Source organism: Lottia gigantea, assembly GCF_000327385.1.
Source record: "Lottia gigantea unplaced genomic scaffold LOTGIsca_155, whole genome shotgun sequence".
NCBI lineage: Eukaryota > Metazoa > Mollusca > Gastropoda > Lottiidae > Lottia > Lottia gigantea.
Window position 1 is genome coordinate 138,368 of NW_008707882.1, and position 72,089 is coordinate 210,456.

General features: G+C 32.4%; 5 protein-coding genes across 5 annotated transcripts in view; 1 reads left to right on the forward strand and 4 right to left on the reverse strand.

The window, feature by feature from the left end:
- Nucleotides 1-3,395, reverse strand: part of LOTGIDRAFT_205225 (hypothetical protein) — a 6,332-nt gene extending 2,937 nt beyond the window's left edge. The window contains exons 1-4 of the mRNA XM_009050776.1: nucleotides 3,348-3,395; nucleotides 2,778-2,921; nucleotides 1,590-2,324; nucleotides 1,114-1,164 (exon numbers count right to left, since the gene is read on the reverse strand). Of these exons, the coding sequence (XP_009049024.1) occupies nucleotides 1,114-1,164; nucleotides 1,590-2,324; nucleotides 2,778-2,916 (925 nt within the window). The 5' untranslated portion in view covers nucleotides 2,917-2,921; nucleotides 3,348-3,395. The remainder of the gene's footprint in view (nucleotides 1-1,113; nucleotides 1,165-1,589; nucleotides 2,325-2,777; nucleotides 2,922-3,347) is intronic.
- A 9,885-nt stretch (nucleotides 3,396-13,280) lies between these two features.
- Nucleotides 13,281-14,552, reverse strand: LOTGIDRAFT_238617 (hypothetical protein). The gene is made up of 2 exons (XM_009050777.1): nucleotides 14,305-14,552; nucleotides 13,281-13,810 (listed from the first exon to the last, which is right to left on the reverse strand). The coding sequence occupies exons 1-2, from the start codon at nucleotides 14,473-14,475 to the stop codon at nucleotides 13,565-13,567; spliced, it is 417 nt and encodes a 138-aa protein (XP_009049025.1). The 5' UTR covers nucleotides 14,476-14,552; the 3' UTR covers nucleotides 13,281-13,564.
- A 1,176-nt stretch (nucleotides 14,553-15,728) lies between these two features.
- LOTGIDRAFT_238618 (hypothetical protein) lies at nucleotides 15,729-27,714 on the reverse strand (the record flags this gene model as incomplete). Its single annotated transcript, XM_009050778.1, has 17 exons — nucleotides 15,729-15,797; nucleotides 16,681-17,185; nucleotides 18,352-18,624; nucleotides 19,968-20,023; nucleotides 20,900-21,022; nucleotides 21,350-21,434; nucleotides 21,656-21,717; nucleotides 22,136-22,309; nucleotides 22,875-22,966; nucleotides 24,589-24,673; nucleotides 24,998-25,129; nucleotides 25,496-25,597; nucleotides 26,062-26,166; nucleotides 26,298-26,387; nucleotides 26,674-26,870; nucleotides 27,287-27,370; nucleotides 27,651-27,714. 17 exons carry the CDS (start codon nucleotides 27,712-27,714, stop codon nucleotides 15,729-15,731), a joined length of 2,298 nt encoding a protein of 765 aa, XP_009049026.1.
- Nucleotides 27,715-49,536: 21,822 nt separating this feature from the next.
- On the reverse strand, nucleotides 49,537-58,114 carry LOTGIDRAFT_225945 (hypothetical protein; the record flags this gene model as incomplete). The annotated part of the gene is made up of 17 exons (XM_009050779.1): nucleotides 49,537-49,971; nucleotides 50,382-50,559; nucleotides 50,795-50,921; nucleotides 51,166-51,383; nucleotides 51,892-52,006; nucleotides 52,438-52,530; nucleotides 52,855-52,951; nucleotides 53,317-53,409; nucleotides 53,586-53,818; nucleotides 54,211-54,366; nucleotides 54,894-54,987; nucleotides 55,194-55,259; nucleotides 55,622-55,730; nucleotides 55,972-56,118; nucleotides 56,820-56,870; nucleotides 57,302-57,405; nucleotides 57,972-58,114. 17 exons carry the CDS (start codon nucleotides 58,112-58,114, stop codon nucleotides 49,791-49,793), a joined length of 2,205 nt encoding a protein of 734 aa, XP_009049027.1. The 3' UTR covers nucleotides 49,537-49,790.
- A 1,386-nt stretch (nucleotides 58,115-59,500) lies between these two features.
- Nucleotides 59,501-70,646, forward strand: LOTGIDRAFT_225946 (hypothetical protein). Its single transcript, XM_009050780.1, has 16 exons — nucleotides 59,501-59,726; nucleotides 61,150-61,274; nucleotides 61,745-61,838; nucleotides 62,222-62,297; nucleotides 62,533-62,626; nucleotides 62,979-63,068; nucleotides 63,436-63,477; nucleotides 63,913-64,050; nucleotides 64,376-64,449; nucleotides 64,683-64,743; nucleotides 65,118-65,244; nucleotides 66,258-66,362; nucleotides 66,649-66,699; nucleotides 66,979-67,186; nucleotides 67,654-67,787; nucleotides 69,450-70,646. The coding sequence occupies exons 2-16, from the start codon at nucleotides 61,158-61,160 to the stop codon at nucleotides 69,596-69,598; spliced, it is 1,560 nt and encodes a 519-aa protein (XP_009049028.1). The 5' UTR covers nucleotides 59,501-59,726; nucleotides 61,150-61,157; the 3' UTR covers nucleotides 69,599-70,646.
- Nucleotides 70,647-72,089: the final 1,443 nt, after the last annotated feature.

Here is a 72,089-nt window from a genome sequence, read left to right on the forward strand (position 1 = left end):
TTACAATAGTGCTCAATACATTAATTGTAGAGCAAAAGAGAAATACCACTGTTAAAATAGTGCTCAATACATCAATTGTAGAGCAAAAGAGAAATACAACTGTTAAGATAGTGCTCAATACATCAATTGTAGAGTGATATAGAAATACCACTGTTAAAATAGTGCTCAATACATCAATTGTAGAGCAATATAGAAATACCACTGTTAAAACAGTGCTCAATACATCAATAGTAGAGTGATATAGAAATACCACTGTTAAAATAGTGCTCAATACATGAATTGTAGTGCGATTTAGAAATACCACTGTTAAAATAGTTCTCAATTCATCAATTGTAGTGCGATATAGAAATACCACTGTTAAAATAGTGCTCAATACATCAATTGTAGAGCAATATAGAACTACCACTATTAAATTAGTGCTCAATACATCAATTGTAGAGTGATATAGAAATACCACTAAAATAGTGCTCAATACATCAATTATAGAGCGATATAGAAATACCACTGTTAAAATAGTGCTCAATACATCAATTATAGAGTGATATAGAAATACCACTAAAATAGTGCTCAATACATCAATTATAGAGCGATATAGAAATACCACTGTTAAAATAGTGCTCAATACATCAATTATAGAGTGATATAGAAATACCACTAAAATAGTGCTCAATACATCAATTGTAGAGCTATATAGAAATACTACTGTTAAAATAGTGCTCAATACATCAATTGTAGTGCGATATAGAAATACCACTAAAATAGTGCTCAATACATCAATTGTAGAGCGATATAGAAATACCACTATTAAATTAGTGCTCAATACATCAATTGTAGAGTGATATAGAAATATTCAGTTGGGAGGTAGGCTGAAATAGGTTGTCTGAAGATTCTACAAGTAACAACATGTGTCAGGTTCTGTTTAAAAAGAAATCCATTTGAAAGACCCAAATTGATCACATCCCATTTGTAGGGTAGCTCTGAGAATGAAATAAATACATGAACAATCAATTGGAATTGGAAATTTCAAAGTTTGTCAAACAATCTATACTGACTATACTTAATTGGCACCAACCCATTCAATTTTTTTTCAAATTCAATTCATTTTTAACTTACCTGCCAGGTAAAAAGCATACTTAAAGTCATCTTCCTCTTGGACTAGCATAGCTGAAAATAGAAATGTAAACTGTAGAAAAAGGAATAAGAAAAAGCAAATTTAATTTCATTAAAGATGCCCTCACACCAAAGCAATTACCAGTTGTATATGATTGTGATATTGAAAGTGGCCATGAGTTCAGAACACATCTTACAAGTCAGTTGCAAGAGTGTTATGTGTGAAACTTATGACTGGTCTTCTTATTCACAACCATATGCAACTGGTGAATGCTATCGTGTGAGGCCAACTATATCCATTATAATATGGATCATGTGATACACTGCATGTTGCTAAAAGAGTAAAATCAAAGCGAAAAAAAAAGTTTCAACAAATTTGCCCAATATTGTTAGTTGCCATAAGCACAGCAAGATTTAAATTGACAACTTGGTTTCAATCTGTATTAGCTTAACTTTCTTTGAAAAAAAATAGTCCTCACCTGTAGCTGGACCAGCCATCAAAGATCCTATAGCTATCATGAACATTAAATATCCATTTCCTAATGCTATATACTCAGGTCCTAATAATTCTCTTGATACTTGAGATAAAAACGTGGTCCAAAACCCAGTATAGAAACCAAACAGTAAGGTATATCCGATTTGACCTGCAAAGTCTTTAAATAACAGTGGGAAAATTCCTGTGACTACGATTCCTATTCCAATAGGAAATATAATGGAAGTTATTGAGTCTAATGTACTGTCATGTCCCATAAAGGCGAATATCATACGACTTGTGAAGCTTGCCATTCCAACACATGACACAAGGAAGATGGCACTCTCAAAACTAGTATCTGTTGACATTGCATACGAGGGCAAGAACATGTAAATTACTGTGGATCCAAAACTCCAGAAAAGGTTTGCGATACAGAGTCCCAGAAATAGAGGATGTCGTAGAGGTAAACATGACATCAGAGGTAACAAACGAACTTCTTTATCTTCTGGCGACGGTTTCATTAACGCACCACAAACACACAGATTTAATACAATTCCTGCCAGAATTAATAATGTTCCTCTCCACGCAAACTCTTCTAGTAAATATCTGATAATAACAGGGAATGTAATTATACCAGCTCCAACGCCACCTACAACCACACTAAGGGCACTAACTCTACCCCTAGAAAATGATTTCTCTACCGCTACTATTGAAGGAGAACATGCCAACCCAAAACCAATACCTGTAAAGAAATACATGTAATTGAATCTTTTTTATTAAAATCAACACATAATAAATATCAATATGATGTTACACTAAGAAACAACAGTGTTTCGGATATAAACTTCTATTTATTATTTAAATACGTTTCATTACACATACAGGTAACGTTCTCAAATGATTATTAACCATAAAAAATATATTCCTTATATATATCAGAAAAAAACCTAACAGCTTACATGTATGTGTAATGTAACATTGTGTTTAATAATAAATAGAAGTTAATATCCAGAAAACTGTTGTTTCTTAATGTGCTGCGATACTTCTAAATGTCTTACAAGGATCGTGATGTTACACTGTGTGTTATTTATATTGTACACACTTCTATACTATAAAGCCGTGAGTACATAGTGTACTGTATAGGATGATTAATACAGAAAAAAAATAGAAAAAGTTAATACATGACTATACATACCAGTTAAAACCCCGTAAGTTAAATAGACCTGATATAACTCAGTGACTACCATACCAAGAGATAGTCCTGCAGCTGCTATTAAACCTCCCAACATAACACTAACACGACATCCCCAATAACTTGTGACAAATCTCAACATAATGCCTGAAAATAACATACATATATACTATATAATTGTCAATATATTGTGTACTCTTCTTATCCTCAATACCCGTATCTAGAAAAATAAATATTGCCTATTCCAGCGCTTACCCTCTGAATTCAGTATACTGAATTCTGAATACCTTTACTACAGAATCTAGGCTTCTATAGGTCATAGTAATAAAAGGAATCAATTTCCCTTCATTTTCAATCCTTCATACTATGGCTCTCATTTCTCCAATTTTTGGTCTCGTTATGCAGGTTCCAATAAAATCTATTAGCCCGTAAACTCTGCAGGATGTTCCTTTTAATATGATATAATTCTTATAATTTCAAAATTTTGTATGTTGTTTTAGATCATGCAGGAGCTTATCAAATCAATTTGGCATTAGATTCTGTAAGATATAACTTTGATATAACATTACTTACTTGAGAGAGCTGTGACGTAGAGTAAAATAGATCCGGTCCATGATGCGTTGAAATGTGATTCATTGAAAATATCTTTAAATACAACATGGAAAACACCAAGACTGTAGGTAATACCACATATTATAAATTGTGAAAAGAAGGCTGCTATGACGACCACCCAACTTCCACTGCCGGAATCCGGCATATTGTCTTTACGTTTTACTGCCACTACAATCATTTAGTCACTGAAATATATACAAATATACAGATTGTAAAAATCCTTACAAGTAAGATCTATTTAATTCTGTTAATCAAAATCTCAAAAAGCATGTCAAAATAGAGAGTAAAAGTTGTATGGTAGTGGGTCATCAGGTGTTTCTAAAAGACTAAGCATGGTCTGCTTCGCACACTACTTCTTTATAGGTCAAAATCATTAGCTTGAGATCGAATTATTCTCTCCAACAGCGCTTGGAGATACTATGGCATCGATTTGCACCATTCCAAATTTCAGTAAGGTCCTACAAACCTGACTGACAAAATCGAATGATGCAAATCAGCCCCCTGGCCTTGAGGGGCTTCGGCACTTGCTTAAGGCAAGACACCTCATTTTTGCCCCCCTCCCCCATTCCTGTACATAGAAACAAAACTATGAAATATAATTTAACTAAGTGCTGTGGTTTCTAAGAGTATGAAGTTATATGAATTAAAGAGTAAGAGAAACATGTAATATTGATTTGTAGACTAGTACATATCACTGCTATAACATCTCCTGAGACTAATAAATACAACATAACAATTATATGAATAACACTAATTGAAAACTTAGTCATAGATATCCAAAATAGATATACTCAGAAATATTATGTAACATAAAAAAAATATTTCTGAAAAAAAGAATAAAAACTAAATTGAAAGATGGCAAATTTTCAACTGTGAAAACTTTGATGTGAATTATAGATCATGATATTTTCAGATTTTCTACCCTCATTCTGTCTAGTCAGTCAATCAAATCATCTGAAGCCTTGTGACAAGTTCACATCTAAATCTACTGGATGTGTCTGTTAACAAATCCACGTATGATTCAAAATGATAAATTTGTGCCTTTTTCCTAAAAATATTTTCTTCCTTTGTATGAAAAGCACTCTACGTCTTTTAGAGGACAAAGATAAGAAAACAGAATACAAAATAAAACAATAGAAATAATATATTTATCTTAATAATACCTGCATCATAATATAAATTGATAATCCACACCATTGTTTCAACAAATCAAACATTAAAATTATTCTAAAATAATCGAAACTTTCCACACTAGATATTTCACTTCCCTTTCGTCAAATGTCTTTGTGTGATAAAGGACAAACACAAACACAAACATAAATTTATTTTGATATGAAAGCTAAAAATACTCTTTATGGTCTGATTCACATACATCTAACTAAGATACCATAATAATATTGGTCTAGCTTTAATCTCTACTCCATTACATAACTTCTCTTATCAATAACTTTCATTATACAAAACAGGTTTTCAATAATACTCACAATATAATCTAAATATTGCTCATGAAATATTCATGAGGGGGATAAAAACATGTGATTCAAGAGTTCTCATATATCCCTACAAATAGTCTATCTTGAAAATTCCACAAGAGATCTGCAACATATCAAGGCAATGAATGGTAGCTTTAATTTGCCTGAACCATGTCCACAGGATCAGTTGATTCTGGTAGTTCACTGTATATGGAAGCAAACAGCACCAGGCAGCAAAGAACTCAATGACAAGAAATTTGAAACTTTGGAGGCCAAAACCGGGCCAGTTCCCAAGATCCGCATTAGATAACCTATATCTGATCTGTCCACTCCATCTGATTTAACCTATACTAGAAATGTCTTTGGTTCAAAAACTCTTCAGAAAAGAGGAAGAAAAACTCAACACTGAAAGCTGAGGAAATAATCTGAATACTGGAAGCCTACATATAACCTATTTTAACATGTTAAATCTTGAACATTTACAAAAATTCTCAGTCTACAACTTGTCTTTCAAATCAAAGTTTTACATTAAAGATAATATCCAACTTAAATGAAATATTTTCTCATAAATAGCTATTAAATTACAATTTCAACAATAAAAAATATAGTCTTATTACATTTCTTAGAAATCATATGAATATTAATAACTAACATGCAAGGTTACGTACAACTATCATATCTTGAACTTCTTTTGAATAAGAGGGAATAAATTTATACCATTTTTAGTTGAGAATAAAACACCTGTACTGTCTGTGACATTAATGAAATTTTAAACTGGGTACATTGTTGTTTAATCGCAAGGCAACCAGGTGTAAGATTTAAATTCAGCAAAGTGGTACACATAGCTGAGATTGAGCTGTATCAGCTGATTCGCCATTTACTGGGGTTGATTTGGGTCTTGAAAATATGAAAATAATCTTCAGGAAACTTGAAATGTACAAAAATCACATAATTCCTTCAAAAATACCTCAAACTAGGAATTTCACTTTCTTTTTCTGTATATGGCAAAGTCTCAAGAATAGACAAGCGGTCACTTCACTTTCAAACACGGATAATTCTGGACGCACAAGAATATCGAAGGCTCAATTCGACAGTAAGTTGTGATCACTATTACTGATATGTTTTAATATGAAAATCCTGTTTCTGAGACTAAGGTACAATTGGTGAAATGAATTGCCAACCTGTCCCTTTAAGTTGACTACATCCCTTAATTAAATCTTATTTTCCTACCATTTCAACAAAAGCAGATATCTTTGATCTTTTTTTACAATTCTTTTAGAGATAAGAATAAAAACTAGTTTCAGATAGATAATCTATTTATTTCAGAATATTTTATCATTGGTTTAATTTTTAGTTCGAATGTCATTGTATTATTTATCTTATCATGTTGTTCTACTGACATAATTACTATAACACTGACAGCTAAATACATTATATAAAACATGATATCATTGAGTCCTAAAAAACAATTTCATGGTCTTTACCAGTTCTCTAACATTGATATATTATATAAGTACTAATGATCCAAACCTCAAAATGAAACCCGAAATCCACGAACAACATATTGGTGAAACATTGGTAGCAGTTAATGAACTTTTCACATGGAAGTATATATAAGTGAGTAAGTATTTCATAATGAAAAGTGGTATCAGATATCTAGAAGAGTAAGCATACCCTACTTGGCACCACACCTGTCATTCCAGTGGCAGCATCAGCCTCCCGAGACAGAGATTATAAATAGATGACAGATTGACATAATGGGGGAACAACCGTTAATGTTAATTCAAAATGTGACAGCTCTGTGGTTCATGGCACAAGCTCCCATTGAGTGTCTGAGAAGGTTCACCCCTAGAAAATATTTGAATAATAGAATTGATTTGGTGCTAAAGGAAGGAAAATGTATAAAAATGATATTTTTGCAATGGTTTTAAATAAACTCGGGGACAAACAACTCAAGGTATAATCCATAGTTCGTAATAGATTGACATTGTGAAGGTGTATCTATACATGTCTAAGGACTAGTAAAACATTAATATGAACAGTTTACCAAAGTTTTAACAGAGATAAGTGGCAATAAAAGTGTTTAATAAACAATTTACTAATTTACAAGTATAAACCAGTCCTTATAATTAGGAAAGATCAAATAAGGATAGATCTATAATCTTGAAGTAATATTAATCCATATTAGGTAATCAGATCTTATAATTAACTCATGTGTCTTAAGAATAATTACTACAAGTATTCATCTGGTGGTACATATCTAATTCAATATACAAATTGTACAAACTGTTCTATAGAGGGGAACAAACTGTTCTGTAGAGGGGTACAAACTATTCTATAGAGGGTAACAAACTGTTCTATAGAGGGTAACAAACTGTTCTGTAGAGGGGCACAAACTTTTCTATAGAGGGGAACAAACTGTTCTATAGAGGGGTACAAACTGTTCTGAATAGGGGTACAAACTGTTCTGTAGAGGGTAACAAACTGTTCTGTAGAGAGGAACAAACTGTTCTGTAGAAGGGGACAAACTATTCTATAGAGGGGAACAAACTATTCTATAGAGGGGAACAAACTGTTCTGTAGAAGGGGAACAAACTGTTCTGTAGAAGGGGACGAACTGTTCTGCAGAAGGGGACAAACTGTTCTGTAGAGGTGAACAAACTGTTCTGTAGAAGGGGACAAACTATTCTTAGAGGGGTACAAACTGTTCTGTAGAGGGCTACAAACTATTCTATAGAGGGGTACAAACTGTTCTGTAGAGGGGTACAAACTGTTTTGTAGAAGGGGACAAAATATTCTTAGAGGGGTACAAACTGTTCTGTAGAAGGGGACAAACTGTTCTATAGAGGGCTACAAACTGTTCTGTAGAGGGGTACAAACTGTTCTGTAGAAGGGGACAAACTGTTCTATAGAGGGCTACAAACTGTTCTGTAGAGGGGTACAAACTGTTCTATAGAGGGGTACAAACTGTTCTATAGAGGGGTACAAACTGTTCTGTAGATGGTAACAAACTGTTCTGTAGAGGGGTACAAACTGTTCTGTAGAGGGGAACAAACTGTTCTATAGAGGGGAACAAACTGTTCTGTAGAGGGGAACAAACTGTTCTATAGAGGGGTACAAACTGTTCTATAGAGTTTGACTCTATTAACATATAAGAACAAATTGAAAAGGAGCTCTATGAACAGTTTAGGGAAAATTGAACAGCTTGTAGATCAAGATCCTCACCATCAATGAATAACTATTCAAATTTCCTTAATTCATATACATGTTAGAAATTGTTTTGTTGTATCTGGCAATAGGCCTCAGCTTGTTGGCAACTTGAGTGAGCCTCTACTATCAATTATATATCAATTTTGACATACCCGGTACATATAATTTTTTCTCATAAAAACATGGTCTAAACATAAGTTTGTGAAAAACAAATATATCTAACAAATGTGTCACCAAACAAAGACTTTGTGTGACTATAGAGAACTACATCATTAATACATATACACTAGAGTCAATACAGGACTTACCTAGGTTTTAACATTTTAATCAATAGGCTCTAACCATCAGAATGAATCTGAACAATTGAGAAATATAATTTGAAATAAAGATGTCTACTGATTAGAATGCTTTATCTCAACTTTGACAACAGACGATAGAAAGATGTATCTATTGAGATATAAGTAACGAGCTGCTTGTTGCTTAAAATAGCCATTAGTGCATTACAAAGACAGTTCACATTGAGATCACTTACCTCATTTTCCATTCATTCTCGCGACTTACTCACACATAGAAAACGTCGATATGAGCCAGATCTCAATATTTAAAAAGACAAAGGTTTGTTAAACAACACAGCATAAATCTAACAGTCTTAAGAGTTTAATTATCGTTGAGAAACAACCACGAAGATACGAGTGTACAATTTCACAGCCATCAGTGTTTACATCTACAGCTGATTGGAGAGATGAGGTCAAAGTTTAAAGTTCAAGGTAGTCACATGATATGGTGACGTCAGATGTGAATTTTAACCCTTTCAAGATGACCAGTTCATTTACTATGCAATAGTGTATGTAATTTATTCATTTGATATAATACATATGCCGTATTCTTTCCGTAATATAATTTCTTGGAGTAGGCTCAAGAACCTGTTGCTATTATATAGTCTTGGTTAGAATCGATAGGTGATAGTTCAGAAATTTCATAAAATAACAAAAACTTTGAAAAAACATTTTTTGAAAACTACATTGGCAGAAAATGTGCAAAATTTGATTATTTTAAGTTAAATTTTACCACTGCTTAAGGTTGTTGGAGTGATATTTTACCTGGTTAATATTCCGAATACTGATCAACTAAAACAGATGCAAAGAATATTGCCAACTGTGGCAATTTCATGACTCAATTTCAAATTAGGCTACCTGTTCGTACAATGAGATAACTATTTTAGCTCAAAGGTTATCTATGGTGGCAAGCCTATTATGGATCCGTTGGCCAAGTTTTTTTTATGGAATATCTTAATGTTCTTAAACTTTGATTGAAGAAACCGTTCCTCAACATATCCTTTCTATCGTCCATGCATGGATTCTCACGAATTTTAGACAAAAGTCATCAACCGTCATGGTGATTCCAAATTATACCATTTTCTTAGTTCCTCCAAGACTTTTTGTGGAAAGATTCCTTTCGATGTCGATCTCACATCATCAAAAATTCTTCTCGAGTTTGTGTATAATTATAAATAGGGGATTATTCTGGCGAGGGTACAGAATATGAAAAATATGCCCATCATGGGTTAAAAAGACCCGTTTTCATTTCTGGGTACTTTGATGGAATAAGTAAATTAAGATTACCTTATTACATAGCTATAACCACACGTAACATTTCATAAGTTACCATGGAAACTACAAAACCTGTAATTACCAAAGTCTGTTATATACCATAATTATTTATATACTTTAATATCAACTTTACCAAAAGTCATACATCAATTTAATTAGGTCAATTAGCCTATAGCCTAATCATGTTAGAATGTAGTCCGAAACTACTACACGATATCGGTTTGTCTTGTCTAATGACTGAATACTATACATATTACAATATTGACATAGTCATCTCACAAAGTCAAGCTAATAATTGTGAACTTCGTCTTATACCTTGATTATAATAGCCACATTTCTTGTATTATTGAAGATGGTAAATGGCAAATGCAGCAATTTGATAGGATTGCACGCCAGCGAATACAGCAAATCAGAACTCTCTACAGTATCAGCTTGCGTACGCTTCGATTCGATTCTTTTTTTTATACTATGTAAGCCTGCTACGATATCTATCCACTTTATGGTAAACCGAGTGACTTGCATAATGTCAGACAGTAACAAAAGTTTGAATATGTATAGGCCCCTACTTGACCACCATAAAAGGGGTGCTCAGATCGACCTTCATCTGAATTATCAATAGCTTCTAAAGACTGGTTGCATCTGATCAAACGCTGGATTCAGTTGACAAGAATGGCAACAACTGCAAATCTGACATCAGTCCACAGGACCACAAAACATTTGACTCAAATTCATAGTGGCCCTTGCATCAAGGAAAGATAAAATTAGAAGATTAATCTGATAATGCCAGAAACAGTTAATCTCTAACAAAACTCGTAGTCGTTTTGAGCGGTGGGAATCTACCACCATCCAGTTGATCGCAGGTGCTCTAGCAATTTTCAATATAGTAGTCTTTTGAACTGTACTCACTTGCTCATTAGCTCTAATTTGTCATAGATTACCATCATTATAAGTGTTTCTATTGTTGATTTGAAATAATCCTGATGTCCCCCGGGGTGCCGCTGTTAGTCTGACCTTATCTCGATTTATTACTGTGTCATATTCTCTCACAAATACAGCCATATTTCAATATAATATAAGACATAGGATAGAGTTAAGGCAGCCGTAATTTTAAATAAATTTTTGATATTTACAGAAGGCTTTGCATATACTTTATTTCGTACTGTAAAGAACTGTTCAAAACCCTTAAACTAAGCACAAAGACAGCTCTACTCAACAAAATGTAAGACATGGCCATACCCAACTTACCCTAAACAAGTCATTACGAATTCCACGACTGGATGTAACAATAGTCACTTTCTAAGTCCACGTAGGAGAGAGCAGGTTGACGTGTAGTCATTATCAATTAATTCAATGAAAAACAATTACTACAACGTAAATTTGTGAATAAATTAGCATAATTAATCATCCATAAAAAAATAATAGTCTTTATAGTAATATTCCAATCAAGTATCCATAGAGAACCTTCGTTCATTAAAAGTTTCATTGACATGAAAATAATTTAAACAACGAACCAACTGTTCATATCATGTTAAAAATAAATATGATTCTATCCATGACAATGTTCCATTTGGAAACATAGTTCTCTTTGCATTTTGAGAATTGCCCATTCTGGGAATTAGCCTACATGGGGGTCCTGTGCAGGTTTTACGGCTGCAATTAAATGCATGGTTCTACAATGAAAACCAATCTTATATATAATTATATTTGTAAATCAATCTTAGCTTTTAGGTTTCAAAGGTTTGTACTGTTTCGACGCTGAACATGACCTTATTCATCTCTTCTTTAGAGATCAAACCAGAGTCTATATGGAAATTAAGAAAACTAAGCTTTGTGAACTCTATGTGGACAACAGGCATTATCCAACTAAGCTTGGCTAAATTTGGAAAACTATCACTATTCAATATTGAAACTTTGTATGGCTGTATCTCCAGTGAAGTTAGTGAACCATGAAACGCTGGAGAACCAATATTTTGTCCTCCCTTCTTGAGAGCTTACCATGGTTCTATTGTAAATCAGCTTTTATCTGAAAACAATTAATGGTTTTATCTGGAAAATATTTATAGTTTTATCTGGAAACGATTTATGATTTTATCTGGAAACTATTTATGGTTTTATTTGGAAACTATTTATGGTTTTGTCTGGAAATTATTTATGGTTTTATCTGGAAACTATTTATGGTTTTGTCTGGAAATTATTAATGGTTTTATCTGGAAACTATTAATGGTTTTATCTGGAAACTATTTATGGTTTTATCTGGAAACTATTTATGGTTTTGTATGGAAACCATTTGGTTTCATATGGAAACTATTCATGGTTTTATATGGAAACTATTCATGGTTTTATCAGGACCCTATTTACGGTTTTATCTAGAACTATTTATGGTTTTATCTGGAACTATTTATGGTTTTATCTGGAACTATTTATGATTTTGTCTTGAAACTATTTATGGTTTTATCTGGAATATACTTATGGCTTCAGGCCATGAACAAATGACCCCCCCCAGACCACCTCTCTCACCGGTCATTTGTGAATAACGCCTTTAAATTAGGGCATACTAAACAATTTAATATTCAGAGAAACATTTTCTTCAATTTCATAAAATATTTAAGAAATACTAACAAAATGACGACCTATTAGTTATGTCCATGCTCTCGGAAGTTCAATGGTGGATGATACATCATCATCATAGAGTTTAACCATAACAAACGAACCAGACTGGAGGCTGTACTTCTTTAGATATTAACGATAGTCTTCGAATATACTGTATAATTGTCAACTGAGTAAACTCAATATGTAATATTCGGTAAGGATAGACTGTCAAAGAGGAGAGAGTACAAAATTTCGCTCTTTTCATTGTTAACTTACTTCTAATTTTCTCCAGTTATTTCCTTCTTTCAAAATGTCGACAAACTAAGCAGATAAAAATAGAACATACTGAAGATGATATATACTTACGGTTAATTCTAATATACCATAACTATCAAAAATATACTAATTATTATTAGATGGACTTTGACTAGAATTGGTCTCTTCCTTTATCCTGTCTCGGGATGACCTCAATTATTTAACCCAGATCTTAGTAAATATTGCGACCTTCAATATTCAATCAATACAGAACGTCTGGATATTTAGTGCTATAGTCAAAATTGTCAAGTTCCCTAGATTTTACAGAGTTGTCTCCCATTACGTGTATGTACTACTATAATAATTAGTTACTATGACTTAAAGATCGTCAAGAAAGTGGAATGTGTTTTTCTCAAACTGGCTAAGTAATAAGATGACATACATTATATTCAAACCCTAAAAAATAATTTGTAGGGTTTGTTTTTTGGTATATTGAAGACACCGTAAATTAACGTAAAGTAATTGTAGTAAGATGTGAAAATTCGAGTTTATTTTTTATTAAATATTATTGAATTATTATTATTATTGAAAATACAAGTTTTTAATTCAAAATTGAAAAAATAAATGATGTGGTACACGGACCACCGTACGATTAAGTAGTAGTTAATCGATAACAGTCAGAAAACATCTTTCTGTTTGGTGAAAACATTATATTTCGTCTCTTAATAAAAAAAAATATAGTTTATTATTATTTTTTTAACTGTTTATTGTGTTGTTTAAAAGAATTACAAATTAAATGAAATTTGTAGACAGTTGTCCTTTTGTTTTTATTGAAAAATATTCGCTTAAAATTGTATTGATTCTTGTAAAAACATGCATACAACAATATCACAGTCTTGTTAAAAGTGCTCTCTTTTCATATCTAAATCAACTTTACAAATGATGACATTGTTTTTCATGAACAACAATTTATAAGCTTATCTTTCTTTGACAACAAACTGTTTTCGATAATTGCCAAAAGAAGTGTATGTTACTGTTTCTTTCAAACGTTTTCTGAGGTATTCTGTTTAGAAGAGATTAAGATGGTGTCTTGTGTCACTATACAAGGTTTCAGCTGTATTTTACTACCTATTTCATTCAGATGGTCAATCAAATTGTCAAGGTATTTTACTTCTTCTGTATCATTTGTTCGTCTTGCTCGGTCTTCTGCTAACAAAAGTTTTCTCTCAACCTCCATAGTCTTCGCCCTCTCTCTCATGTTTAAATATTCTGCTGTTAAATCATAGACCTGTGAAATGAATTACAAAAAGTTTGTTTTTAGTATCGAAATATTCTCCATTCTATGTGCTTGATATAACTGATTTCCTCTATAAGATTGATACTGATATAGGCATAAAACAGTGGCGGCCCTCGCAACACCGAAGGCAAGTTTTTGGGGCAAAACTCTCATAAATAGGTTCATTCGGGCAATCTCAGATATCTCAAGTGATGACTTGAGAACGTTACCTGTATGTGTAATGTGTGACTTGAGAAAGGCACCTGTATGTGTAAAGTGTGACTTGAGAACGTTACCCTATGTGTAATGAAACGTTGTGTTGAAAAGGAATAAATAGAAGTCTATATCCATAACAATTATTGTCTATTAAAATGCGTATATATTTGCGATTTAGAACTTGACCTATGTAGGCTATAATATATAGAATAAGAGCCTTTAAATGTATTAGTTTTCACTATTCCTTAAATACCGACAATACGCCAAATGTTTACTGATTAATGCATTACCTGTCCCCTCATTCGATTTATATCACCGATCATTCTGGTAACCTTTGAAGTGGCCCATCTGTATTCATATTCCATTTGTTCCATGTACGTCGACAGGTGGCGTTCATAGCATGCTGCTTTGTAAGTGAGGGTACTTCCGGTTTTCATGGCAGATCTTGGAGATAAACTCATATTCAGATATTACTGATATTAATTATTATTCCTTCGAACTTTAAAAGATTTAAATTATTATACTACTAAGATGACCGAGTAGCGATGTATGACGTTCTGTGCTGACCTGACGTCAAGTGGTCCGTGGTTACAGAAGTTATTGCTCATTGCAAAACATTCTCCAGCTGTAACCATGATACCACATTGCATGATCATTAATTGTACCCTCTTGTGCCGCACTTTATTTACCGCCAATAACTGTTATACAAGAGTTTCCAAAGCTCGCACATAAGGGGGTTAAATGGCATGGGCCATATAAAAGGGATGTGTTTCCAAAACTTTATATGTTTGGTAGGCTCTATTACTCGATGTTGTTGACTATGCTCTCAGAGTAAAACTCTAAGAGCTCATTTTACGTGTATTTTACGGTACAAATTTCAAAAGTCAATATCGTTGTTAATAAATTTATTTTAATAACTGTACAATAATTGTAATAATATAAAATCTAAATATACAATTAACAATTTTAATATGTATACTGTTTATATATACAATGTATACAAAATAAGTTAATGTTTGTTTATTATAGAAAAGGGACTTTCATATGGTCCAACTGATCTCGATTTCTATGTGGCCTATATCAGCTTGAAGCAGCGTCTTGCTGTCACATCCGTATTATCTTCCTGGAGTCAGAAAAAGCGATGATCAATAAAACGGCCAAGAAAATGCGCATTTATCCGCTAGTATTATCCACTAGTATGTTAAAGGGAAATGATACACGGATCTTTCAAAGTTTTATCACTAGTAAATAAGATATCATGACAATATCACAACCACAATTTCTATAGACTGAAGGTCATTCGTTTCACATTAGTACATTCTGAATAAACCCTGGGAATTATCCTTGAAACACATATCACATTGGGCTTATTCCTTTAATCCGAGAAAGATCAATGCCAAGAGTTTTGGACAAGGATCAGGTGGTAGATAGGATCCTTAATTGCTTTCCTTGTAAAATATAGTTGTTTCCTTCTTATCTTAATTAGTAAAGATTGAAATATGGAAGCACTTGTTACAACGTAGGCTTTATAGAGGAGTCCATTTTCAGCAGTCCCCAATAACACTTTAGTAACACTATGATCAATATAATATACACTTTGTGACTCGGTATTGGTAGAATATGCTTTTAAATATCACAAAACAACCTAATATGTCTTTTAAAATATCACCGAATTTCATCCATTCAGATGTGAGCGTATTATTAATTCCATTCTTTAAAAGTATACAGTTATTTCCGGTTTCTCGTCAACAGGTGTCACTGCCGTATCGGGATCAAAACTTTGCTGAAAGAAAAATAACAAGGAAATTAATAAAAGCATTGGATAGTAAATTTCTATCAGCAAAAGCAAATTGCAATGATTAACGCTGAGCAAAGCAAATGATGCTTTGGACTGAAATAAATATAGCTTGCTTGGATGGTGGGTATATGAGACCAACTCATTAAGTTTTTAGATATACGAATCTCGTCTTTCTAAATTGCTAGTCTACAATTGATTTTATAACTTCTACGCAAAAAGAATAACAAGTAGTTTTGCAGAAATAATTTGGACTACAGAGAGACTACAAAAACTCTAGAATGTTAAATACTGTATGTTCTATTATATGATCTTTTCACAACTTTGTTAGCTATTTAGGAAAACAATGTGAGGTATTGCAAACAGAAACCCAAAGTTGCCAGTTTTATAATCTATAATAATGTAGAGTGTAATGGAAAACTTCAAGGGAGTGCAGGGGATGCTCGGGGAACACACTACAAACCTAAAGTGCACACAAGTATTCAAACGGGTGTGCAGGGGATTATTGAAACATAAACCAGAAGTGCTAGGGATTATTGAAACATGTACCGGAAGTACACACAATTATTGAAACACAAAACCGGAAGTGAAGTGAATACTTAAGTGCAATGGATACACAAAGTAAAATGGGGACTGTTCCAGCAAATCAGAACACGAAGAGGATATTTAAAACACACACCGGAAGTGTTGTGGATGCTCGAAACACAAACCAAACCAAAGGTGCATTAATAAACAATCAAATGGTTAAAACAAAAAAATCTAACCTTAACCAAGATACATGCAGATCATACGATATATAGGACATCATGCAAGACATTTCGTAAATAATTGGGACAATACGTACCAAAGTTTTAACTGCGGAAATACATACCATGGAGGAAGGGATTTGACCATTGCTATCCCAAGGCATTGATTGCATTGCTGGACGTTTGTTAGCCCCGCCTCCTACTAGAGCTTTCTTACTATTGGTTGATTCACTATTGATACTTTCATTACTACTATTGTCTTTAAAAGTGCTCATAGTTTGATAAACATGTACATCCGGACCACCAACATCTGTGTACACCTCACCATTATGGTTGTAAGCATCGTAGGGTATCACTGCTGCTTCGATCTGAATTTCATCCATTTCTCTATCCGTCTCCGAATCACTGTGAACGTAACCATAATTTATATTTATATGATCGTCATTAAAAGGATTTTCCTGAATTGTTGTCGCACCATCTGATGTTTCATCAATATTTCCAGCATGGCTCATGTGTACCTTACTGGGTCCGCGGTTGGTCGATTGTTTTGATTGGAATTTCAGACCTTTAGGATCCATAGAAGCTCTATTCAGCTTTGATTGATTGAGATTTTCATTGCTTTGTTGTCGCCTGAAATTAAGAAGGGTAACATGAGACGATTTTATTCTGGATTTGTAATGGAGTAACGCGCGGCCAGTAATACGAAATGCGGACTGTGGGGTCGGAGGCGTCAGAGCTGCCCAATCCGTCACTGAATAATACAAGCTTGTGAAGATCTGCGTTACAAAGACGGTATCGCTATTCATTCTCATACAGCAAGCCATAAATCGAAAAGTCGAAACCACGTCTGTACATGGATTATCATGATTTATACTTAGAATTGCCCTTCTTGCATCAAGAAATAGCACGATTTGGACAAACTGTACAGATACAATTATAACACTGGGGAACTTATAGGCGTGTCCAGAACTTTCAACTGAATCATTTCATTTTTACAACATTCTAGATCAGGAAAGGTCCTGGTTGAGGATCGAAAATTTGTATTGTAGACATATTCTTTAACTGTTAGTCGATTCTTCTGATGGAAATAGTTTCAGAATGAGCCAACAACCTGTTCTATAATCCCCAGAACTATTATATTATATATTATATTATATATTATATTATATATCAAACCTATTTCATATAGTTCATAATTCGTGGCAATTAAATTTTTTCGCTTGTCAAAAACTTTGAACGAAAAATTGATAACTGACTTAAGTCCCGGTCTGATGATTTTATAGCTTTCTAAATATTTCTTCCGTTCCGTTTGATTTATCAAGTATGATTTTTAATTTCGATGTGACGAAGGGAAAACCATCCAAAATCGAAGTAAATTTTTGAGCACAAAACGTATTTTATTACTCTGGGTGAGATTAGAAATTATAAGTACCATATCGAATAGTGAAAGTAATGCTCTAATAACTTTCCTCTAAATTAGGAATTAGATTTATATCTAAAATATGCTGATTGAATTCATTCTAGAAATCGGTATACAGAAATCAGTCTAAAGGCGTAAAATTGGACAGCTTTTGAGTTTCAAACATTACTAGTGCGAATGGGCGAATTACTTTTTTACGAGGATAATAATTTAGGTTCACAAGAGTCTACCAGCTGTACCTTGACCAAACTTGGAGGTATTAACCTTCCCGGGAATCTCCAAATTAATCCAAATGAAATATTATTTTATATCGTTTCTAACAAGGAATTGTAGGCCTATTTTCTGCTATTGATCGCTGGTAATAAGGCTTACTTACCTTCTTACGATATATAACACCAACAAAATAATGATAATCAACATCACAGCGGCTAGAACACCAAACACAATAGCCAGAGTATCATCTTGATTCGCCATGACAACAGCTCCAGAAACCGGAAGTGGATCAAACACCACTGTCACAACTGTGGAAACCTTTCTTGGAGTCTCTCCGTTGTCGGATATCTCGATCACCAAGTCGTATCGACTGTCTTTCAATTCATCTTGTAATCCAGTAATCGAGACTACCCCTTCATCACTAACTGTGAAGAGGCTGAAAAGACAAAAGAATATCTCTGATGGACTTATTAAGAAACACATTGAAGAATCAGCAGAAATGCTAACACATGTCTCTGCTTGTCTCATTCAAAATATGTGGTGGACTTCAATAAGTAAAATAAATTGAAGAATCAGCAGAAAAGCTAACAGTTCTGTGACAACCGCCTTTGTTACCCTTACCGCCATACCCTTCTATGCACAGAAAAATGGTGGAAATGGTGCTTCAAAAAAGCTAGTAACAATAATAGCCCTAATAATGACCACAGTGGAAGGTAATAATGACCACAGTGGGGGTAATAATGTCTCTCTGGAAGGTTAAGGTGGGGCAGACAACCTGTTAATATGATTGATGAATACTATATAGTCTAAGATAAATATAGATCTTCACTTTCACTGTTCGTGTAATCAATTATATACTTCAAACAAATATATACATATAACAGTCTTTAAACTTTATAATATATTTTTTTATACTCCAATATTCATATCCTACTTTGTTATTTCTTAAAATAACATGAAAATTTACTATCAAATTATTCAAATTTCAAATATTTTGAAAAACTGTGATCGAAACAATGAATGCACATGTTAAAGCTGTTGGTAAATACTTGTTAAAAATGGGTTATGTTTCGAGTATTTTTTTTATCAAATTTTAATAGAAATACCTCACTAATCACTCAATTTAATGCATTTTATACAGCTATCCAACTAGAGTTTTGAATGAAATCCTCACAAGTTATCACATAAAGCCTTTTCTACTACCTTTTCCCAAATGACACTATCTTACAATGGTAGAGATGTCCTGAGGCAGGGAGTATTGTGTTATGTGTGATTACAATCACTAGAAAGCAATGAAGGAGATAAGACACTAGTCTTCACTGTGAAACACATTATTGGTGGTGTAGAGTTATGTCAAATTAAAGTTATTTATTGACATGTCTTTTATTAGAAAAATTCTCATTAACGTGCTCTTTATAATCGATCAGTAGGCTTTAACGAGACTTTGTTTTATATTTCAACATGACCAATACAAATACTTAGTCACTGATCTTCTCGATAGTTGGTTACTTGTTACAAGAAATAAAATTGGTGTTATATCTCAGAAAGATTTGAACGACTTCCTTCGAAATTCCATTATTAACCTATTTAAAGCTATTGAGTCACAGCAATTCGATAAACCACTTGGATAATTTCGAGATACAATGTTCGAGAGAGAATATCGAAAGAGCTATTCAAATTTCTAACTATTGTGCTTTGCTTATCGAATGATAGTCTCAGATGACCAAACAGAAGACCAAACTGTAATGTTATAGCAAGGAGAGAACTCTGGATACTTACTCAGTGTGGCTCAGCAATTCATATTTCAATTTGCTGTTTTCATCCTTATCATACGCCTACAATAAATCAACACAATTAAGTCACATAATATAAGCTAACAATCCATAGTTTATAGGCGTTTAACTTCCATTCCTAAATTAACAAAACGATTTGAAAATCATTCACTTTTCCAAAATCAAATACTTGTCCAAGCAGTTTTCATTTCAATTCACAAAAAGAACCAGTAAAAGGCAATATAATATATATTATGTCCTCCGTGGTTTATCTTTGGAAATCTTACGATCAGTAACTCTACGTCCGACACTGTGTTTGTCTGACACACTGAAATTTGACTATTTAACCCTCGCCAAGTATCATCATTACAGTCTACCCAAGTCGATATACAATGTAATTAATACCAAGTCAAGCATGAAGTTAGAAAGTGAAAGGTGAGGAGACCTTTAATGGGGCTTGTTTTGTATCACCGGTGTCAATTAACTAATCAAAAAGCAATGCAGGCTTCAGAATCTGATGTTGAATGACCACGGATATCTTGACTTATACCCTAGTAAATAAGGTCGGTCAATTGATTGATTTGGATTTACTCTTTTGATAGAGGATGTATGATATTCTATTGGAATAAAAGATATAACATATTGGGAAATAATAAATGAGGAAGAAAATTTCGCATCATGGTGTCATCAAGTGGCGGCGCGAGTTGGAATACAGGTCCCTCCTTTCCCCCTAGAAAAATAGGTTGTACCTCCAACTGCGCCCAGACACTGTATTTCAAAGAAATTTAGAAAATATTATTTTTACGTTTTTACGTGTCAGAAGGCACCAATTCTATTTTCTAAATGAACTATCCGGAATCAGAATTATCTTCAGTATCACCATCATTATCAGTTAATCTCTCAACACCTACGATTTGTGTCAAAAATGTTCCAACTAACCTCTAGTTTAGTAAGAATAGTTCCTGGTTTTCTCGCTGCTTCAACTGTGATCTGTTTCTCTGTTACTATGGGGTTGTTATCATTTACATCAGTTACCTTTATCTGGACAGTCGTAGTGGCAGTCTGAAGTAAACATTGTTATTGTTCAGGTTCATTCAGGTAACGATCATGTGTTACTTCATCTTCCGGAAACCAAAGCTTTGATATTTTATGTCTTTTCATTGGAGATTCATTGTTATCGATTTTTTTAAAAATTGCAAGTTACACCCGATTTTGATTTTGAATAACGGTCATCGGTGGAAGCATCGAATTCGAAACATGCTTTAAGGCTGAGGATACCTCTCTGGGTTTATATTAGAAACATGCTCCATAGGACTGGTTGCTGATATAAAAGCTATCGAAGATCAGATAAGGGTCAGTGGGTATGATGTGTTGATATATCATACTTACAAATGTACCATCCGTCGCTGTTATCACAATGTTAAACTCTCTTTGGTTCTCGAAATCTAAAGGTTCATTAACTGTTATATCCCCGCTGAAATCATAAACAGAAAGCCCACATCGTCCCATAACCAGATTAAATAACTTTCATAAACATTGACAAGGACATATTGGAAGACATGATCCTCTGAAACTAAGAATACGTTCTCTAATTTTCATTTTGGTGGCTCCTTGATGAGAATCATCTATTCCACGAGAGCATCACTTTTGAGTTGTGAATTACAAATATTATAAATGTAGGCCTATGATACGTACTGTTTAGAGTCAACAAGAAACACAGTTTGAACTGTTATTCCACTGTATGTTATAGTATCACCCTGAAACATAAAACAAAGATTCGGATGATTTTATGAGCAAAGTATGTATGGCATGCTTTGTGGAGCATATTTCTTTTAAAATAATAGTGCTTTCCCCTTTTATGTAGGGGTAAAAGGGTGATCTGAACAGTAACACAGGCCCGTGGCTTGAATTGATTGTTTGAAGGGGCAAGTAATATATCCGAAGGGGCAGAGGTGTATGGTGTTAAGTTGCAGTAATGGAATTGGATTACATCCAATTTTCTTCCCCTCTGTAACTACCGACATGCGAATAATGAGGTTCAATCATCATGAGGGAGATCTTTCTTCCTCATTTCGATAGCACAATAATGATAGTTCACTGCAGCTGATCTACTGGTGGTGTATGACTTTTGCTTAGAAACGATTAACCACACACCTAGATTTAAAAATAACTTACAAAGTCCTGGTCGTCAGCTGATACAGTGAGTATTGTAGTAGCAACTGGGGTGGATTCTGGTACTGACAAATAATAGTTCTCTCTTTCAAATACTGGAGGATTTTTATCTGTACCCAATACTACTATTTCTAACAAGGCTGTTCCTTTCATTAGCTCATTGTCAACTTGTATTGCCTGGTGGGAGGAGCAATAAAACAGATTAGATTCCGCATTAGCATCAGATTAGTGTGGATCTAGATGACATACATAGGGTACCACTAGTACCTCTTTGCGACTAGTAGCCTGTATGACTTTTGCCCAGTTTATAAATGAAATGGTGTTTATGGGGAATGAATATACCAATGATCGATATTATCTATGTATACTCTTCAAATAGGCAATAGGTCCGAATAAGCATGTCCTCCCTCGCTAGCGACAACCGCCACAGTATTTTTATTAGTGGAGATTATTCAATAAGGTCTTTGGACTTTGACTCCAGACTAAAGCCAAGAGGATGAAGAACGTTCTCAGAGACAATCTTGTCCACAGCAGGGTTATCTACTTTCAAATGAACTATGTAAGCAAGCAACAAAATAGATTTGATTCACCACCGTAATATGATCGTCACTTCCGGTCATGTTCCAATTCTATGTTAACAGCATGTTCTTCCATTAGGCATATTGATAACTAATATCTGTGTTCTTGAAACTGTCATGGGCAAGAAAAAGAAAGCGTAAACCTTCCAGTGGTATCGACTTACCTCAATTATGGCAGTATACTTTCCAGAAGTTGGTGGTTGTAAAACCGTAACCTCGGAAGTATCAGCATTAATAGTGAAGATATTGTCTGGATCTATTTGGCGGGAAACAAAGGCATTTAAAACATTTGCAATAATTTTGATATTTAGAAAAATAGTTTCTTTGCTTTAAGTATTTACAAACTTACAATGATGTTTTGAAGATCAAATTATTTTTTCATTGAATGACTTTTGGTACAAGACGAAAAGTTAATAAAAAATCGTGATCAGAATTTCAATAGCTAGGCTACTAATATGAAACACAGAGAACTATGATGTATGTATAATCAAACACCTACAGAATAACTACAATGCCACCACAGTTGTTAATGGAAGGAAACAGGCAATATTAAGAGGCGCCGGAACCTTTGGGCAGGTGCGCTGTTTTCGAGACACTACGGGGATGGAACTTAGAAGCCCAATGTCTGATACTGCCCCCGCCTGTGGTATTGGAAGCCGGCGCCCCTGTAGATAAGTAAGGGGTTTCCATAAGGGATAATGTTGGTAGTACTGGGTTGAAAATGAAGCAACGACTAAAGCAGGGATGTGACGATTATTAGCAGCCACGGAAAAGCTGTAGGGTTATTATTACAACATTTAAAAACAAGGTGACTAGTGCAAAGTTTAAACAATCAAATATTTCTACCAACCATACAAGTATATATAATATAGAAGCATTTCCTCAGATTTGAATATCCTTAAGTGCTAGATCTACATGGTAATGCATCATTCATTCCTACGTCAACAAGACATAATGCATGGTGATTATAGTGCCAAATGCTCTTTTGTATAAACTTTATCAAGTTTCAGTCATTGATAATTCCTTCAGGCAATATTGAGTACGTGCTTCAAATCCACCACCTTCATTCAAAAGAGTTATCGCCCTTTGAGCGATCTTCTTACCTTACCGTTTCGGAGTGGCGGGAAATGGCAGTCGAACTTATGTGAAATGTTCATTATTTAAACATACGTAAGAGGGTAGTTTTTTGAGAAAAAAATGAAACTGAGCGTTTATGATACAGGGGGGATTTGAGTTCTGATATCCCTGACACTACTCCTAGTTGTATGTGCAAAACATCTTCTGATTTTGCCTTTTGCAAATTTTCCCCAATTTGAAAGCATTTCATTGTTTCTTGTCGTTTCGAATTGCTTTAATACTTGATTCAACAAAATGCCTACAATTTGAATAAATTAGTAGTCGAATGTGTTCGGAAGTAGACTAAACCTACCAAGAATCAAAACTTACCTTGTTGTATAAGGGTGAATGAGAAGAAAGGAGTGGTTAATTATTCAAAAAATCACCTTCTCGTACATGAATATATAATAGCGATGGCCTCATTCTTCAATATTCATTTTGTCGATGAGAATTTATTGTAAGTATGATATTTCTCAACTTAAAATTTACACTAACGAGAAATTTTCTTTCTAAGATTTTTAAGATAGGGGCCTGGTATGGTCTTACTATCGAAGGAATTGTATATCAATTTTTCACCGATACCAAATGACCACATGGTGTTGATTCAAGTACAAGAAGGTATAAAAGCATCCACGTGTGTACACCATGGGGCGCCTTGATTCCACGTGATTGTGTTAGACTGTTAAGGATTGAGAATATAAAAGTGAAGTTTAAATATTGGTGAAAAATTGTTAATACACAATACTGATGACAAGCTCTTACCAATTAAATAATATCTAACTGAACTATTAAACGATATATCGGGATCATAGGCTTCTATTTTCTGAGTGATTGTGACCGATGTTCCCTGAAAGAACAACAGTATCATGTATAGGCCTATATTATCTAAAATAAACATCTTCCTGAGACTTTTCTACATTTCCTGACGAAGCATGGCATTATGTGGAGTAGTGTCACGGGCTAAAATGTTAACTTTTGTCAACATTTCAGGTGGACAGAACGTTTTAACAGGGCACAAATTCTGTGATGACAGATGTTTTATAACTTAGTTCTTCTGGATACAGAAACACATCAGACACAAGATAACAAAGACCAGATAAAGATCCAAAAACCTGCTAATTTCCAGTAACTAAGAGTTTGGATTAAATAAAAGTTGTATTAAAAAACTAACCTGTGGTGAATTCTGATTAACAGATCCCGTGTACTTTCTCTCTCTGAAAACTGGCGGTTGATCATCAGCATCCAGAACAGTTATAACCAACTCAGCTGTGGAGCTTAGGACAGGTTCGTCAATGGGAGCATCCTATAAAATATACAGAAATATACATCTCCAATAATTTTAACATGAAGAAAACACGGTAACTCAACAATAATATCAGAAGGCTGAGTCCATAAGATGATTTTTTTTATATTGAGTACCTATGTTCGATGCGAAATTTTGTTAGTGAGTCCTAGTTTATTCAATGTCTATGGATATTTATATTTTGAGGTTTCAGAGAAAATATAGTTTCGGTCTGTGATGGTGGTGGTGCCGGTATAGAGCCCCTCCAGCCCACGAATTTTGACATAAAACTAACATTGACCTGTATCTGTTAAACATTGGACGATTCCACAATTAAATGGAGTTTTAAATCTGCTGCACCTTATTCGACAGGATTTAAGGACTCACCTTTGCCAATATAGTTATGCTCATTTCTCGGTTCGTTTCGAAATCTAGCTTCTTTTTTAACTTCAATACTGAATTGACTTTATCTTCAATGTCAAAATAATCCTAAGACAGAAAAATAAAAGTCAAGACTGTATCTTTAATAGAATAAAATAAAATAAGAAACCATTATGTAAACAACAAGGATGATGTGTATGAGACAGTTAATGATTTTACAAAGGCATATTATATTGTGATAAACCTGGTTCATGTTGGTGAATAAAATGGTTGTTCTCAGCTACAATAGTTTTGGTTGAGATAATGCTGAAAGTAATTTTTAATCTGGATTTTCGAAAAGTTGTTAATCCGCCCGAGCACGACATTTGTCATAAGTTGAAGGTCCAAATAGCTTGACTTTGTGAAGATGAAGAATTGTTGGTTGACTGCATCTCCACAATGGTTCAACAATTTGCATCAATTAAGAATCAACTCTGTAGATGTACCCTCAAACTTCATATGGATATTTTCATGAGGATGCGTGTAACTCTGTGGTAAGGATATCATGCATACAATTATGAGGTGGTACTTACTGAATATGGTCCAGATTGAATAGAATAAAGTACTCGACCATTGTTACCAGCATCTAAATCTTCAGCTTTTATATAGGTGGTAATAAACCCGTCAATATTGGTATCCTGCAATGTATTGAAAAAAATAGAACATTTTCAATTGTAAATATTAACCTGCCATATACTTAGTGGATAAAATGTTCCATGAACGTTATTGATTGATATCAACATTGATGGAGGAAGAAAGACAAAGTTACCTCTGAGACATTCAGATAATATACATCTTTATCAAACTTTGGTTTATTATCATTTACATCTTCAATAATTGCTTTTACTGTTATTTCTGTCTGAAAACAAGAAAGAAAATCATTTCATCTATCATTAAAACATATTGTAGATGACTATTTCATCTATATTTCAGGGATTTGTCTTGTGACTAAGGTTTTGAACCTTCGTATTTATATTGGTTATACCAGTATCTGGGAAAGAAACCATCTAAAGCCGCTAAGACACCAAATACCTAACGTATTGAAATGATATACTTCATACTTAATGCTTTTAAAAGTGCGTAGGAAAAGATGATTCCTATTCCAAATCTAGATGTATATATATCTAAGATTCAAATATACAAACCTCCCTAGAGTTAGAAATTCGATCTTTACAAAAGATTTGAAAATCTACCAATTGTGATGTCAATTTTTCAAAATCCAAAGATTTTTTAATCACAACATTTCGGGATGAGGTATTAAACTGAAAATATTCGTTTTGGTCTTGTCTAAGATCAAGTTGTTCTTCTGTTCCCGGTAAATCAACATAAGTGACCACATATCCTAAAATAAATAGCAGAATATGTTCTACGGGGTGCAATGAATAGATATAACCATAATTTGATGCGAGGGTGAAACTATGCCAATTTAACAAATTTGTCGCAAGTGGGCTATTTATAAAGTTGAATTCAATTTTTATAACAAATTCCTATCGAAAGATAAATTGCGGATTTGGATATAAAAAAGCTCTTTTTCAAGATGATTGAATTACATGTATAATGTAATACTAGCGGTATTTTGGACCATTCATTCTTGCATCAGAAGGGAAGAAAAAGGGAAAAAACTGTTCTCTTATGAAACCAATCACAACTTTGAATCTGCAATAAATTGTTTTTGACGGTCTCATAGAAAAGCAGCCGATATAGCTTTGGCAATGTCAGAATAATTTGGGTTGGATATTCGCTATGGATGAAACTTACCAACTTCACTGTCTTCTCGCAAACCATTTCTAAAAATTTCAGTTCCACCATTAGCATTTCTGGGCAGACATAAATCTTGGTCAACTGAAACATCAGAGATTGTTATTGATAGATATACAAATTGAAACCTTTAGAGAGACTTCCATTTGTAGGACGCTGAACATACGGTGCCTGACCAGCTGATCTTTTCGAGACATGTAGAATGGAAATTGGGAAGACAATGAAAGGTACTCTAATGGTATTTCGAGACCGACCAACCCTGACAATCGTTTAATTGCTGAACAAGGTACTGAAATTGGCATGTAGACGTATTAAGCACTGACCACAATATAGACCAATTATGAATTTTGATTGATTGCCTTACCTGATAAAACAACACCTGACGATGCTGCTATCGTTACCAATAAACATAATAATTTACAACCCATTCTGTTTACCATCTGAAATGGAGAGTTAGAGAATGAATACTCATTTACCAGTTCTGTATGCTAATTTAAATGAATTGGAAAGTAAAGTTAAAAAATCTTTTTTGAAGATTTTAGTGTAGTAGTTCCCTGGTGTATGTAAAGAGTTTAGAAAACATCGTTACTGTCTGTTTAATTCGTGTCTGATTTGCGGTTGTAGTTGGTCGCGTCGATTCATCCTAAACAAAGTGTCCCAGTAATGAAAGTTAATGTATACTTTTACTCAGTTGATTTCTTTAAGTTAAAAATTTACTAAATCTATTTGTAACTTCGGCCTTTTGTTGTTCAAGAGTCACTGGTTCTAATTGTTCTTTAATCTGATATTGAATTCTATGTTTTATTGGGAATAAGAAATAAGTAAAAACAGAAAAATTACACAAAATCGTGTGCCGAAAAAGACGAAAAAATCGAAATCGATTTAACAAGATTTTCGTGGAAACACTCATAAATATATCTGCAAATTTTTCAATCAAAGATTCAGATCTTTTTCAAAAAATAAATGTCCTAAAAGTTATTCAAATCTGGGAAAATATTCTGATCTGGAAGTTGGAAAGCTTGACTTTACTGGTGTGTAATAACACCAGCAATAACATGTGGGATAAATGAAATTCATTTAGACAGAAAACAAAGTGTATTGAGGTTAAATATTGATACTCAACCAACTTGGTAGTTTATGAAGAGAGGTGTTTCAATTTGACCTTTCATGTTTTCATAGCCGCTTAAATATTCACCTTTCTATAAGGAGAAAACATTGAAAATAACCAATGAAGAGTTCTCTACTTATGCTGGTGAAAATATTATTAGTGTATTATTAAGGTATTATGGGTTTTGTATTGTATCTTTCTAGTGGGGCAACTTATAATATGAAATATTAAACTAAATATTATGATTATAGATTATTTCAAAAGAATTCAATTATTAGATCCTCTTTACAAATATACCTTCCCATTTTCAATTCGAGGTGACAAATCATTGACCTTAACCCTAAGAAACATCCGTAAACGCAATGAACTAAGCAGTAAGAAAAGAGATTGGAATCGATTCAGTTATCACCAATAGTATAAAGGTTTTGACCAGAGTAATGCAATAAGTATGACGTTAGAGCGTCGCCCTGTCTCACCCCATTTCATATAAAATCCCACAGTGAGAACATGTATATGCTTCTTTTTATAGTTTCTTTATGATTTTAGGATCGGTCGTGTGGAGTTAAAATTGTATTAATAAGTAGGGACAACGTCTCCCTGTTTCAAACCCCTTCCGTAAGCACCTCAGAAAGCATATCATTATTAAAGTTCATAAATAAATATGGAAATACAATGCTACTCTGTTGAACCCACATAATAGAAATCACAAAATATCCTCTAAAAGACGAGAATAATGCAAGAAAATTCAAAATTTCCCTTTTTTAAAAAAATCACTTGTACACTCCCACTTTTTTAGAAGGAGATATTTCAAGTCTTTAGAGGCTATGATGTCGAACAACTTATGGTAACATTATGACATAATAATCAGCACCATTCCAAATTCAAAATCACGTGGAATTGATCATAAGCAAATCTGCAATATGACATAGTCAAGCCAGTTTTGACTAGGAAGATTAAATACAATGAGTTGAATTTTTACCTGTACTGGAAGCTTTCATTTATCACATAGTATAGGGTAGTCCTAAATCACACCAAATTTGATAGTAACAGAACAGTAACAATTTGATCAATATTCCATAACACAATTCGATTAACACTTGTAATAATCCTTATATAAATATGGTTTTGAATAAAGAACTAAAGTTGAATCATTCAAACCCACATATATCCCTTTTCAAACTCCTTCTCCTTTATACGGTAAATAACTATATGACCTAATTTCTTCTATAAAACCTATAATAATAACCTTTCTATCTATGTAGACTTGAATGAGAAAGAATAAAAGAAGGTCTTTTCATATCATACATGGTAAACATTGAGTTGAAAATTTTTGTATCTGCCAATGTAGGGTGACAAATACGCCACAAAGAGGCTGACTGAAGTCACATCAGTACGATACAATTACATTATAGTAGGGTCATTTCAGATGGTTTGTACAATTAGAATATAATTTTATATTTTACAAAGATTCCTGAACTCCAGAAAGGAAGATTAATGCCTGGAAGTTTGGTCAAGGACCAGCTGGTGGAAAGGAACCTTAGTTGTGAACTTTAGTTGTGAACTTTGTAAATAAAATGTAAAATTGAAAGTCTCCTAATTATAAAGACATATGCAAATGAGAAAAAAACCGTGTTGAATAAATGAATGTTTTTAACGTTTAAAATCTTTTTATCAGTGACCACATAATATCTAACATTATACTAGAACATAAATGGAGTCTCTGAAAACTTAATATACAATCTGACAAGAAGTTTCCTGAACCTCCCCATCCACATTCCCTCTGGGAAGCCAGCTTTGCGATCTTTGTTATCTACCAACCAGGACATCATCCCTTCTTCTTTAAGCATCAACATCAACTAGCACGATGATTCTTAAAGGCAAGTAACAAGGATATTACCACATTTACCCCAATAGAGTCAAATTCTACTCAAGATTATTACAAAGATGTTAAAATCAAAATAAATCAAATTCCATTTATCAATTCAACCATATTGAATATCTTGTCCCAACAATTCATTATTTCACAATGTTATCATTTACATCGTTCATTGGATCAAAAAGGAAAATAAAGGTCAAAAGCCCATTTCAAGCCCCTTAAGGGGCGATGGAGCTGAAATTTTTCAAGGTGGCTCACCAACTTATCTTACTAAATGCATGTATTGTTTTATACAACGATCCTTCCCGCACCCATTTCGCTAATATAACAACCGAAAAGAGTTATCGAGGCAATCATAGATGGACAAAATGATACATTGTTGCACATTCCTCCCTCAAGACATGTAAGCATCAATCATAGTTTTCGATTGTTTCTAAATCTATTGAGATATCTTTATCGTATAAATTGCTAATAATAAATAAATTGTAGTTTTATGCCAAGTGGCCTGCATCTTATTGGGCTAATGAAGTATGACCTATAGATCTCACGGGTTCAGAAAACTAGAAGAATGAGAAATGGAAATGAAAGATGATGAATGTTAATGAGGTCAAGGAAGTAAAACTGTTTCAATATTTGATGAACCAGAGATTGTAACTTGTCGTTGTTGATAGAGTTAAATATTTGTAAATAATATCGAATAAATTCTGTCACGAAATTTTAGATCTTTTCCAACTTTGCAGTCCAGCCAGGCCTTAGATCTTGTATCTGTAAACCATGCTGTATAAAGGTTTCCAGAATATCGTAGGGGTCATGCATTTATGGTTTCTTTTTGCATCATTCCAATTTGCCGTAATACAAATGCTAAATCATTTACAGCTTTTGCAATAGTGACGTCAAAAAACATTCTGTTTTAGGGGAAAGAACCACAGACGTCCCGCCGAATTTCGGAATTATAATGCAAATTGATGTACCCGATACACAAAATTCTTTTTAGAAAACCACTTTACAATCACTTCATCACTATCAATAGATGTGCCTTGTATGTAAACATTGCTGAAATTGAACTACTGAACTAGTGCAGTCGTATTTACAAATGATATAGATTAGCAAATTATTGTCCTTAGATAGCTCTTCAGTTTAGAGACGAGATGTAAAGAGATTCAATAGCCATTAAATCTGTAAACATAGTTCACTTCCTGTTCGAAGACCATAACATATGTTCAACCTCAATTTTGAAGTAATAGTTATACACATATATATATATAATGTGCCAAGGGTATATTTGTTTGAAGGCAGAGTCCCAGTGAAATGAATCAAGAATATCTGCTATTTTTAGTTTTTAAAGCTCTTTACAAAGCTACCTCTGCATTTAAGGAAATGTAAAATAAACTTAGATAGTTTTATGTTCATTAATATCGTACAGATGCGGTTATGAGAAGGGCTACGAGCGCATCAAATGGGTTCGCGCTATAAAATCATGATTATTATGAAGCTTTATTGTGATTTGGAGGCAAAAGTTGTTTTTTTTACTATTCTTGATACTAAATGGTACTGTTCTATACATGAAAGAATATATTCTTCATGATGTCGGGGAACGTAAAGTAGTGTTTACTTTAAAGAAGGTTAAATTCATTTGATTAGAATGTGTTATTTTAAATAGACAATACTCATGTAAAATGATAGTCGTATTGTAAAGAATATCAAACAAGTGGGTTATTCAATGCATTATGCAGTTATTCATAACGGTAAAAGTAAAAAGAGTTCATTCATTATTGGTTTTCCACAAGGTTACCTTTTATGACTTATGTCATTTAAGTTTTGTTTGAATGACATTTATTATATAGTACTCAAAAGGAGGAGAAAATATTTTAGAACATTTTATATTTTCTGCTCATTAAACACCTATGTTGCATACAGAACAGGAGAATTATAGAAAAACATATTTTAGATTTTAACTGCCGATACAAGGAAAGATAAAATACATTGTTCCTAGAACATTGATATAAGTAGTTGAACAGCTATGATTTCATGGTTATGCCTTCTTATTTTTGGTCTAATTCTTAGATGCGATGTGCTGACCTGGAAAGATTAAAATTAAAGTCTTTTTGCCGAAGTTTGATAGACAAAAATCAATGGAAGAAGATAAAATAGATGTACTAAGGTTATTTGTGTAACGATGTTTCAATGTATTAGAAACCGGATTCGTGAGGCTAAAACAAACAGATGACAATCAGTGACACGCTACAATGTCTATTTAGACAATAGACTGAAGACTTCTCAACCAAATAATTACAGTATCATTACCATTATCTCTACATCATTACAGGTGATTTCTGAAATCTAATGCACTGATTGATGCTACCTATCAGGCCCGTAGCTACAAGGGGCAAAGTGGGACAATGCCCTACTGTCCACCCACAAGTAAAATTTCTGACAACCGACTTTTCCATTAATATAGCTAATCACAATAGACCATTGCCCCTATGGATATATAACCTGCCCCTCCGAACAATCAAGTCAACAACCAAGCCAACAACACAGCATCATCCAATTTGAACCAATCCATGCAGCTACCACCAACTACTACGACTACCAACAAGAGTAGCTTGTTTGAGTTAGCGTCATCTACCAACCAACCAACAATCAAATCTGGCTACGGGCCTAATGTACATTAAGTGAGTCTGTTTGAAACTAAATCTTATGTTCGAAATTTCTATGTATATTCAATTGAATCACTCGAAAAAAGAACCCATCCCGACAACCTCCAATCGGATGGTCAAATTGTTATGTACAATCATATAGATCAAGTGATCCAAATGACATCGAAATCGAAATAAGTGGCCAAGAAACCACCTTAACGGCAATTAAACATTCGGAAGTGATGTATCTATTGTACACATTTAGTGGTTAGAATTATTAAGGAAATAAGGACTATTCTTAACGTTGTTTGACTCGGATTCAGAGTCATTATCTAACATTCTTAAATAGTCAAGATTTCGAATTTTACACAGACAAGACAAGAAATACCAAGGTAATAAAACATTAGGATTGCAATGACATTTCACGATAACAAACACTTGTTACTGCACTGTAAAGTTCAGGATGTTTATTCACGTGGTTGTGGATTATACTCTTGCATATTTTAATCCCCGTTTGCTATCATGTTTCTTGTAAGTCTTTTACGTTTGTTCGTAACGAATTGCTAGGTTATGTTAAAGAATATTGCAAGATCTTGTTTGAGAATACCTCAATCCTTCATTCTATTGTTATGTTAAAACTGCTTACTGCAAACAATGTCGTCAATTTCAAATTGTAGGTACAAAAGCATTGGTTTTGGTAGATTTTTTTTTAAAATTTTAGATTTGGTAAAAAAAGAAATAAAAGTTGGCACTGTGTACACCAATTTACAAGATTAAGTCAAATGTTGGAAATAAACAAAAAGTTATTATTTTCTCTATTGACAAAAATGAAAAATTAAAATTGACTTCACAATAATAACAACAAAATATTTATTGTTGAACGCTTGGAGAAAGGACTTAGGCTTGTTACTTATTTTTATGAAGCTGGTGCACCCCTCGCCTAAATCATGAGCATTTCTATGACTCGGTCAGGCCTGAAAATCTGTGAAAGCTCAAAAAGCAAAACAGAAAACAAAAACCAACAAAAACGTTTGAAGGTTTTGGCATCATAATGAAATCTTGCTATTTTCATAAGTAATTTTGCTTTAAGCAGAGCACTACAACAAAATTCTCAAATATCTAACTGTTTCAAGTTTGTCTGTAACAGATGGATTTTTTGTTCATGGGAATCTGATAAGTAATTACGCTAAAAGCAGGTATAATACAACGACCTCAAAAACATCCAACTGTTTCAAGTCTGATATATCATGTATCCAATAGATGGATTTTAACGTTATTGGAATATGCTGTATATCAGAAGAAATAAAGGACAAGAAACATATAAAGAACATAGACTAAAAAAGTAAAGCTATGGAATAAAAGACAAACTAGAATGTTAAAGAAAGTGTTTTGAAGACATGAACCAGAAGGAAAAACAATGTAGATTTTGGCCAGAAAACAAAGTTTTTTGTCACAAGAATTGGCGTGAAAAGAAAGTTGGATAATGTGAGATATTTAGAACAGGTTTTGTGTGGATTAGAGATGACAAGACGAATTGTGACACAGCCTCTGTGTTAGATATAATTTTTTACATAGTTTTTATTGTCAGAACACTGTTCGTATTGTTTTCAATATTGTTCGTCTCTATCAATTCTCCTTATTCTGTAAATTCACAGAATTGTGGAAAGCCCCGATGTCAGATAAAACCAGATTATAATGAGAAAACCATGCTGGTCAAAACCACCTAGAATCCGTTGAAAGTTTTTCTTACTTCCGGAAGTTGCAAGTAAAAGTATCTGAATCTGTGGTCAAATTGTTTTAAAATCTCCAGCAACAGATTTTAAGACAGACATGTTGTTCTGTAACACCACCCTCTTATCAATTAACAAAAATTACACAGGTAAACAAACTGAACAAAACAGTGTTTTCAGATGGTTTAATGGTCACTCACCACAATATATCTAGCTTTGTTTTGAAGAAGATTGACCCTAAAGTCAAGGCGAATGGTGAAAACTAGTAAACAGAACTGACCGTTGATATAAATAACTATATTATTAAATTATTAAAATATATCATACTAATAGGTATTAACATAAATGTCAAAATATAAAGAAAGCGGGTCTTGACAGTATTATAGGGTAAAATAGTGAAAGGTTTTGCTCCACTTACCTTCTTACATCTAAGTAGAGTGACAAAAATCAAGTGAATAGCTATGAGGATGAAAGGGAACAGTTAATTGTGTTGGTGAAGCGTATCTAATATAGTATATTTTGATCACTATGCCTCAATGAACTAAAGTAATTTTGATAAACTGTCCCCCTAATAGGGGATTTAAAGTCCATCCCCACGATCCCAATTCGACAAATTCATGGATATTTTGTCATTTGCTACCGAACTTCTATCAAAACAATTGAATTGGAACATTATCCTCGGAGTTATGTTTGTTTCTCATCAGTGTGATTTCAATTTTTTTTTCGTATTCATTGTGAAAATATTTCTAGAACCGCCACTGTTTATCATGAAATGTATCAAATCAAATTTTACAGGTTATTTTTTAGCTGTTGGGAGCAAAGGATAAACTTCATGCCCATCCATCTCCATTTTTTGTTTATGATTGTAGAATAAAAAAAAATGATTTGAAGTCTTACTGAATTAGATGTTAATCCTAAAGTTACACTGGAAAATCCCTCACTCATGAATTAAAGTCACATTTCACATGATAGATAGATGTAAGAATTCGTCAAGGTATGAAAATCTCGACTTTAACTCGGTAAAACATGTTCAGAGCAGCATTATTCTTAATAAATAATATCCAGAGTTATATCTTTAAGCTGGTATTTGTAGATTAGAGGGATAATCATATTAAAGAGATAAAATTTTATTTAATTTGATGTAATTTTATAATTCGAGAATAGCAATAAACCTTGTAAATTTGACATCATCCCTGTTAAATCAGTTCGCTGTGATATATTGTACCAACAGGACAATGATAAACGAAACTTTACTGGATGTTTTGAGTTCAGTGAAATAATTAGGCGATTTGATCCATTCCTTAGTTTAGAAAGCTGTTTACAAGACAGCTCTGTCCTTACCAAAATATTCGGGTTATATATCTGAAGCTTTCAAAAGGATAGTAAAGGGTAAATGTTGATATAATACAGATCATTTTGTAATGGTATACCAATCGGAAAACAATTTTATGAGTTGATCAAATTTCCTGCAGTTTTAAGAGCTGTTCATAAGACAGTGTTATCCTTACCAAAATATTCGGGTATATCTGAAGGTTTAAAAAGGATATAGAAAGATAAGTGTTATTAGACTGATAATAGGTGGTTTAGTCTCTGTGTTACACCGCTATTAGTACTTAGTAATGACTAATTAGATGGTTTATTATATCATGCATATAAGAATAAAGATCAAAATATAATGATGCAGATTATAGTCATTAGAAGATTCCCTCCTTGAATTAGGACAGCAATGAGTCAACAGATTAAACCCACCCCGAGATTCTTAGTAGAGTTGGACACAACTTCACTGCCACCTTACTGATAATCATACCTTCGGATTTATCAACCCGGTTTTTCCTTATCAGTGATGCAGGTCTGACACGGAAAATGCGTCTAGTAGTCCAGATACGACAATAAACCGAGAGTGCTTCAGGCGGTGCACCTTTAAGATATCTCGAAAGATGGAAATCGAAAAAGAGTAGACCAATGCCGATGTCTTGGCAATTCTGTTCTCATTGCACACTATATGGCGTATGACGTAATATTTCATTTATTTCATTTTATTTTCAAACTTTGTTATGTGGGTAATGCTCACTAAAAGATTAAGAAGCTTCAATAAGAAGATTGTGTCCGAGTGATACATGATAATACATGATAATACATGATAATACATGATAATACATGATAATACATGATAATACATGATAATATACACTAAAAGTGTGAAAATTAGACAAATAATTTCCAGTATTTGTTAAATAACAATAGATAGTAAAAAAAATGTCTTTTTACACGAATATTTGGGATATTTCAAATACGTAATATAAGGTCTGTATGACCCTTAAGTTGTAACAATAACGTCATTGAGGCAGGGAAGACCGTTAGATCTGTACACGTTACCGAGGAGAGCCTACAAACTGTATTTGTCCAAGTGCGATAAATACTAACATTTGTGTTTTGCATTCCTGGCCCTATACATCTGATGATAGTTTGACCTCAATCATAGATTCCTAGACATTTTACCGAGACACCCCGTCTTCACTAGGTATGTAATGTGCAGCACATCAACACGTAAACCTTTCATTTTAACTAAGATACAGGATTCAATTTTAGCGGCATCGCATCGCAGTTTGTACTTCAAAATAACTTCTTTTTGCAATCCAATCTAATTATATATTTAAATGTTTAGGAAATCAAATAAGATGAAACTGGCATGAGATCAAAGGCTTGACAGGTACCGTCAGTCCCAGAGGCCGAGTTGTCCATTATTTGATGCATGGTATTATTGGAAATAGGTTCATAATTATGAGCCTTATTCGAATTGATAACCACAGATTTTTCGGCCTTTCTAACTTGAAACAGTAGAAACCAACCATAAACTTTTTAGATTCACAAAAAACCTGGATATTTAGACAACTACTTTTCAAATAAACAATAACCCTGGTCCAAGTGTACTTTCGAACGGTGACAAATGAGTCGACCGCCATCTTGAATTCCAAAATGGTTGACAACTTTTTTCATTATCTATTTTTATTTTATACATGTACAAAATGACAGTAAACTTACAATTTGCACCTATAATAGAACATTATTTAGCCACATAGCACTATTGGTGAAAAGAGACTACTATCAAATACAGATTAAATATATCATAGTCTAATGTTTATTTGTATTTTTATGGATGGATAGGTTGATCGATGTATACTCGATTCTGTACAAAGTGCAAAATATACCACATACAGACAGATGTAGATAACATTATTGTATTAGAAAGGATGCGAATTAATTGTATTGACAATCAGACAGGTTTTTGGCCAAAAAGGAGAACAAAAATCTATTTCCTATGAAAAAAATAACAAATTCTTCAACGATTATCTTGCTTAAAAACATCTTGTTTTTAGTCGGTTTAGGTCTTTTAAGTCTAGATTCATCTTTAACGGAAAGAGGACATTTAAACCTGATTTGGCTGGCGAACAATTTCAAGATCACGTTTTATGCATGTTTAGTTTTGTTTTATATTTTGTCGGAATTTAGGTTGATTGTGTTTTTGTTGGTTGAGATTTTAAGTTTTGAAGTTCATAATATTCTAGAGACATGCTCGTTGGAGTGCACTTTTAACTTTCTTTGGGGGGAAAAATTCGAGCGAGCCGCGGCACCAACCAGTCAGAGTTGCCACTGTTTAATATATTGTACTCTTAAGTTGATTACCGACTAATCGTTGACGATTGTTTAAGATTTATGCATTGTGCTTTACATATTTAAACAAATATTTTTGGAAGCCACGTGATATAATAATATATAAAGAACCAAAGAATTTTTTAAGATATTTTTACTTACCCAATAACGATAAAGGAAAATATTTCTTTTAAATTCTGTTTAATTGATGAACTGTTATATTTTAATCAAATCCACGATTCATTTCCTAATAGATTCCCAACAAATATGTCCAGCAATATCCTGTATTATCCACTAGTAATCCACGAAATGACCAACACTAAGGTACTGGTCAGTCAGTACTAATACTATTGTGTATATGACTGGACACAACCTGCACTATCAATAATATAATTAGGTATTGTTATAGTAGATAATGAAACTAATAAATACTATCAAATACTATAATACCTATCATTACTATCTAGATAATGAAATATTCTCAGGTGAAAAAACAATTGTTTGATATCAGGAACACATGGAATCATAAGAAATCGGTAGTTAATTTATATTCCAGAATGATAGAAAACTTAGAACCATGTCTCATTTAATTCAACTAGTCACAAACAAACAGATTTTAAACTCAATCTAATGATTTTAGAATTGACAAACTATAAATATTCACACTATCGGTCTAATATGAATATAATTATTCCAAAAACTAAAGACAATCTTGTTAAACGCAATAATAAAAGTAATCGAAGAATCACAATTCACTATGAACGTTCATATCTAATATTAATAAAAACAAACTGAATCATAACACTTTATGTTCCAGATCTACCGGATAATATCATAGTACAATTATATTATTCCAAAAACTAAAGTACAACGTTGTTAAACGTTATAAGTACAATCATAACTGTGAACGTTCATATCCTTATAAAAGACAAACTGAACACTTCAGATTTATAGTGATAGTTTACACACAGTGTTAATATAAGTAATTATAGAAAATCCAACACAAACTACAACACATATAACAATAAAAGACAAATTGATACACTTCACTATAGTTCCTGATTAACAATAACCATAAGAACCACCGAGTAAACTTAAGTAATCGTACAGCCACAATTAACTATGAACGTTCACATGAAGATGTTCACAAACTGAAACACTTGTCTATATGTGTTCCAGATCTACTGTGAGTTAACCAGTGTGTTAAGAGTTAAACCCTCACCTTGGGATAGATATTTAAAATCAATTAATAACAGGTTATAGGTAACCCTCCAGCTAGATTTGGTATAAATTATATTTAATAACACCTTATCCTTTAACATAATTGTTATCCTTGGTGGTTAACATATGTATAAAGATCGATTGGTTAAAACCTAACATTACTTGATATCTGTACAACTGATTCTAGTCTCCAAGATTACTGCGATAGCGAAGGAATCACAAATTCTACTTTTTATCATGATATTGATGATTGTATTAAACACGTAAACTGAAGTAAAGTTTACTTCCGGTTCAAGTACGCCACAAAATTGGCGTACAACAACAGACCCAGTTCCTGACAACGGAACTGTCATAATCACGTTCTTTTAAGTTCTAGAAAATATGTCAGTAACAACTAATTTGAAATTGACATGATTCACAGTGTTTTACATCTATAATTCATTAAATAAAGTAATCATAGAAATTAATTATTGACAAAATCTGATTCAGACTTTCTGTTTACATGTTTATATACCGACAATAGGGAGTTATATATGTTGCCACAGATCACTGAATTTGAAAAAAATTGACGATGGATATTAAGAGCCCAGTTTCAGCCAACCGTATCAATTTTCAGAACTACAATCTGTTATGTCCTGTTCCAAAGCAATTCCTGTTAATTGCCTTCTATCTGCTTTTGAAGGAAATGTTTTAACGATTGTATAAGTGTCAAATAATGTTTTTTTTCAAAGAAATATTCAATCAACTACAATCCAGATAAATATCAAAATTTGAAGATAATGTTATCAAATTATAAAAAAGTATAGCCTATTTAAAAATTCGAGCCCAAGGCAAATATTATATCTATGAAGTAAATATTGATTTAATTCGATTATTCAAATGTATAACCTTTTGTCTCAACTGCTAAAATTTTAAAATTAAAGTTTACGGAGATAGTATTTTTTGAAGCTTTATATTGTAGCAAAGACGGAAAGAATAGCTGAGAGGATATAGACAGAATCAGCGACGAAGAAGTTAAAACTCCTCCCAGGTGTGAGGAGAAAACTGACCCCAAGCAATGTTGGACTATTGATACAGTTCTAATAATTATAATGAGATAGTTGACTAATTAATTATGATGGATGAATGTGATCTATAAATACATGTGTCTTACAGCAACTTTAAATCATTAGCTAATGACTTATTGACCCTGAACCGCCTAATATCTATTTCCCCAAAGCTACATCAACAAGTGTAGGAGGTCAGTGAACCTTGCTCATTGTTTTTTATTGGCTTTTGGAACCTTGTCCGTTGTTTTTGTTTACAGACAGACGACTACAAGGAAACGAAGTGATGAATTGAAGGTATGAGAAATCCAATTAGTTCAAATCCGGTGCTTCACAGTGTCGACTCACGTTTTGCCCTTTGTCTTGCATATCCAGATTGGTTCGATCTGGTTCATTTGAAACCTCTTCATTAGTAAGAAAAAGAGTTTATCCTTGTTTATCCACCGGATCGGGATAGGTAGTAGATTATCTACAGATTAGCCTGGATTAGGAATAAAGCAGGGTATTATAAGATTACCGGGTGGTTGACAAACAATACACCGTCATCTGAAACATCAGTTTCTAACCATTCGTTTGCTCAGTACCTTCCATTTAGTATTTAAAGGGGTATTCCGCTTTTTTCGGAAAAGATTTTCTTTATCAAAATAGTCGTAAATTATACCTGAAAATATTTTTAAAGTATGCTATTTATATCTATGTATCAACTTGATCAAACAGAATTTGATATTAAAGGGTTCATTAAAAACAGAGTGTAATAATTGTTAATTAAGTAGTTTGACCTAGTTTTGATGTTTGACTTCATAATGGCTCGATATTATGAGTTGAAACCTTTAAAATACATCGGAGACATATTTCTCTATACGATTAGGCGTTTATTTTACTCAAATCCGTATAGTAGTTTTCTTACAGCTTCCAAAATACCTAACGAACTTAAAAACCTTACGTAATGTTTTTAGATATATTTGGCGTTTAAAAATTAACGGGTGCATTCTTTTAGTTAATACTTTCAGATATGATAAAGGGCACATTTCTCTAGATTTTGGTGTATAGTTTTCACAAATTTCAGCAAAAAAAAATTTCGGCCTACAAAAAAATCCTTTTTGTCCTTATTACTTATGCTTTGTGGCTAGGCAATCAGTTATCAACTATCAAACCAACAAAACAGAATCATCCAACTGAACCAATCCAACTATCAACTACTACAACGACTACTAGTTAACGATATCGGTATCGACTGGATGCGAGCGTTAACTTATCATCTACCGGTCGACCGGTGCGACAATAACTCACGTTGCAATATTCAAAGCGATGTATTACGAGTTGTACCACACTACTGACTTTCAACTTTGGGTTTAACATTTACACAAAGACTAATGATAACGTCATTAGGCCAGAGTTGTACGTACAAAGGCACAAGAACTTATACAATCGTGTTTTACCTTTCACAAATATCAGATATAACGGCTTGCTCTGTGTTAACAGACAACAACAAAAATTACCTGCACTCAAGTCAATTCTCGACAATGATTGAAATTACATTGAATTGAAACATTTGTTAAAATCCATCTGAGTATCTAAATCTCATCCCTACAAGTTTAAGATTAAACAACAAGTGTCACATTCATCACTTCTCTAGTCGATATTTTCACTTTAATGTTTTTAAATTCTCACACAAACTCATCAAATATTTCAATCAATCAGCCAAATAAATCAGGCTCTTCCCACACTTTAACACAGTTCAATAAAAAATATTACACCATACAGCTCAAATTGGGATAAACTTAATATAAACTGAAATTTCAACAGTAAGGATATGTGTAATATATGTACGACATAAAAATCAAATTGCATATAGATACATTACGAGAAGCAGATCATTTCTTTTGGAAACACCTGATGGTACTTCACTACTATACTACTATTACTCCCGATTTTGCCCTTCTTTGGCCAAAATTTTCAATTAACGGATTTGTCTTGCTTGTCTTGACAAATGTCGATATTTTTAGGACTAAGATTTTCACTGATTATTACACTTTCTTTCTGCAATTAAATATAGCATGATGGACATAATATCGGCGACCTTGTGAACTCTCAAGGGACGATTGTTAGGAGTAAATTGAAAGATAATGATACAGACGAGTACCTTGATGATATTATAAATTACATTGAAGAGATAGAATAAATAAAATAACAATCAAGATGAAAACTCTACTTCAGATTTGAAGCGAATTTTTATTGTCGGGTTTAGATACACTTCAGGTTTTTATGACCTGCCATGATGGGATGTAAACTGACTTTACGGTATTAAAACTTCAAGTATTTACAGGGTTTTATCATTAGTCATATGTTTACATTTATTATTTATGAGATATTATCATAAATTTCTATATAAACTTATATTCAAAATACAATAGAATTGCTCCTGGGGTTGTGTGGCTCTGCCTGTGGTTGACCTTGAAGTAAGATCGGGTGGATTGTTTGGATCATTAAACTGCTGCTGTCCGATTCCCAACGGTCAAGGCACCTCGGAAAGAACTCAGTCTGTCATATGAAACTACGTACGGTTCTAACATGGAAATAACACATAGTTAACAACCATTCTGAATCAAATCAATGTGATTTAGGTGATTTGTTGAAATATTTTAACATTTTTAAAAAAAATTAAACTTATTTAGTCAAGGTAATGAATCAAAATGGCTGTGAAATGTGTGTCATTTCCATGGAAGATCCATACGTAGTTTCGTATGACAGGCTGTATCTCATTTGGCCTCGGCAGACGCAAAATACATACAGTTTACGTTTACGGGAAATATCGATACCAATTGTCAAACAAAATTAATACCATAAGTTATGAGCCAAGAATTTTGTCTTTACACTTTATACGTGGTCAACGTCGGTAAATATTTGCTGAGCTTGACCAACGGTCAATCTAAACACAAAAAATCCCATTGATGACAGACTGCTAGAAAACATAACAATTAATACACAAACATACATAGTACACTCTTGTTTTAGCTACAAAAATAACAGCTGTGTGTTAAAATTAGTTTTAAAGATCTTTGGTTAATGATACGGTTGAGAATACGTCTGGAATCACCAAAGAAGGTCGAGACATGTTGAGTACACACTACGTAATGATATCTGAAGTCAGAAATCCACAGATTCTCCTAACCATGTGATTATATTTGCAATATGTTCCTGACTCAAAGGAATTGTAAGGAGATTTTCTCAACTGTTTATGTATATCGGGGACACTGATATCATGAAATTGCGCCATTCAAATTTGCAATCAGATTTCTGTGGTTCTTGCAATATATCGCAAAAACTGCTTTAAGAACCTTTGCTATAGTGACGCAAAATTTTAGTGGAAAAACATGATTTTGTAGGATTTTAAATAATGAATTTTATGTTGGAGTTCTGCAACTAGGGCAAAGTACAAAGTACCCTATGTGGGATTATAAATTTATTTAAAAGAAAGACATATAAGGACCAAACTAAATTTTTGGCTTCACCTATTTTCAATGGACCACAAATTTCTATAAGCCGATGATTCATATACACCTTCAACGATCTATAAGCTGAAGTTGAAGTGTTGAAATTATTATTTTCTAATATCGAATCCGTTAGTATCAAACATGAATAAGATAGGTATTAAATGTCCTCCTTGGTGAACTCCGATATCAAAACTCCTATATTAAAAGTCAAAATAAGTTGAAAACGTCGGAAATGAAATAAAGATATATTCTTCTATAGAAGACTAAAACCACCTGTCCAGAGTCACATCAATACTAATAAGTACCTATAGGGTATCCGATTTCTACTACAAGTCAAACAAGATTGATATTGACTACTGGGGGGTTGTTGGTATGATATTATCGATGATTCATTTCTTCGAGAGATCCTTTGGTTTTTTAACAACATATTCTCGTGTCCTTCATTGAAACCAATTGAGTTGGATTTTATTGTTTTTCACAGGGAATACAAAATATACGGCAAGGCTGAGAACAAATTTTATAAAAAGTTTACAATGAACAGTATTCCTAAAAAAAAGTTATCTATCTCATTAATATAAGGCTCTCGAGCTGTTAGTTTTTATGAAGATGTGTCCTGTTACTAATATATGAAAATGTGTTCAACTCTTAACAAAATATCTATTGTGGAGACGTCTCGAGCCAGCCTGATGTTTATCATAAATTGGTCATTTCACACTCCGGACAATACCGGTCAATTTGTACACCATTGTTAAATAGACATTGAGAGAATAATAGAGAGAAATACCATGAATAATATAGAGGTAATCAGCTGAGGATCGGGTGGTGGGTGGTGAAGGTCGAAGACACCTCAGTCTCTATAGTGAGAATGAACTGCCCTTGACAGTCCAAATATTCTTGTACCGTGACAATGCAATTAGCCTACATTATGATAATATGTTCGGCATAGTTGCTGGAAATATTTTTATGAAAATATCTTGATGAACAATGGCTTATATATTCAATTCCTTTGAATTATCCTACTTTAACTAACCCCTCTTGCTCTCCCTCCCTTTTTTCTACATAGAGAAATGAAATAATAGAACTAAATATAAAAGTTTTTTTCATCTGAGTTTCCAGGCATGTTTTTTCTATCCCATGCAAGAATGATTTTAAGAAATCATTCGCATCTATACGAAAGAGAAAATTAACAATTCATCAATATTTTTGACGACACCCAATGATTTTGTATGTGTCTATCTGTGATCTTCGTTTAATGCAGTTCATTTTTTTCAATGTTCAAAAAACTGTATATGTGGTGTAAAATTGATTTTGTTTATTGAAGCCTGCCAATAATTTGGGAAAAGGAAAAGTTTATATTCAGAAAAATAAAATGGATAAAAGTGCCAAATCCTATGGGTATTTATTTTGTTTACCACAGATGCCCATTTTTTAAAAAAAACTTTTTTCATATGAAATGGTGTGAAATTGGTCGAAATGGTGAAATATATTTTATATCTAATAAAATCTATCTATTTACTAATAAAATATTCGCTATTAATATCTATAAAAAATATATTTGCCAATACGAAGCAATATTTCTGTTCGCCATTAAAGATGTGTTAGAAAAACTATTCGCTATTAAAGTGTTCTTACATACAGTTGATTGAGAAAGCTCAATCTCGCCTCATACCTGACTGGTGTTGTATAAAAGATGAACTTCATCAAATATTGTCAACAAGTTGTACCTGTACCTATTTTATAACCCATCCCTTCTCACCTGTAAACCATTTTACTTATAATCATCACTTATTATCATATCAAATTTGAAAAAAAGTTTGTTGAAAGACTTCAATGAATTGAAATATAGGTTCGTTTTTTCTTATTTAGTTTTTCAAAAAGGGAGAAAATTATTTGAAAAATTTCACTAAATTTATAATTTTCTTGTTTATGATTTCAGGTATTTTGCTATTATTGAATAATTTGATAGAGAACAAGTTTTCTAAAGACTTTTAATTTTCTTATTTGAGGAAAAGAGAGGGTAAAATTATTCAAATCAGTACCGAAAAAAAAAATATATTGATGGTTCTCATTCGCAACTAACATTTTTAGGTTGATGAGATTTCCAAGACCTATCTGGATCTATCCAGGCCGAATTCGTTGTTTCTAGTAGTGGGGGAGGGGAGGGGGTGTTTTCTGTCACAGACAAAAGCGGAACCTTACATTGCACTCACATGGGTTTTAGTTCATATGTATTGTGTAGGTTGAAACAAAACTAGTCATCAAAACACAGTTTCTATTGAATCTGTTTACAATAAAGAAAACGTGATTCAGTTTTCAACTAGGTATTATGTGAGGAAAATCTTACAAAGTTCAAGAAGTCTGTATGTAATGTAAGTAAATTGAATATAAAAGTCAACCCAAACTCAGTCACAATGGGTTAAACTTTTTACTAGCCTATTATCCTTCACTTATAGATATCTACGAATTCAACTTGTCAGATTTCGCAAAATCTTGTTTGTATAATACATAATACATTATGACATATTTGTGCAATATGAATACCCAATGTGCTTAGTAAGATATGCTATAGACATGTATTTTTCAAAATACAGTAATGTTCAATGAATGTGTTTTCTATAAAAATAAAACACAATTATGAATAATATCCTACTCTTTCCTTTAATTTAACAATATTTGCGCTTGAAAAAGATTCCTGTATGTGAATTGAAACGTTGCTAAAATGACAGGAAGGTGTAGTATATCTATAATAGCTTTATATTTTCTAATGTTATTTAAAGATTATAATTTCTTACCTTACAAATCGAAAATTATTGTGGAATTCTTTTCGTGAAATTTTATAAGTTCTTCCAGTCACAATAATCCTAATTGAAAAACAGAAGCGACAGAATGTCCCCTTGTCTCACCCCGTATACCGTTATCTTATAACTCAATACAGGCTTGTTCACCCGAGCATCGGACATAGCAATACTTTCACACGGTCAGGCTCGATTATCAAGACGTATAGGTAAATAAAAAGACTATTGAATACCGGTACAGAAAGATTATCCAGTGAGGTAAACTAATACAATAAAGTTTTGCTATAAACTGCACTCAAGCCATAAATCAAAAACTGTAAACTGTTGATTCATTGATATGTGAAATAAACAAATGAATAATAAAATAAATCTGAAGATTAAGTTTGATTTTTGAAAAGTTGTTGTTTTAAGAGTGAAAAACAATATTCGTTTATCACGGACTTTTAGCGTGAAAGTATTGGACGTAAAACTCAGTAAAACCATAGGGAATACCTACAGCCTATAACTGTCGCAATATCTATCAGAGGCTGGAATAGAGGCAGGTGTGTATTAATTTTACGAAGTCAGTCCAACAATATATTTTTCTTTTTAATTTTAGCACAAAAGGCCAAATTTAAAAGGCTAAGTTTGATGCACATATTATGAGTTATTGCCCTTGTTCTTCAAAACGCGTTAATTATGCAAGTGGTATCTGTAAGATTCTGTAGTAGGCACAATTATTGATTTAAATGAAACTTGGTACAATTGTTCATCATTAATCAAGGAGGAACTCTATTAAATATATCTAAAAATATTAAGATATATTTTATAAGTTAGTGCCCTTGCTACCCGCAAAATTTTGATTTAAAATTTATAACTATTTAGAAGTTCGAAATCATTTGTTATCTCTTTCCCTATGGAAAACCTGAAGAGTTCTGAAAGAAGTGTTTCACTAAAAGTTCAATAACAGATGATGGTTTCCGTTCTGCCAAGTGCTCTAATTTAAACAAAGCTGCCAGTGGGCATATCTTACTATGCCTGGCAATTTTGGCATGATTTCGTAAAATTTGAACGAATCCTATGTCGGATCAACTTGGGCTGTTTGTACAAGAAATAAGAACTACGAACAACACAACAATAAGAGCGAAATTCATCAGTTATTAGAGGCAGTATAAAAATACATAATATCACTTTGAGCTATAACTGATCGGGACTATTTATTCAGTATAAAATTACAGTACCCTTATAGACGCTATAACATCATCCCTCGGTTAATTAGTCTTTAATTAACCACGTCAAATATATATTAAATATTAAAGAGACGATGTCTAATTTGGAATAATTGAGTACAAAACAAATTGTAGGAAAGCTGGCATCCACTGATAATATAAAACTGAACCGTTTTTCTACTATGTGTTATAGATTGATAATATAAAATCTATTAATATCAGTGGTTTTCTGGTATTTATTACAGGTGGGTAATTATATAATTAGGCTAGGTAATCAGGTCTATTATCAAACAATTTGCTCTTATATTTATCATTCATAAAGACATTAACCCATAACAGAATTGCGAAATTTACTGGGGTATAACTTTGAGTTTAAATGTATTAAATTGGTAGTTTTGCAACAAAAGGGAGATAAACCCAATCACTTTTAACAAATTCAGACAATGTAAATATGTATTTTTTTTATTTTCAATAAAATATTGTAATTATTGGAATGTTATAAACAATATATATTATTATGCAAATTAAAAACAACAAATAAAGGACATAAAATATACAATTTTTTCATAAGAAATCTAATATTTGCACCAAATTGTATTGCAATAATTTTTTCCTTACATTTACTTTCTTTGGAATAAGAATGTCCGTACGTGTAAGTGATAAATGTAGAAAATTATGTTAGTAAATGGTTTAAGGGTGTATCAGAATATTAAATAATTAAAAAAAAACATTCAAATTGTTTATAAAGATAAATTATGGTAGGCCTGTACTGTGACTAGAAATATTTCATATGATTAACTATATATTAGTGAAGCTATACGATTATGCTAAGTGCTAATGCATAATGATACATCAAAGGCATTGTTTCAGAGGCATAGTTTAAAGGCATTGTGTATGGAGGCATAATATAAAGGCATTGTGTATGGAGGCGTTATTGAAAGGCTCAGTGATCAAAAAACTAGTTAAGCGAATTCCCAATTTACAATAGTTAGCATTAACACATAAAATAGAAATATATATCTATATCTAAATGTGATGTGATGTCATAACTATGATGTCATAATTATGATAATATATTGATGATACAGAATAATGGCACTGTCTAATGACTGATAAATTGCACTTTTTCTTTAATTAGAAATAAATACTTAATGCAATAGCTGAACTTATCAGCCTAATTTAAATTAAACCAAACTTTCATTCAATTTTTTAAAGGTGTATTCAGTGTCTAATGCTTCTCAGAATATGCCTTTTGTTTGTTTCTCAAAATCCCAGCATTGGAGAGGGCAGGAATTTGATTGGCCGGCGGTGTCACCAAACTGACAAATGTTCAAGAAAGCTGTCTTTAGACCTTAACTGAAGTGGCTATACTAAAAATAAAAGATTATTAAAAAACGGAACAAAAGTTTGGTGTAATATTAATTAGACTGCTGAACTATATAAATTTTACAATTACGATATCATACAATGACAGACAATATATTTTTTTTAGTGTATAGTGTGATAGTGCAGGTTTAATGCTTTACAATAATACCAACTAGGTTCACAAACATACATCAACAAACACAACACATATTTTCACATCCTATTTAAACATTTTGATTACAGTACTAGACAAAACCAACCAAAGACCAATGATTATTTTACAAATCAAAGACAAACCAAAAACATTGCTCTGAAAAATATCTTTTCAAATAGATGTTGAATCAGTTTGACATTTGAAAATACCAACAACTTTATTTGTGTCTGACTTGCATCAAGAAATCCCAGTTCTCTTTCCATGTTAAACTATGAATCTGTTCAGCCGTAAGGTGGGTGTTACCGTAAGTAAAGACAGATAACTCTAAAAAGGCATAAACAGCTCCAGACAACAATATCATAGCTAGAAATCTTATAACAGGCTGGACTCTGGGGTAACTGAAATGACACAAATAGATTTTGTTTTCAATTTGAAATAAGGGAAATTTAGCAAGAAAATAAAATGTTCTTAATGTTTAGCCTTCTTTTAATCTCCTGAATAACTGATGATCGTATTCTGATGATTTTTTGTGGACATTAAATTACACAAACCTAACTATGCCTTTAAAATCCATCATCAATCGCTTTACAATCATTGAATATATAGAGTGCAAGTTTACAAAGATTACAATCGTCGCAAGTTTACAAACATCGTACAGTGATTGTGTCAAGGAATGTTAATTTTGTGAAAACATCTTAATTTTGTAATTTAGACTCAATTTGCAATTGGTTGCAAACATACGACCTGTAAATTGTATGCAAACTTGTATAACCAGCCCCAGATTCAAATGTTGGAATTGATAACTTACCTCAATGATATGCCATAGATATGATCGGCAAATGCAGTAAAAGCCATGACTTTAAATATGATCGCCGGAAGATAATTATGAAGAAACATGGTACGGTCTGCTAGATAGAAAGGGAGGTAATGTAGTAAATAACCTCCAACCAAAACTTCACCAATAAAAACAAACTTTTTAAATTCACCTGTAAGAAAAAAATGACAAATTAAAACATAACCCTGATTCGTAATTCATCTTATTTGTGTTTCTTTAACCTAGAATTGTCATTAGAGTGTAGAGGGCACAGAAAATAATGGCAATCACTTAGTGAATTCTTAACAGGTTCCATCTATTCCAATTCTAAACCAAATGCCTCCTTAAGACATAAGTTAACATACAATTTAAAGCAACTAACAAATAAAACTAAAAAGGTTCCATACCGTCAGTTATATCATAGATCTGTCGTCTTCTACGTAACATATAGAATAAGATAAACAGTAGATATACTACAACACCTATAGTACCACAATACCATACTACTGGATTACCTAGTAGGTGTATCTGGGCCTGTAATATACAGTTAAATACCATACATTATTACCAAAAATATATATATTTGAAAAGCCATTAGTGGTATTCCTCTACTTACCCTACTTGAAAACACATTATTCTTGAGCCAGCGTCATAAGTTTTGAAAATTTCTACATTCTTTTGGTACTATTCAACATTACTTTGCCTACATAAAGCTCAGTCCTTGAAATCCTAAGGCCTTAATGGTGCTTAAATCTGTCAGAAAGTCAGTATTACTCACATTACTATGAGGACTCATCCAATAAGCCAAGTTTTTACTATCAAAAGGCCAATCTAGAGGTTCACTACTGTATTTATGTTCTAGCTCTGTGTCTTGTGATGAGAAGATCATTTTGAAATGAAGTTCCAGGAATTTGGACCAGAATGAAAGATGAGTTGGTTCTAGTGGTATCATCTCAGACTGCCGAAGATCTAAAGACTGCTTATCTTTCTCTACACCTGAAATAAACCAATAGTGAGATACTATAATACTAGTTTTATTAGTCACTTTATCAGTTGTTCTGGTCATGATTGGATCAGTTAAATTGACTAAACACATCTTCACAATGTCAAACTACATGTTTTACTCGCTGTATCTTATACTTTGACTGCGATAGCTACCTTTAATTTATCGTGGAATGCAGCCATTTGATTGGATTGTACACCAGCAAATACAACCAATCAGAGCCCTTGACAGAAAAACTGTAAACAGTATGGCTTATTGTTTACAGGCTTTCTGTTGACTCTTATTGGCTATATACGCTAATGTACAATCCAATCAAATCACTTCATTTAAAAACTTCCATGATTCAAAATAGGAGGCTCTTTAAGTCAAGGTATAATATGAAGTTTGTAATAGCTGGACACTGTGAAGATGAAAAGCCCATATATGGTTTGAATTAAACAAAAAAAAGGTCAATGATGTGTTTTGATTAGTATCAATGCTATAAATAATAAGAAATCTTACTAGTTGTATATTTATGTTCCTCTACATTCCAGATTGTAGCTTGTTGATTGACTAGTCTATCAGCTGATATTTCTAACTGATTTGATCCCCATTCTGGTAACTGTTTACCAGTCATCTAGAAATATAAACAGACAGGGTGTGATCAGTTGGTTCAATTAAATGCAAATCATTTCCATTTCATACCCTATTTTTTCTGCAAGGGGCCGTTTCACTAAACTTCTTAAGTTCACATTTTCATATACCCTATAGTACCTTTTTTTTTTAATTCATGAAATGCTTCAGATAAAATAAAACGTGTCATTTTCTGTTAACTGAAGGAATAAAGATGTAAATTCAACAAAACAATGTAGTGGACAACATGTATGAAGCTCTTGTAGCTTAGATCTTCCTTTTGCTTAAACTAAAGCAACTTAGTAAAACAGCCCCTGTTCCTAGACTCACTTCCATGATCTGATGAAATTGTCATGCATATCAGGTTCATTTAATATTCAACCAATCAATGCTATATGATACATATACAAGTAATGGTTAAAATGAAATACAAACCCTCAATGCTGCTGTGGTATTAACATGAACTAATCTAACATGACTCTTTATAGTCTGCCAATTCTTTTCACCATTCTCTTGGTTTAAAATTTCCTGAAATAACAGTAATTTTATATGTGAACACCATATTGAAACATTGCAAGTAATAAATATTCTATCCCTTAAATTTTAATATTCATCTTTAACTTCTGCTTCTAATATGCCATTAAAGATTTAATATGTTTATAATGAACAGAACAACAAAGAAGAATGACCTTATCGCAGATCCGTGTGGTTGATATATTTTACTTTACAGTGCGCATAAATGAATACATGTTTCACAAAGTTTGTATATAATTAACATAAACTGTTATAATAATGTTAATATTCAATATGTAGCTATCAAATATATCTGGATCAAAGAGAAAATAGACCTACCACTCTCCATAAATGTTGAGCCGGCATTGAAACATTATAATCTATGTAACAACTAACTTCTTGATTCTGAGGACTAACTGGGGCTGCTACATCATGACTATAATATCAAATATCTTTCTTAAAATATAAGATACATCATCTGGAGATTGGGAACTTTCTAACGCTAGTGTCCAGGGTTCAATCAGGGTGGATATTATATCTTCTGATTTTTCAACCAAGTTTCCTTCTGATGCAGGTGGGAAAATCTGACATAAAAAAGTGTCTGGTCATTCCAGTACACAATAATTATCCCTTAACAGTTTGAAATCTAAAAAGGGTGGGCTAATGCCACAGGCCTAGTAATATTTCCCTCATTGCACACTGCATGTCTTTGCCTGCCTACATCAGTCCGGTCAGGAGCAGAAAGAAGAACATGATGAAAGAAGAGTCCCCGATGTTAATTTAATGTTAATGAAAACTGACCTATTTAAAGCTCTGCTAGTTATACCATGTATTAACTGTATAATATCACCATGTTTTACTGGTCTAGGTGGATCTTCTACAGCTAAACTATCACTATAAATAATATATAACAATCACATGAAACTTATAACAAATTATGTTTATACTTCCTCAATACATGTATATATATTATTTTACTGACTCATTCAGTTTCTTTCCAACTGAGTGATAATTGTAGAGATTTGATTGAATGAGCTTTCTGCTAAACTTTAGTTTTGGGTTATTCTTACTTGCTTGGATCTTTGACAATCCACCAATTATTAACATCTTTAAATACATAACATGTGACTTGTTGTTGGTGACTACTGCCTCTGTTATCAGAGTATCTAATTGGGTAGACTTGATTATGTGAATGTAACCAGCAAGGTTTACCAGGGACAGAATCATACGTATGACGTAAAGTTATCTGAGAACCATATGCTATATTCAAAGGTTGTCCTTTAGTTAAAGCTGCCAAACCACCCTGAAATTAATATAGATAAATCTATTTGGCTCTCTATATGATTTATAACAGAATAACAACAGAATGAGACAAGAATAACCACTTTTGTGTATGAATTTTTAACAGTTCCTCCTAAAGTCAATTTAGAAAGTAAATTTTCCAAGAGTCAAGAGAAATGTCACTTCTTAAAATACTGAAAAAACTTAACAGACACCAATAGTAACATGTTCTGTAGTCAGTAAACTTATTTAACATACTACTGCTTCTTTTTACTACCCTTAAAGTTCGTTTTACACTGACTTTCTCTGATGTCCTTAGTAAGGACTTCTTATATATATTTATATAAGCATTTAAAAATAAAGATATATGATACATCTGCACCATGTTTTTTGCCTTTCAGTATAATAACTTACCTCTAAACTAGCTTGAAAGGCACTAGTCATAATATTATCATGTGGTCCAGCCTTGGTAAGATGTGTTAAATGTATATAGAAGATAGAGATATACGTGACTATAGGTAGACATATCAAAATGGCTATTCTTATTATTATATGTTTTATTAGATTCATCTGAAATATATGAAAATATAGTAATTAACAAGATTGCTGATGACCTTTTTCAAATTCAGATTTATGAGCATTAGTCTTAGGGTTTAGGTAATTTGAAATATATACATATATATATATATATATAGTATAGATATTTGTGATAAAACAGAGTCTGATTTGAACATGAACACAATCAGTCCACATAATGTTTAGGAAATGTAAGCAGTAATCAAAACAATGCATGAAACAAAAATTTGTTTACAGGCTTTAAATCAAACCAAGATAATATTTTGCTCAACTATATCTTGTGATATACTTCTACTGACCATGTGAAAACATGTACCAGCTATACTAGGTAGTTTAATAGTACCAATAGTCTATCATATTATAGTGGAATTAGGACTAACAAGATGGGCAGCTGTAGCTGTAGAAAACATGTCTAAAACGGTTAAAATGACTGCTATTTCCACTACTTAAGACAGTCTTTTTTTATAAAAAACAAGATAGATTTGTTGGATTAATCACAATTGAACATAATAGAATCTTACATCACTTCTAGAATAATCAGATAACATGTTCCAATAATCACGAGCATGAAAAAATACCACCATTACAGCTACAAAACATCCTATATATTTTATACTGTAAATATAACATAACATATATAACAGTTGACTAACACAAGTACAAGGCTTCATCATAACCTGTATCTACCATACTGTATTATAGTGAATATAGTGCCCATTCATTTAACCCTCAGGTAAATCACAGTAAATAATACGTATCCTATCTGATAAAAAATAAACTGAAGGCAAGGGAACCATTATCTAACAAACTATTTTTCTAACCTGAGTGTCAAGGTGAAGGACAGTCCACACAAAATTAACCAGAAATACCACTGAGTTGAAAACTCTCTGAAAAAGAACATTTGATTTAAACTTAGAGATAATTTACTTCATAGCTTTCTATGATCATATAAACATAATAAGATAATACATCAATCAGTTTACCATAATATAAAGTATTGTCAGAGAGAATATAAATACCAAAGATATCTATTTCAGCAGAAACTTAAAGGATTAATGACATAAATATCAAACTGATGAAACTTTGTGTGATAAGGTGGATAGGATATTATGAATATTTTTAATCAGTTTTTTATTTCAATTCAAGTGATTCAACATATCTGAATGCTACACTCTAGTTTACTTTTTGGCGCATAAAACAAGTATATTAATATAGATATAACGTACTAATAAAGTTAATGAATATTTACCTGTGATTGAGATTTTTAAATTTAAGATAACTTAGAACTGATAAAGCCATGAAAAATATCAGCATCCCCTCCATTAACATAAATCTAGACTGAACCAATAGGGCATTATCTGTAATAGTGGAAACATTGAAATAAATTGAGATATAGATGCTGTCAAACCTCATAATTTAAAGATATCTACGTTTTAAAGATGGATATTCTATCATTGAGAAATACTAATCTGATATTAATACAAATAGTGGACAAATCTTCATTTAACAATCGAGTTAATTAATTACAAAAAAAAGAAAAGAATACAGGTTAACTCAAGGAGACTATCAATAATGATTCCTGTAGAGTTTCCAACTTACCTAATAATATAAAACTAGCAGCTGCTACAGCTGCCCATCTTGTTAGTCCTAATTCCACTATAATCTGATAGACTATTGGTACTATTAAACTACCTAGTATAGCTGGTACTAATCTCATTTGGAATACTGGCATATCACCTGGATATACTGAAATCATAGAGATATTCATGAAAACTCCATATTAATGTTATCTTATCACATCTCCATTGATAATAGAAAAAAACTATCATTAGAGTACCAAGTATTCATAATTACTTCATAATTGGATCAACACTGTTTCAAAATTATAAATTTCACTAAAAACATATGCTTAAAACCCATCTAAGAAATCACTAAGGAATACCATGTTATTTTATGAAAAGTATAACATTTACAGCATTAAAAATCAATTGTTGGCCGACTGATGGGCACAAGAGATATGGGATCTAAGGCTACAGAATGAGACACTGAATATACTGAAACCATAAAGGAAATCACCAATATTCACACCACGGTAATATTAATACTTTTAGTTCCACAACATATTTGAAAATAAAAAAAAAATTCCTGATAGGGTACTACAAAGTAGGGGCAATGCTGTAGCCATCATTATGTTTACCACAGACATATGTTAAACATATTCAATATGTCACTAGTTTTCTCTTTACCTATATATATGCTTGTTAATCTTTGTAATATTAATAATAATTCATTGCTTGATAAAGACTAGAGAACACTGGTCGAAACATCGCTCAAATAAAGTTAGTAATTGTAATCCATAAGAATTTTTTCATTATATCCAACACCTTGACTAAATGCCATTCAAAGATCATAGCTCTCGCTAACTGAGATGTTCAGTTACTACTTACCTTGTCCTATTCTATCTAGAGTAATATTTCCTTCATACCCAGCATAATTACCTGTAATACATCATAGACAAACTAATTAAATTTTAAATTTAACTTCAATAAAATATATGGAATGAATCTTATGTGAAATAGAGGATGAAAACCCACATAAACATTTTATGGTAAATATCAATAGGCCAATACAAACTAGATTTATAAGAGTTATATAGACACAGCTTTATGGAACAACAATCACTGGTTAAAGTTTCTAAGCAACATTTCGACATGTTTCCTCCATCATCCTCAGGCACAGAATGCCATTTAAAGACTACAGTAAGATTTGTAAATAAATTTCATATTGTGATTTTTAAACATTCTGATGTCAAATGACCACTGAGATGTTGCATACACTTTGTGGATATAATGTGCTTTAATAAGGTTCTAATAAAACACAATGTAAACAAACTTGTCCTAGCTTATTAAAATCAAAAATATTTGCCTACCAGCGGCTGCTAGAATCATTTTACCGAGTGGTGGATGGACATCAAAGAAAAACATTTTCCGTAAATAAAGTGATACAAACTTAGCAAAATGTAACTCATCAAACCTGAAATGAAAAAAAAAACATACAGTCAGATATATTCATCACATAAAGCAGTTGGTATAACGAGAAACTTTCAATATAAGATTAAACATTAGTTAGAATGCAAGCTAAAATAGGTCAGTTGTCTGAAACTCTGAGAGTTAGATTCTGTTTTAATATTTCTAAGATTACATCTATACACCTTGACACAATATACAATATTCTAATTGTTGATTTTAATACTATATTCACAAATTCAATACAAAAAAAAGTGAAAAGCAATCTCTATAAATAATCATAATTGAAAAAAAATATTACAGAATACATCTGATTACATGAAATTTTGTAATTGATTACAGTTGATTACAATTATAGATTATGATTTTCTACTGGACTGCTTGCTACATGTCAAATTTTAGATAATATCAAATGATTAAGGGTGTTCTTTAACTAACAATGATTGTAAGAAGACAATAGGACAGATTCAGCTGTATATATTTCATTGTTTTAATTAACAATGTCACAGACTAATAAATGAATAAAAGGCCATTCTAAATGGATCACATAATAAGAGAAGAAATGAAACTTACACAACAGCTCTAGGATAGCCTAGTTGCCATGTTCTACTAATAACAGATAGAGTTGTCAACATCATCTGCATTATATCAAACTCCACTTGTACTGTAAATGGTTTTTTGTTATTTTCTAAGGCTTCTCTTTCACTGTCTACCATACTGACAGGTGCACCATCACCCTAGTATGTTATCAATATGTTAGTCAAGTTAGAACAAATAGGAAATGATTGGCAGTCCTTCATCAAACATGTCATGATATGTAAATCATGATGAAAAATATAACAGCAAGGACCAGGGTCCAGTCTCAATCAAATTAACATCGTTGGTATTTATCAATGTAAATTTCCCCACTTACAACAGATTCTTCCACTTTTAAAGTTTAGAAGGAGTCATGCCACAGCAATGAAACTTGGTAGGCATATACGAAATTCTCTCTTTTAAAATTAACTGATGCTGATTGAGTGAACCAATTTTTTCAAAAGTAGAACCAGAGACTGTCAGACACCGCCATTTATCTTCTTTTTATCAGATGCAAACCTTCATGTTGAAGAAAACTTGACACTTTTTGAGGCAGATCCAGCTAGTTTCCTTGAACAATTCCTTACTTAAGACGAGTTTTGGGTTCACTATTTCATACCAGAGACTACATGGGAGTTTTTGCACTGGAAACACCCTTCTTCTCCCCCTCCACTTCACCAAAGGTTCAGGTTCTACATAAGTGTTGAATTAACTGTAAGGTTACATACTCATCAGCACTGTGGCATAACTCCTTCCAAGTCAGTCTATGAACTTTTTAGTCACCCCCACCCTCCCCCCTTTGTATATTCTGCTAGTTTAATGGAGATAACCTATGTTCTGCTAGTTTAATGATAAATTGGCTTACAGGATGTCTTGGTCTGTTATCTGTATTGCCGCTGTTACCAACATCAGAATTAACAACAGGTTCCATTTTGCTGACTGAAATGAAAATAATATACATGGGCTGTCATAGGTCACATCTAAACAATTACAACCAATGTAGATCTATAGAGAATTTTCACTCAAGCCAGAAATATATTTATATATTATGTTATTACCACTACAATGATTCTGTTACACTGAGTAACATATGGACGAAAACAACCAATACCAAGAACCGAAGCAACTATTTTACAGCTAAAACAACAATGCTTGATCCAAAAACAACTATGTTGCAGGCCAGAAGAGCAAGATCATGCTCATAAAATATCATCATGACAATATTTGAATGGCCATCATTATCATGGCATATCATATGGGCCGGTTCATCGTCACTTCCCGGACAGTCTACCCACCTAAGAAAAAGCTTTTGCTACACGTAGCTTTGTAAATATTTCATGAGATATATCAGCATTCGTTGGATAAAGACAGGTGATCAATTATTTGAGTAGTCATTACAGAAAGCAGGTGAAACGAGTTTTAACCATCATTAACTTTTTGTTTACCATCACCTAGACTTTTCTATCTCACAGAAAAAAGAGCTTCAGGAAAAGATAACTCTCCAGCTTATCTCCCCTGATCATCCCATGATGAGGAAATGTATTTTTATTGAAAAAATTGAAAATAATTGATCAAAAGAAGTTAATATATGTGATATTTTGCTAAATGTAAAGTAGAGACACATATTCACTTTTGTTGACAGTTGACATTTCAATATTATTGTGAATATGTGAGGAGTGTAATTTGTTTTGTTTACTGAAGTGGTGTGTCTAATTTGCCAACTAATCCAGTTAACCAATAGATCACTATCAGGTAAAGTCTACTAGTACTTGACATTATCAGCCATCTCCAGTAATTTACGCCACATAGCCCATTTTTGTTCCATTCCGTTAAATAGCTAGGGCACTTTAGGCCTGTGGTGAATTTTATTTTGAAAAATAGGCCTTATCAGGTGGATAATAAAGTAGCCCTAGGTTACTTGGTTATATTTATCAAATTCCTTCACTTTCACAAAATCCCAGTGATGGAGAGGGCGGAAAAATGATTGGTTAAAGCACGGATCATCAGGTTAATTTGAAAGGTTATCTTGACAATTTTTAAAGAGGCCCGTCTTTTGAACCTAACTGAAGTTTCTATATCAAAAATATAAGCTGATAAAAAACCGGAATGAAAGGTTGGTCTTATTTTAATGAGACTGTGGTCTAATGTATGTGACATAAGAATATAGACTATGACCTGTAATTTACATCTCATAATATATCTGATATAGGACATGATAAAATTATAATCTTTTAGCTTATCAATGATAGATAAGATCATAATAGTATACAGATGACAACAGTATGGCAAAAGTTTTATTTTCTAGAATTTAAATTCTAGAATATTTTAATGATTATAGGATTAGCTGTTATTATTTGTTTGTGGTTTTGTTTATGGATTCTGTTTTGGTTGAATTTGTGTAAAAACTTGTAGAATTTGAAGGTTTATTTTGATTGTGGTAAGAAATTTTTTATTTTCTAATAGGCTTATCAATTGAAAATTGTTTCTAGGTTTTCAGAATTTTTAATGGCAGTGATAGTTTATCAAAAACTAGATAACTTTTTTAATACCCTATTTAGTGGTTTTCAGCCACTTATACAAGTTAGAAAGTAACATCTGCTAAGGAAGAACAAGATGTATTGATATACTATTTATGACATTTATTAGAGGGACAGGTGGGCCATATTTTGACCGATCATACTTTAGTCTCAGAAATGGGAATTTTTAGCTAAGCCAATCAGTAATAGTGTTCACAGTTTACTGTCAAAATTTGAGCCTTCAAATCCATTTGTGTCCAGAATTATCCGCATTTGAAAGATACTCCGTGATATATAGAAAAGACGTATAGAAATAGTGAGTAAAATTCCTAGTTTGAAGTTTATTTGAGGAATTTCGCAATTTTCGTAGTTCTAGTACTTTTGAAGATTATTAACATATATTCAAAACTAAAATCAACCCCCAAAATAGTACATCTCTCCCTTTAACTCAATGTTTCACATGCACATACAGGCAGCATTATCTTCCCCCTATTGATTTCATAAATTGTAAGCTTGTATTCATCTATCTTGTTTATCCTTACCTTATTTTATAAAAAGAAAATCCAATATAAATTATTGGTCCCCTTTTTATAAAGAATTCTGTAGAATGGTGATATTAATTTGTGTTTGATGAACTGTGAATATTTGATATATTTAAGAATAAAGAATGTCTGAAGAATATATTAAAGAGAGATATGTACTATCTCTAGATGTTGGAACCACTACTGTTAGATGTCATGTGTATGATAAAACATGTAATATAAAAGGTTCTAGCAGTAAAAAGGTATGTTGATATATAAAGCTTATTTATAGATGGTTGAAGGGAAAGGTTCGGCATCCAATCCTACCTTAATCTAAGAAACTTGAATTTTTTATGTAAGGTTATCTGTAATACTGTTCACAGCTCACCGTCAAAATTTGAGCTTTCAAAACCTTTTGTTCCAGAGTTTTGAAGGTTAAAATGACGACTATGCTTCCATAAAAGCTTTTATTAAATTTTCTGTCATATAACAGCTTTTTCAATGGTCATTTTTGTATCTGATGATAAATAAGAATTTACACTAATTCTGAAAGACCTTAGTAAAGGATACTTTGCTCTTGAACTTGCACCAAAGATAACAAAATTAAACATCTCCTGGTATAATTTTCAAATTTCCAAATACTTGTAGTTCTGCCTAAGAATTTAGACTACTACTGTAAGCTGTCAAAGAATTATCTAATAGAGTTATATTTGTGAACGTTCCCCCATTGTAGATTGAATTGATTCATCCTCAAGTAGGATGGAGTGAAATGGATCCTGATAAATTGGTAGACCAGTCTAAAGCTTGTATAAAAGAGGCCATTCAAGGTAAAAAATCATTGCAAGGCAGACTTTGGATTTTTATTACAGTGAACCCCTCTCAACCACATATTGCTGGCTGCCACACAAACCTTCATATATAGGGACATATTCAGAAATCCAATCACTATTATAGTCTGAAGAAGAAAACCCTCAATAAACAGGCACATCCTGTGTAAATAGTTCTGGTTTTATGCTTTCATAATTTGAGATATTTTTTGAAGTAAGGTCAGTTTTCAATGCTATAATTGGTATACTTCTTTAGATATTTGTATAAGGCCTTGGTTCGTTATTTTTGAGAGGTTTATTGGTTGGTCTTGAAATGTAGATAGTCTCAATGATACCTCAAACTGGAAACTTATCTTTCTATTGATATGTTTTATTTGTTTTAGCTAGTGGTATTGAAGCTAGTCAGATAGCAAGTTTAGGAATAGCAACACAAAGAGGAACATTTGTAACATGGGACAGGTACTTTACTTTATTACCCTTTTCAAGATCATTGATCTATTGCATTACCTCCCTTCCCTCTATTTCTTGATTTTACTATTTACATATCAACTCATCTTACAGAATTCTGTATAATTATGGATTTTTTTCAGTGAAACAGGGAAGCCCTACCATGATTTTATGACTTGGTTATTATTGTTTCAGTGAAACAGGGAAGCCCTACCATAATTTTATAACTTGGTTATTTTTATTTCAGTGAAACAGGGAAGCCCTACCATAATTTTATAACTTGGCAAGATTTAAGAGCCTCTGATCATGTGAAGTTATGGAATAATTCTTATACAATGAAAGTAAGACATTTTTATAGTTTTGAAGCTGTGATGAGAAAGAATATATTAATAATGATAAATGAGGAAATAAATTCTGCTTTGTCTTTTGATAAGACAAATGACCAGAAAAAGCAGAGTAAGGTTTTGTTACATGACAAAGCAGTATTTATTAATGTTATCAAAATGTAAAACTGTTTATTGGGTCATAATGATATTAGTGATGATGATGATGGTAAAATATACTCAAGAATAACATCACTGGTTCTGTAAATATAAAGAATTACAATCAAATTATTGATAAGTCTAGAATTCAGAGGTCAAGGCTTGAACTATCACTGTCAGTATTTCTAAACCATTAATTTCTTCTTCTTAGGCCTTAACTTCAGGATCCAAATTTTTACATCTTATAACAGGAAAGAAAAGATATTTAGCTGCTAGTGTTTTGAAATTTTTAACTAAACAGGTAAGACCAGCAATATTTTAATGTTTTTAAGCTCATATTCCTGACCTTTTTTGTTTGAAATAGAAATTTTGATAGTGCTATAACAAACTAGAAGCTATGACTGGTTGTTTTGTTGGTTGGTAGATGATAAGTTAAAGTCTGCTTCCAGCTAACTGATACTACAGTTTAGGTAGTTGGATTGCAAATTTCTGAACCCCCTAGTCTAGTCAAACAACAAGTTGCATTTTGTTTCATACCACTATTATGGACTGATACTGCTTAAATTGGTTGATTAGGATCAGGATAAATTTGATGATTAGATATGCAAACAAAATGTTTACTATAGGCCTACTAAAGTTTTACTTATTTTGGTATGTTTTTGTTTTAGGTTACAATGAGATTAATATGGGTATTTCAAAATATACCAGAGGTACGTTATAATAGTTTCCTTTAGGGTTAATAGATACTAATTAAATCACGATTCCGTTGACACGGTATCATTCAATTTGATTGGATAACAGCGGTCACATGCATTCGGTTTATATCTGTGTAAACAGACTACTTTTATCATCTAGTTTGATTGACGTATATACAGTGTACACAGGTTTTTTCTATTTATTCATCGATAAACTGAAAATATGTTCAGGTCATTCCTTAATTGTTTTAATACGCTGTTCACTCTAATTATCTGACTACAATAATTCATAGAAGCTAATGTTGGGTGAATTAGATATTTTTCCTCATTTCACACTGCATGGCATGGTTTTCATTAGCCCAATCAGGTTCAGAAAAGTGGGGATGTAAAACTGAAAAATACCTGTATATTATCATGAAAAGTATGGTATGCAATATGCATGTGTTTTAGTTACGTAAATATGCAGCTGAAGGTAAATTAAGGTTTGGTTGTATTGATACATGGTTGCTATGGAAACTAACTGGAGAAAAAGTACATGCTACAGATTATTCTAATGCTAGTTCTACAGGTTTATTTGATCCATTCCAGGTAATTCACATAAACATACTCTAATGTCCTCCAATGTTGAAGATGGCCAAATGTCTAAGACTGCAAGACTCCTAAATTAGATATGCATGCGATATTTTGCGGAACTTGAAATCGATGATATTTAGTATTTTTCTACATTATTGAGATGCCAATGGAGTAGAGTACATAATGATATACAAAACTGACCATAGGACTACCAAATAAAGACACCCCCCTCTAATAAGCTGGTTTATTTTATGTAAATGTGATTATATACCATTATAATAAATGTTTTTGAGCGTTAAAAAGTTTTTAACATCATATATATTTCATTGTAATGTTGTAGATAGAATGGAGTGGTATAGTTTGTAATTTAGTTAACATTCCAATGTCAATATTCCCTGAAGTTAAAGACACAAGGTAAATAAAAATTCTGAATCATGTTGTACAAATATTGTATATATTAGTCTATTCTGGGCTTAATAAGTTTTAAACCAGCGAGTTAAGATGATTGGTAATTCATAACACCCAAACTATTAACTGAGGTTCTACCCACTATTAATACAGATTCAAAATATTGGTGTGCATTTCAGATAGTAACTTCTCCAAATTAGACCTACACTTTCTATCAAATGATATGATATTCATTTTAGCGGACATTTTGGTTTTACAAGTGAAGAGTTAGTTGGAGTTCATATTCCTATTACATGTTTGGTAAGTTAATATCTAAATAAAATGAAATGAATTGAGTTTTATGTCCCTTTTTACTGCACAATGTGGGCTTATGAAAATGCCATACAGGATGCAATGAGGGAAATTCTGCCAGGACAGCAGCATTAGGCTGCTCTTTTTTCGATTTCCAACTGTCGAGGGATCTTTGATGTGCAAAGCCTGTAACACACAGGGCCTCAGTTTATTGCCCCATTCCAACGACTAGACGCTTTTTCCATGTCAGCCTCTCTTACCTGTATCACTGACAGGGGGAAGCAGTATATACAGTCCACAAGCATTTGCAATTGTTACCTTAATAGTTACCCTAAATTTCAAACAGAACAATTTGATATAATCTACTTATCTTGTTTTTGAAGGTAGCCGATCAACAAAGTGCCTTATTTGGTCATTGTTGTTTTGAAGCAGGTGATGTTAAGGTTACTATGGGAACTGGAACATTTGTTGATTTAAATACTGGTAAAACACCTCATGCATCAATAGCAGGTCAGTGTCTTTTATTTAATTTTAGCCAGAAAAGTCTTTTTTTGAAGAAAACTGTTCCAGCGAGTGAATTAGGGTTGGTAGATGGAAAGTTAATGTCTGCTTCCAATGCCATGCTGCTAGCATGTTATTCATGAAATTCTTATCATACAGTCAAGTAACCTAATTTCGTGCTAACCTATTTTTCGTGCATTTCCGGAAAGGATTAATAATTTACATGTGCAACCTCGCGTGACCTCCGCGTTTGCTTGTTTTGATAAACATGGGTTTTATCTACAATATCAGCTAGTAGAATGAATCCAGTAGTTTCAAGCATGGTAAAATGTATTAATGTATACTTTGACAAATACAGTTATTACCAAACGTCACCATTTTTTATCGGCCAAATTTCCTTATAATCCCAAACGGTAATCGGAATTCCAAGTTTCGTCTGCTAGAATGTAGTCCAGCGAATGAAGTCACATGATCAACTAGCGGATTCCATGTCAGCAGAAAATTTCTATGGAACACAAAATGGGCCATATTCTTATGTTGTTTCAGTGACTTTTATCAATAAATCACGCTACGTATCTTATTTTGTCAGTCACTATTTTTTTTTAAATCGTGGTTCTTTCAAGGAATTGTCATTAGTTATAATGAATTGATATTAAAGATAAATACTAAGAGAAGTTAATTATACCACCAGGTATCCATACAACGTGTTTTTCTAGACTTATTTATAGATCAAACATTGTACACGAAAATAGGTGACGCATTCTGCCATCTAAGACATAAAAATAAATTTCGTTTTTTGTAACTTTGACGAAATTCGGTGTTGAATCCTTATATGCACGAAAATAGGTTACACCACTGTATTACCTTTATTGAAGAAACCACCCTTTTTCATGCAGCATCAGCCAGAAAAGTTAATTGTGTTGAAACGTCATGTACTTTTGTTATCAAAGAAGATTCCTGGTTTTTTTTGTTGAATACTATTTGTTAAATAACTATATAACAAGTTTATAATTCATCTTCAGGTTTATATCCAGTAATTGGTTGGAAGATTGGAGATGAAATGACCTTTGTAGCTGAAGGTCAGGCAGCTGATACTGGCAGTATATTAGAATGGGCTCAATCTATAGGTAAATATTTTTAAGCACTGGCTATTTGCATCATCACATATTTTCTTTGTTGTCTGTACCGTTGTTTGCAGCCAATGGGAGCCCTTTTTTTTTCTTGAAGCATGAAGCCATTTTGTCAAAAATGCAATAAGTGACTTTGTATGGGTTAGGAAGGAATGGCGATATGTTAAATGCTGGTGCAAATTATATTTCATTATATAAATAGTAAATACCCATGTTCTTCTTGCTGTTTGAATTTGTTTTTGTGTGATTGATAACCAATATATATTATATATGTATATTGTAGGTGTACTAGATGATATAAGACAATCATCTGATATAGCTCAGTCAGTACCAGGTAATTATAATATACATATACTTTATAATTATTGACTTCAAATGTAATGAATGGACTCAATTTATTGTCCAATTCAAACACCTAGACGTATTTGCCATGTCAGGGTTAAACATCCAAAAGTATTATCTTGACATATGCCTGGAATAAACCCAGTGTCCCTGTGGCATTTCTGGCCATGGACCCCCACAGAAAAGAGGCTGGCCTGACTTTGGCCAAAAAAACCTATAAGACAAACTTCTTCTTCTTATTGCCACTGACTTGAGATTTTGTATTTTACAGACAGTGGTGGAGTATATTTTGTACCAGCATTTAGTGGAATACAGGCCCCTATCAATGATGATAAAGCTACAACTTGTATGATTGGTATGAGTCCACAGACCACCAAGGCTCATATAGTCCGATCTATATTAGAGGCTTTAGCATTTAGATTTAAATTACTGTATGAAACTATATTAGTCGAGACTAAAATACCTTTATCACATATAAGGTAAGATACTCAATTACACAATTCTATATAACACAGAGAAATCTGTAAGCGATATAGCACTAAAGCGTTTTGATATCCCGTGTACATACAAAGTATTTGATAGGTTTTATGCTGCCATGGCACAATCTAGTGAATAAGTAGGTAAAGATTGCATTTGTAAAAGCAAGTGTTTGGATGATACAATGATGCTTACCACAGCTTAAATGTTGAAATACTAGCAACAGGGCATTGTTCAAAAAATAATCCTACTGTAAGAATTTTATATTAGAAGTACCACACTTGCAACAAACTTGATTTTTTGTGAAACTAGACTTAGAAGTCCACAATATAAATACCTTACACATTTCATTTTTGTAATTTCCTATACCACTGTGAATTAAACCTGACCGAAACTATGTGGTTTATTTACCATTATTATTCACTCTCTTAGAGAGAAAATGATTTATTAATAATCTGTATGTTTACAGAGCTGATGGTGGAGTGACACAAAATGATTTTTTAGTCCAGTTAATGTCTGATTTGGTAAATCAGTCTGTAGAAAGATCTAATGATGCTGATATAACAAGCCTTGGTGCTGCTTTCCTAGCTGGTCTAGCTGTTGGTAAGATTTACAAGTTTATACTTCAATGATACCCATCAATTCTTTATACATGTATTAGAAAGGTTATACTAGGTTTCCACTGTTCGGAACTTCACCATTAGTCATTGGAATTTCTCTGAAATCTCAAGTTTTGATGATGATCAGCCCAATAGTCAATTCATTCTTACCATTTGTTGAGCTAGTTTGCAACCTAATCATGCGTTGTCAATTTTGGTGATGGATTAGCATAAGCCTCGGCTATTTATATTCTGTAAAAATTATATGTATAATAGAAATAAAATACTATTTAAATCCGATTGTCAATTTCGATGAAAAGCAGTGTTTATAAGAGATATCATTAACAGTATCTGTATTTAGTATAAACATGTACTTGATAAAATATATCAGTAACTGTATCTGTATTTAGTATAAACATGTACTTGATAAAATATATCAGTAACTGTATCTGTATTTAGTATAAACATGTACTTGATAAAAGATATCAGTATCTGTATCTGTATTTAGTATAAACATGTACTTGATAAAAGATATCAGTAACAGTATCTGTATTTAGTATAAACATGTACTTGATAAAATATACCAGTAACAGTATCTGTATTTAGTATAAACATGTACTTGATAAAATATACCAGCAACAGTATCTGTATTTAGTATAAACATGTACTTGATAAAAGATATCAGTAACAGTATCTGTATTTAGTATAAACATGTACTTGATAAAAGATATCAGTAACAGTATCTGTATTTAGTATAAACATGTACTTGATAAAAGATATCAGTAACAGTATCTGTATTTAGTATAAACATGTACTTGATAAAAGATATCAGTATCAGTATCTGTATTTAGTATAAACATGTACTTGATAAAAGATATCAGTAACAGTATCTGTATTTAGTATAAACATGTACTTGATAAAAGATATCAGTATCTGTATCTGTATTTAGTATAAACATGTACTTGATAAAAGATATCAGTAACAGTATCTGTTTTTAGTATAAACATGTACTTGATAAAATATACCAGTAACAGTATCTGTATTTAGTATAAACATGTACTTGATAAAAGATATCAGTAACAGTATCTGTATTTAGTATAAACATGTACTTGATAAAAGATATCATTAACAGTATCTGTATTTATTTAGTATAAACATGTACTTGATAAAAGATATCAGTAACAGTATCTGTATTTAGTATAAACATGTACTTGATAAAAGATATCAGTAACAGTATCTGTATTTAGTATAAACATGTACTTGATAAAAGATATCATTAACAGTATCTGTATTTAGTATAAACATGTACTTGATAAAAGATATCAGTAACAGTATCTGTATTTAGTATAAACATGTACTTGATAAAAGATATCAGTAACAATATCTGTATTTAGTATAAACATGTACTTGATAAAATATACCAGTAACAGTATCTGTATTTAGTATAAACATGTACTTGATAAAAGATATCAGTAACAGTATCTGTATTTAGTATAAACATGTACTTGATAAAAGATATCAGTATCTGTATCTGTATTTAGTATAAACATGTACTTGATAAAAGATATCATTAACAGTATCTGTATTTAGTATAAACATGTACTTGATAAAAGATATCAGTAACAGTATCTGTATTTAGTATAAACATGTACTTGATATATTCCAGGTGTATGGAACAGTAAAGAAGAACTGTGTGAATTAAGGGGAGATAACACTATATATAATCCACAACCCACTTGGAAAGATTACAAATACACATTCCATCAGTGGGAAAAAGCTGTATCTAGATCACTGCATTGGTACAATCCAACTTAAAGGAATGCTGAGAACTTTCTGTTGACTACTAAAACTGCTTGGACTCAGGGTTTAATTTAAGTGGTATCGCATTGCAGTTTGCAATTCTAACCCTTTTGCGATCCAATATTTCCTATGATTGGTTTAAATTAAAATTCCTCACAACGATCTGTGAATCAGAACAATTCAATATTTGATAGATAACTGGAACATTTTTAATTGCTTCTGAATATAAAAAAATGTGAATCAAAATTTAAATTTAAGCCCAAACTAAAAATTGGTATGATAAATTGCTAATTGCTTGAACTTGTTTTAAGTTTTCTCAACCATATTAAATAAAGATATCTCTAAAGAGTAAACATTACCAGCTTCAGGAATATACAGAATCATCTTTCTCTGTAAAATACTATCATGATTCCTTAATTGACAGTGGCATTGGAGCCTTGCTAGAGTTAAAAACAATAGGAAGCAATAATTGTTGAATTACTGCGATGTTGGAGGTATGAGCAGTTAAGTACATAGCATTAACAGTTGTTTTTATTCTCAAGCTTGTTACTTCAATAAGCACTTGATCAACCACTCAATATTTTAGTGTCTGCGTGATGCCAACTTGTTGATATTTTCGTCAGGACGAGATGTGCATTACGAAGACGTGACAGAGAATTTTTACAAGTGTAGAGAGAATTCAAAATGGAGTAGAAAGAAATAGATGGAAAAATTTTGAATGGCATCTGCTCCTGTACTGTTAAATTGAGGCCAAAATTGAAACCAACAGAACCTGTTCAGAATTCTCCAATGCCACCCTGATGTACCTGAGGTTAAGAAAGACTTTTGTTATTTACATTAAATATGCAGAAATGTCCTGAAAGGATTTCATTAAAAAATTTCGAAATGAAAATAATATATTATGTAAATTGTTTTATGCAAAAATGAAATGTAACTGGATATGAAATGTTTTTCTTTGTTATTACCAGTATATTTTTCTACAAGATATAAATATTATTATTATTATTATTATTATTAGTTAGAAGTATAGAAATGATTTTTATAATAAAAGTTTCGCTATCTTTGTCTTGTGTAAAAATAATAATCCTGTATTTAGTCTTCCATAACATCTGCTTAGCATCCTATTGTACCTGTTGTATCACATGAGAACTGAAAGAGGTTGGGAACCACTGATATACTATAACCACTTGAGATTATAAATAAGACTGATAGTGAGTTGAATTATTATTTAATGTCAATTGGCATACATTGATCTCTATCACAATTAATATCTAGTAATTAGTATATAGCTCATCTACACTTACAGCACATAGAACTTTATATAAAATAATGCCCATATAACAGTATATCAATACTATTTTCATTAAATATTCCACTTACATCAGCTAAATGCCCTATCACCATAGCGATAATTGGTTAGGTATGAAGGTGATTGTGAGAACTGAACACAACTCACAGCTGAGTGGACTGAGAGTTGAATTTAAAACTTATGACCACTATTCTTATTCTCAACAATACACAACTAGTGATCACTATGGTGTAAGGGCACCTGTTGTCTTGTCAACAAGAAAATATTGGCATACCATGATTAATTTCAAACCAAAACAACCTGTTTCTAGTCCAGCAGTGATATTGTTCACCTCCATGTCTGATTTTAAACCTAAACTCAACTGTCTATTTTGGATAGAATAAATCATTATTAAAATTAGACAAGCTAGTTATTCATTGTGTTGATTACAACTAAAAACTACCTCAAAATAACCTAGGCTGTTTATATTTTTTGTTATAAATCACAACCAGATGTGCACAAATATAAATCATACAATGGAATAATTAATTGACAGGTTTCAGATATGACTTGCAATGTAAATAGACTTCACTCATCATAGTGCATCAGTCAGTGCAAATCAGTGAATTTTCTATGTTTCCAAGACAAAAGGCTACATACATTATAATAAATATCACAACAAGTAAATTTGTTCGTTGTCACTAGCTAACAAATAATTCTATGCATATATTTAGTTCTAGTTCACATTCTTGAAGATTTGCTTTATTAGTTTTCAATACTATGTTTTATGTCATTCACTATATCATTTCATTGTAAATGTAAAACTATTGGATGCAAATCTCCAACAATCTGACCTTTGAACCTAATCACTATAATTTGATCAATAATATTTTGATTGTATACTACATGGCTAAGGCAAAGTGTTGATAAAGCTGCTATAAGAATGCAACACATCATTTTCATACTAAATACTTGAGAAATATCTGCAAATTTAGACACAAAATACAGCTTGAAAAATATTCATTATAAGCATAATTCAATAGATTCCATGACGTGCTAAATTTGATCAAAGCTTCAGTAAATACCCCGGTAACTCAAATCAAGCTGGAATTTCATATTCTAATATGATATCTGTGTCGGCTTTTCAAGGTAGGTTATACACCACCTAATTTAATCTAATATTTGAAACATTTTCTTATGAATTTGTTTCCTCTTAAT

What these genes read in the sequence shown, in the direction of transcription:
- LOTGIDRAFT_238617 (XM_009050777.1), bottom strand. Translation starts at nt 14,475, where the DNA reads ATGAGTTTATCTCCAAGATCTGCCATGAAAACCGGAAGTACCCTCACT. An exon ending in TAAATCGAATGAGGGGACAG is followed by an intron (nt 13,811 to 14,304) that starts GTAATGCATTAA and finishes TTCATTTCACAG; the next exon opens with GTCTATGATTTAACAGCAGA.
- LOTGIDRAFT_225946 (XM_009050780.1), top strand. Translation starts at nt 61,158, where the DNA reads ATGTCTGAAGAATATATTAAAGAGAGATATGTACTATCTCTAGATGTT. An exon ending in ATAATTCTTATACAATGAAA is followed by an intron (nt 62,627 to 62,978) that starts GTAAGACATTTT and finishes TCTTCTTCTTAG; the next exon opens with GCCTTAACTTCAGGATCCAA. An exon ending in ATATTCCTATTACATGTTTG is followed by an intron (nt 64,744 to 65,117) that starts GTAAGTTAATAT and finishes TTGTTTTTGAAG; the next exon opens with GTAGCCGATCAACAAAGTGC.